Source organism: Pristiophorus japonicus, chromosome 16 (assembly GCF_044704955.1).
Source record: "Pristiophorus japonicus isolate sPriJap1 chromosome 16, sPriJap1.hap1, whole genome shotgun sequence".
In the NCBI taxonomy this organism is placed as follows: domain Eukaryota; kingdom Metazoa; phylum Chordata; class Chondrichthyes; family Pristiophoridae; genus Pristiophorus; species Pristiophorus japonicus.
Window position 1 is genome coordinate 42,957,136 of NC_091992.1, and position 72,089 is coordinate 43,029,224.

General features: G+C 44.6%; 1 protein-coding gene across 4 annotated transcripts; it reads right to left on the reverse strand.

Annotated features, from left to right (window-relative positions):
• Window positions 1-18,861: 18,861 nt before the first annotated feature.
• mettl27 (methyltransferase like 27) lies at window positions 18,862-56,766 on the reverse strand. 4 transcript variants are annotated; one of them, XM_070857257.1, is made up of 7 exons: window positions 56,599-56,766; window positions 47,985-48,040; window positions 34,260-34,380; window positions 29,080-29,208; window positions 26,112-26,247; window positions 25,038-25,130; window positions 18,862-19,280 (listed from the first exon to the last, which is right to left on the reverse strand). In XM_070857257.1, exons 3-7 carry the CDS (start codon window positions 34,377-34,379, stop codon window positions 19,054-19,056), a joined length of 705 nt encoding a protein of 234 aa, XP_070713358.1. In that variant the 5' UTR covers window position 34,380; window positions 47,985-48,040; window positions 56,599-56,766; the 3' UTR covers window positions 18,862-19,053. The 4 variants fall into 4 exon arrangements, with proteins under 4 accessions (XP_070713358.1, XP_070713359.1, XP_070713360.1 ...); XM_070857258.1 differs by lacking the exons at window positions 47,985-48,040; window positions 56,599-56,766 and adding an exon at window positions 47,863-47,918; XM_070857259.1 differs by lacking the exons at window positions 47,985-48,040; window positions 56,599-56,766 and adding an exon at window positions 42,790-43,246.
• Between the last annotated feature and the right edge of the window lie 15,323 nt (window positions 56,767-72,089).

A 72,089-nucleotide genomic window follows, 5' to 3' on the forward strand; every position in this document is an offset into this window, starting at 1 on the left:
CATTAAGCTATACAAACCAAGGTTTGATTTATAGTTTGTGTTAAGTCATTGCAGCATTTGGAATGATACAACTTCTTTTAGCATCCCTCAGCTAAGGAGAGGGAAAAAGATGAACCAGTCTGAGTTCTCACCCCTAATTGCCATCAGTGATGCCAGCTGGAAAGCATGTGCGGCTTGTTACTCTACTTGGTTGAATAGTTTAATAACACTCACTGTCTATGATCACACATGAAGAATTAGCACTTGAGCGAGATATCAGAGAGCTGCTGGCATCCATGGAACCAAACCTCACTGGAAATCAGTACCTGCAAGAGAGAGAAACAGACAAAAGTGCTGTCAGAATAATTCACTATACTCAGATTACCAAATGTACCTGTTTAGTATATTGGTGAATAGCTGGTGAAGTATTAGTTATTTCTACAAATGTATCGAGCACTATCTAGCTGCAATTATCAGCCTTTTTAAAAAAAATCAAAATAAAACATTGACTGGGATTTTATGCTTCTGCACTTTTACACCCATTCATTTTAAAGGGGAGTCATGGGTTAATGAGTGCAGAAGTGGAAAATTATCTCTTGACTTAATAGAATTCATATTAATTCAAATAAAGGATAGGAAGGGATCGGTCGCACAATTGGGGGCACACTACAGACCACAGTGGTAAGGAAATGGAGGGAAAAATATGTAGGCAAATCTACAAAATGAGTAAAAAACAGAATCATAATCATGGGGATTTCAACTGTCCCAAATAAACTGGCAAGCAGAGGGAGTGAAAGGACGAAATGGGACGAAGTTTTTACAGTGTGTACGACTGTTTTCTGACTGAATGTGTAAGTCCAATAAGGGAGAAAGCCACGACTGAACCTAGTAATGGGAAGTCAACTGGACTGGTGAAGTAAGCATGGGAGAAGTTGTCGGAAGTAGTGATCACAACATAAAAAAGGTTTAAGATAATGATTGGGATATAGATAGTATAAAGGCAAATTAGATTAGAAAAAGAAACAACTATGAGGAAATGAGAGTTGTTAACCTGTGGAATTCCCTACCGCAGAGAGTTGTTGATGCCAGTTAATTGGATATATTCAAGAGGGAGTTAGATATGGCCCTTACGGCTAAAGGGATCAAGGGGTATGGAGAGAAAGCAAGAAAGGGGTACTGAGGGAATGATCAGCCATGATCTTATTGAATGGTGGTGCAGGCTCGAAGGGCTGAATGGCCTACTCCTGCACCTATTTTCTATGTTTCTATGTTTTTCTAAAGGATGCAAACTGGAGAAAAATATTGACAAAGAGGTAGATCAAAAATGGGCAATATTCCAAGGAGAAAGCGATAGAGTTCAGGAAGAAATATATTCCACTAACAAATAAGTAAAAGTAAGCCAGGAATTAGATGCCATGGATAAATAAAGAGATGAGGGTCAAATTGAATCTAAAGAAAAAGGCCTATGCAAGCATATGAACAATAAAGGAAAGAATAACAAAAGGGAATATGATGATCTTAGGAAAGAGGCTAGAAAAAGAAAATGAACAAAAGGAGAATTAAAATAACCTCTAAGGGATGAGCAAGATAAATTCACAGGAGATGATACTGAAATGGCAGAAATATTGATTGGATTTTTGGCACTGATTTTAACTCTACACGAGTTTTGGTTGGGTGGGTAGGGAGCTGGTTACGTACCCATTGTTCCAGAAATAAGACCTCGATTATTTTAACACTAGAGAAATTACAAAAAAGATTTACAAATTTGTTACCAGAATTGAGAGGATGGAATTATCTGGAAAGATCGAGCACCCTGGGCTCTTTTCTCTAGAAAAGAGAAGATTACGAACAGACCCAATAGAGTTTGATAGGTGGATATAGAGAAATTGTATCCACTTTTGGATGAATCCAGAACAAGGGGGCAATACAAGAAGGTAGATTTCCTGCTTTGGGTGTAAACAGTAGACTGGGCACAAATTGCACTTGAAACTGCCCTACTGAAGTTATGGGTCCAAGTTTCTGCCCAAACTCATTTGCATATCACCGAACGGAAGATTTTCTGTGAATCAGCACAACGGAGCAGCGTGAATGGGCATGATTAACAAGTGACTGGGAACAGAGCCAATAGGGCCTCAAGTATCTGGGGAGGGCTCATATAAAAAGCCAATGTGAAAATTATACCATCAGAATGAGACTGAAGAGAAAAAAAAAGGTCACTTGCCTCTTTCTGGATAAAAATGCCTGGCGTCTGCCGTATCTGATTGATTGATTTAATGCATAGCAGTAGTGATTTCAATCTGAGCATTGTGCAAATTGATTTAAGGAACTGCATTGATCTGATTGATAGAAACATAGAAATTTACAGCGCAGAAGGAGGCCATTTCGGCTCATCGTGTCCACGGCGGCCGACAAAGAGCTGCACCGCCCTTGGTCAGCAGCCCTGAAGGTTATATATAAACCTACGAACAATGAACAATGGCGGAAAGGCAAAGAGCACCCAGCCCAATCATTCCGCCTCACACAACTGTGACACCCTTTATACGGAAACCTTCTACACTCCACCTCAACCGGAGCCATGTGATCTCCTGGGAGAGGCAAAAATCAAGTTAAAACCCCGGCCAATTTAGGGAGAAGAAAATCTGGGAAAATTCCTCTCTGACCCATCCAGGCAATCGAAACTAGTCGAGGAGATCACCCTGGCTGTATTCAATTCCCTGCAGTACTTACCATTATATCTGCGCCGGCCAACAAAAGATTATCCAGTCGAATCCCAATTGCCAGCTCTAGGTCCGTAACCCTGCAGGTTATGGCACTTTAAGTGCCCATCCAACCATCTCTTAAAAGTGGTGAGGGTTTCTGCATCCACTACTCTTTCGGGCAGTGAGTTCCAGATCCCCACAACCTTCTGCATAAAGAAGCCCCCCCCCCCCCCCCCCACTCAAATCCCCTCTAAACCTTCCACCAACCACTTTAAAACTATGCCCCCTTGTAATTGACCCCTCCACCAATGGAATTAGGCCCTTACTATCCACTATGTCCAGGTCCCTCAATAAGGCTTCCTCTCAACCTCCTCTGTTCCAATGAGAACAAACCCCGTCTTTCCAATCTGTCCTCAAAACTAAGATTCTCTATTCCAGGCAGCATCCTAGTAAATCTCCTCTGTACCCTCTAATGCAATCACGTCCTTCCTATAATACGGTGACCAGAACTGCACACAGTATTCCAGCTGTGGCCTAACCAAAGTATTATACAATGTAAGCATAACCTCTCTGCTCTTATATTCTATGCCTCGGCCAATAAAGGCAAGCATTCCGTATGCCTTCTTAACCACCTTATCCACCTGACTTGCAACTTTCAGGGATCTGTGGACAAGCACTCCAAGGTCCCTTTGTTCATCTACACTATTAAGTGGCCTACCGTTTAATGTGTATACCCTTTCCTTAATAGCTCTCCCAAAGTGCATTACCTCACACTTCTCGGAATTAAATTCCATTTGCCACTGCTCTGCCCACCTGACCAGTTGATTGATACCCTCCTGCAGCCCATGACTTTCCTCTTCATTATCAACCACACAGCCAATTTTAGTGTCGGCTGCAAACTTCTTAACCATACTCCCTATATTCAAATCTAGATCGTTGATATATAACCACAAAAAGCAAGGGACCCAGTACTGAGCCCTGCAGAACTCCACTGAAAACATCCTTCCAGTCACAAAAACATCCATCAACCATTACCCTTTGTTTCCTACCTCCAAGCTAATTCTGGATCCAACTTGCCACTTTGCCATGGATCCCATGGGCTTTAACCTTCATGACCAGTCTACCATGTGAGACCTTATCAAAAGCTTTGCTAAAGTCCATATACACTACATCATACGCACTACCCTCATCGACCCTCTTGGTTACCGCCTCAAAAAATTCGATCAGGTTAGTCAAACATGATCTTCCCTTAACAAATCCGTGCTGACTGTCTCTAATTAATCCTTGCCTTTGCAAATGTAGATTTATCCTGTCTTTCAGGATTTTTTCCAATAATTTTCCCACCACTGAGGTTAGGCTGACAGGCCTGTAATTACTCGGCCTATTCCTTTTTCCCTTCTTAAACAAGGGTACTACATTAGCAGTCCTCCAATCCTCCGGCACCATGCCCAAATCCAAAGAGGACTGGAAAATGATGGTCAAGACCTCTGCTATTTCATCTTTTATTTCATTCAACAGCCTGGGATGCATTTCATCCGGGCCTGGGGATTTATCTACTTTCAAAGCTGCTAAACCCCTTAATACATTGTCTCTCACTATATTTATTTCATCCAGAATATCACACTCCACCTCGATAGCAATATCTGCACTGCCCCTTTCCTTTGTGAAAACAGATGCAAAGTACTTGATAAGAACCTTCCCAATATCTTCTGCCTCCACACAAAGATTACCCTCATGGTCTCTAATAGGCCCTACCTTTTCTTTAGTTACCCTCTTATTCTTAATGTATTTATAGAACATCTTAGGGTTTTCCTTAATTTTACTAGCCAAGAATTTTTCGTGCTCTCTCTTAGCATTTCTAATCCCTTTATTTCTTTATCCTCCCCTGTAAGGGCTCAATTTTGACCACTAGAGATTTCTGGCGTACTTACTAGAGGCGCGCCAGTTTTCCACGCGTGGAAGTGCGGCAAAAATCTTCGGGCCGATTTTGGCCGCGGTCCCGGGTCTTCTAGCTGCTGGCGTGGCGTGGAGACTGGGCAGAGCCAGCGTCCTGCGCTGGAAACAGTGCTGAGACGCTGGACATGCGCAGTAGGATCGAGATTGCCATGATTGCGCAGGCGCAGTAGAATCGGGTCAGTGGGTGAGTGAGAGAGCTGCAGTTTCAACTGACTGCGCATGTGCAGTAGAATCGGGCTGCCATTAGTGGAGAAGTTAGGAAAATTAATAAGCACAACAACAATCGCTGCCCCCCCAGACAGAATCAAAAAGCAACAATTGCAGCTTATTGTTTATCAGATCCAGCGGATATTCTGTTTTGTATTAGAGAATTGAGTCGTCCCCCCTTCAGCCTCCCGATACTTTGCCGCATTTCTGCCCAGCCCAGCCTCGCCTCCACCCCCCTCCTTTCCTTCAGCCTCCCCATGCATCTTTGCTGGCCGCCCCTTTCCCAGACCAAATGGCCTCCCGTACAGGCCGGCACTCCGCCTTCCCCGACCAAGTTCAATTCAAGGTAGGATTTACTACAATTATTTATTTGTTATTCAATTGTTTACGTGAGTTCTTTATTTTTATTGTGTTATTTCAACTTTTATTTGCAATGTTTGGTGCTTGGTGCTTGGGTGCAAGACCTGTGCCGATTTCTTAACTGCCTGCAAGGTTTTTCAGAGCTGGCCACATACGCTGACCTAAGTGGATTTGGAGTAACTTTTAGCTGGCCAGAATTGCCTCAATGGCCAAAACTGGCGTAAGTGGCTGGGACCGCCCCCTTTTGAAAAAAAAACCTGAACTAAAAAAAATCGTACCTAACTGAGAACTCTGGAGCAAGTTGATTGGAGAAAATGGCGTTTTTTTAAACTTATGCCAGAAAAACCAACTTACCAAAAAAATTGGAGTAAGTCATGGCCAAAATTGAGCCCTTAAAAGTCCCGAGACATCCATTTTAATTTAAATCATGCCAAAGTTATAAGAGCAGTGATGAGTGTTTTCAATCAGAGCAGTATGCAAATAGATTTTTAAAAACTGCATTAATTCAATTGATTTAAAATAAAATTAATTTAAATCAATCATGCATAAGTTTTATGAGCAGTGTTCACTGCCTCCGCTTTCTCCTCGTTGTCCAAAGGAGGAGTTGATAGAGAGCTTTTTAAAAACATTATACAATTTCATTGTTTGCATGTTTATTATTTTTGAATAGTTGTTAGTTATTTGTGCACTTTACTAAAGTTAAATTTTATGAAGAATTGCTAGAATAGTTATTAGTTTCTTTGGACTTTTCCAATAATTGTTGAAGCTTCTTCATCTTTGCACTTTTTGAGTAAGTGTTGAAGTTTTATTCTCTTAATGTTGAATAATTGTTTTTATTTTTGTACTTTTCCATGGTTACATTTTGAATTGTTCCACTCTTGTTGATTATAAAGTTACAAAGTTTTAATACAGTATTATGAAAGAAAGGATCAACGTTTGCTATAACAAATGTGAACAAGAAACAAAGTTTTTCAACTGCAGAATTCTATTAATTTAACATTAACAATTGGAGATTGTAATAAATCTCTTGATTTTTAAAATAACAGTATCCGAGCCTTCTTCTGTTCTAAGTACGGGGGAAGGAAGCATGAGGTGGGGCACATATGCAGGAGTGGAGCCCTGGCCTGTCAAGTAGCTACTTCCTGTGCAGGCTCCGCACCCCTCCCACCCACTCCCCCCCCACCAGGCAGAGCAAGTAAGAGAGAAAGTAAAGTGAGTGACCATCATATCTAGCAGCTGAACACTCTTGGTTATAAAATATTTGGTAGGAATACAGTAGGAAAGAAGGGAGAAGGAATGGCGGTGTTAATCAAGTAATACATTACAGCACTAGAACATAGGGATGAAATAAAGGATGGTGCAAATGTTGAATCCATCTGGTTAGAGTTAAGGAATATGAAGGGAACTGTTACTCTAAAAAGACTTGCATTTATTTAGTGCCTTTCACATCCATCATCATCATCATAGACAGTCCCTCAGAATCAAGGAAGACTTGCTTCCACTCTAAAAATGAGTTCTTAGGTGACTGACCAGTCCAATACGAGAATTACAGTCCCTGTCACAGGAGAGACAGACAGTGGTTGAAGGAAAGGGTGGATGGGGGGTCGGTTTGCCGCACGCTCCTGCCGCTGCCTGTGCTTGGTTTCTGCATGTTCTCGGCGATGAGACTGGAGATGCTCAGCGCCCTCCCGGATGCACTTCCTCCACTTAGAGCGGTCTTTGGCCAAGGACTCCCAGGTGTCAGTGGGGATGTTGCATTTTATCAAGGAAGCTTTGAGGGTGTCCTTGAAACGTTTCCTCTGCCCACCTTGGGCTTGTTTGCCGTGAAGGAGTTCCGAGTAGAGCGCTTGCTTTGGGAGTCTTGTGTCAGGCATGCGAACAATCTGACCTGCCCAGCGGATTGTTCGCATGCCTGACACAATCCACTGGGCAGGCCAGATTGTTCGCATGCCTGAATGCTAACGTTGGTGCGTCTGTCCTCCCAGGGGATTTGCAGGATCTTGCGGAGACATCATTGGTGATATTTCTCCAGCGATTTGAGGTGTCTACTGTATCTGGTCCATATCTCTGAGCCATACAGGAGGGAAGGTATCACTACAGCCCTGTAGACCATGAACTTGGTGGCAGATTTGAGGGCCTGATCTTCGAACACTCTTTTCCACTTGACGTCTCAAAGTGCTTTACAGCCAATGAAGTACTTTTGAAGTGTAGTCACTGTTGTAATGTGGGAATTGCGGCAGCCAACTTGCGCACAGCAAACTCCCACAAACAGCAATGTGATAATGACCAATAATCTGTTTTTGTTATGCTGATTGAGTGATAAATATTGGCCAGGACATCGGGGATAATTCCCCTGCTCTTCTATGAAATAGTGCCATGGGATCTTTTACGTCCACCTGAGAGTGCAGATGAGAATGTCTCATTCGAAAGACAGCACCTCCGACAGTGCAGCATCCCCTCAGCACTGCACTGCATTTTTATGTGCTTAAGTTCTGACTCAGAGGCGAGTGTGCTACCCAATGAGCCATAGCTGAAATTAATGGGAGCATATTAAAGATTGCCCAAAAGAGGAAAGGAGATAGAGGAAAAGATATGTAAACAAATTAAAGCACAGGAAAAACAAGGCTATAATAATGGATGACTTTAATTATCCAAAAATAAACTGGAGCAAGAGTAATATAACTGGAAATTTATCACGCGGCTTGTCCGACATCCATTATTAGATGAGCAGAATCTTCTTCCACCCGCCATAAACTCTCTAGCCACCGCTCCATTCCCCTCCCTAGTCCCTGTTGGAAGAAGAAGCAGATTGTTTGCAACCTCAGCATCCTATCTGACCCCGAGCTGAACTTTCGACCCATATACTCACCATCACCAAGACTACCTACTTCCACCTCCATAATATCGCCCATCTGCTGAAATTCTCATTCATGTCTTTGTTACCTCCAGACTAGACTATTCCAATGCTCTCTTGGCTGGCCTCCCATCTTGCATCCTCCGTAAACTACAGCTCATCCAAAACTCTGCTATCGGTATCCTAACCTGCACGAAGTCCAATTCAGCCATCACCTCTGTTGCTGTTGACCCACATTGGCACCCAGAAATTCAATATAGCCAAGAAATGGGCAGTGTTTAGACCAAAAATTGTTAAGTAGCACTGCCTGAAAATCGTCTAGGATGCACGCAAAATTTGTCCTCACTTCTCATTATGATTGTAGTCATGATTTTCGTCGAAAAACTCAAGCTTATTGGTGTTACAGAAAAGATGGATCAATATCAGGGACAGACTAAACAAAAATAATGATATAGACAGGCTAAGTGAGTGGGCAAAAATTTGGCAGATGGAGTATAATGTGGGAAAATGTAAGGTTATCCACTGGCAGAAATAATAGAAAAGCAAATTATAATTTAAATGGAGAAAAATTGCAAAGTGCTGCAGTAGAGAGAGACCTGGGGGTCCTTGTGCATGAAACACAAAAGGTTAGGATGCAGGTACAGCAAGTAATCAGAAAGGCAAATAGAATGTTGGCCTTTATTGCAAGGGGAATAGAGTATAAAAGCAGAGAAGTTTTGCTACAATTGTACAAGGTATTGGCGAGGTCACAACTGGAGTACTGCGTACAGTTTTGGTCTCCGTATTTAAGGAAGGATATACTTGCATTGGAGGCTGTTCAGAGAAGGTTCACGAGGTTGATTCCGGAGATGAGGGGGTTGACTAGGTTGAGCCGAGACACATTGGAGTTCAAAAGAATGCGAGGTGATCTTATTGAAATTGATAAGAAAATGAGGGGGCTCGACAAGGTGGATGCAGAGAGGATAGTTCCACTCATAAGAGAAACTAAAACTAGGGGACATAGTTTTAGAATAAGAGGCCGCCCATTTAAAACTGAGATGAGGAGAAATTTCTTCTCTCAGAAGGTTGTAAATCTACAGAATTCTCTGCACCAGAGAGCTGTGGGGGCTGGGTCATTGAAGATATTTAAGACGGAGATACAGATTTTTGAATGATAAGGGAGTAAAGGGTTATGGGGAGCAGGCAGGGAAGTGGAGCTGAGTCCATGATCAGATCAGCCATGATCTTACTGAATGGCGAAGCACACTCGAGGGGCCAAATGGCCTACTCCGGCTCCTATTTCTTATGTTCTTATGTTGTAGCTTGAAGCTTTTCACAAATAATGATAGAGTTTTGTATTTGCCAGAACACTCCCCCATACCAAAGAACCTTGAAATGTCGAAAGAAAATGCAAACTTCAAAAATCTGTCAGGTGCGAGTGATTGCCGATGATCCCTTTAAATAATGTCGCCAGAGCCGGCTTCCTGCTGCTGCAGGCCACCTCAAGCTGTCGCTGTTTTTTCCAGCCGTTAAGAAGTTCATTTGCTTTAACGAAGTTGGGAGATTGGGTTTCAAGTGAGCATTGCACACTCACTGCCGTCACGATCTCCATGCTGGTGTGGTCACCGACAATCTCATTCAGCGGCAGCGCTAACGGCAAGACTTATATGGTCTGTGGCACTGGAACAAGCATCAGGTGTCGTTGGAGCTCTCAACGGTGTTTTACTGCCATCTAGTGGCACAAACCACGAATTTCTCCCCCCACCAATCTTTGGTCAAGCTTTTGGTTGCCTGTCCTAATATTTCCATGTGGCATGCTGTGAAATTTTGTTTGATAAATCTCCTGTGAAGCACCTTGGGACGTTTTACTACATTATCGGTGCCATATAAATGCAAGTTGGTGTTGACAAAGGTGGAGGAGTGGGGTCTCTAAAATATGCCCAGGACTACTTTCTGGATCAGTATATTTTTAGCCCACCAGGAAAGGGGCAAGGTTTAATCTCCTTCTTGGAAATAAAGTGAGGTAAGTATGTAATGTAAGAGGAGAGAATATTCAGGAAACAATACCCATGATACAATTAGATTCGATATAAAGATTGAAGAGAGGGAATAGGCAAAGATAAAAGTACTTATTTGATGTTTTTGAAATTGGCTTTTATCCAAAGGAAAATAGCTCAGGAAAATGGAAGAGAAAATTTGGCATACAAGACAGTGCACAAACAATGGGAAGCATTCAAACAGAAAATTAGGTTAAAGACCAGATATAATCCCATAAGCAGTAAAGAGGTGGAGCAAAGTCTGTACATTCTTGGATGAGCAGAAAAATTCACATTAAAATGAGATTTAGTAAAGAGGCATGTGACAAATCTAGTGCTAATAATACTAAAGAAAATGAAGCTGAATATAGAGAGGAAGCAAAAAAAAATCACTCAGAAAGGCTGAAAAAAGATTGGCAGGGAAAATAATAAGAAATAGTAAAACACACAACAGAAAAATAATAATAGAAAGATTAGGGTCAATTAAAGATGAAAAAGGAAATCTATGAACATGAGAAATAGGAGGAGTAGGCCATATGGCCCCTCGAGCCTGCTCCGCCATTTAATACGATCATGGACTCAGGTCCACTTTCCTGCCCGCTCGCCATAACCCCTTATTCCCTTATCGGTTAAGAAACTGTCTATCTCTGTCTTAAGTGTATTCAATGTCCCAGCTTCCATAGCTCTCTGAGGCAGCAAATTCCACAGATCCACAATCCTCTGAGAAAATAAATTTCTCCTCATCTCTGTTTTATTCTAAGATTATGCCCCCTAGTTCTAGTCTCCCTCATCAGTGGAAACATTCTCTCAGCATCCACCTTGTCAAGCCCCCTCATAATCTTATACGTTTCAATAAGATCACCTTTCAATCTTCTGAATTCCAATGAGTAGAGGCCCAACCTACTCAACCTTTTATGAGTCAACCCTCTCATCTCCGGAATCAACCTAGTGAACCTTCTCTGAACTGCCTCCAAAGCAAGTATATCCTTTTTTAAATATGGAAACCAAAACTGCACGCAGTATTCCAGGTGTGGCCTCCCAATACCCTGTATAGCTGTAGCAAGACTTCCCTGCTTTTGTACTCCATCCCCTTTGCAATAAAGGCCAATGGAGTCTTGATCACTTGCTGTACCTGCATACTATCCTCTTGTGTTTCATGCATAAGTACCCCCAGGTCCTGCTGTACTTTGCAATCTTTCTCCATTTAAATAATAACTTGTTCTTTGATTTTTTTTCTGCCAAAGTGCATGACCTCACACTTTCCAACATTATACTCCATTTGCCAAATTTTTGCCCACTCACTTAGCCTGTCTATGTCCTTTTGCAGACTTTTTGTGTTCTCCTCACATATTGCTTTTCCTCCCATCTTTGTATCGTCAGCAAACTTGTCTATGTTACACTCCGTCCCTTCTTCCAAGTCGTTAATATAGATTGTAAACAGTTGGGGTCCCAGCACTGATTCCTTCAGCACCCCACTAGTTACTGATTGCCAACCCGAGAATGAACCATTTATCCTGACTCTCTGTTCTCTGTTCGTTAGCCAATCCTCTATCCATGCTAATATATTATCCCCAACCCCGTGAACTTTTATCTTGTGCAGAAACCTTTTACGTGACACCTTGTCAAATGTCTTTTGGAAGTCCAAATACACATCCACTGGTTCCCCTTTATCCACCCTCTTAGTTACATCTCAATGAAGGATGAAAGAATAGTGAAGATACTAAGTCAGTACTTTGCCTATGTTCAAAGAAGTGTAGTAGTGGGAATGCAAGGGGGAAAAAAAAAACTATTGATAAGGAAATGTTCCCTAAGGTGCACGGCCACTGCTCCAGGGAACCCATGCAGCTGGCTTGTTGGCATTTAAATGTAAAAACTGCGCATGCGTGGTATTTTGAATGGCCCTGTGTGGCCTCTTTAACGGGAAAGTTACAGGGAACATATAAAAGTTGGTATTAAAAAAAACTGGTGGAACTCAAATTAGAAAAAGCAGTAGACCCTCAAGGCATGTACTCTCGAACGTCAAAGGAAGTCAGAGAAAGAAGACAAGAGGTTCTGACCATAATCGTTCAAAAACCCTTAGATATGGAAATTTCTCCAGAGGGTTGCCGATATATGACCTTTGTTTAAAAAGGGAGACAGTAATAAATAATTTAGCTATAGACCAAAAAAACCTGACATAAGTAGCTGCTAAACTTCGAGGTCATATACAGCATATAATTAATACTTAGCTAGAAAGGCAGGGGCCCATAATTTGCTGTCAAAGTGATCATCATCATAGGTAGTCCCTCAAAACCAGGATGACTTGCTTCCATGCCGAAAAGGGATGAGTTCACAGGTGTTTCAATGAAGGACCTAATATGCTGGATCCAGAACTACATATTGAAGGGTGGAAAATGCCTGCACGTGGATTTTTTTTAACGTGTGGTGCCCGTTGCACACCAGCCACCACACGGGATTGACAGAGCTAGATCTTGGTCCAGTGGCAAGGATTAACCAGGATGACTGGAGACCAGCTCTGCTGCACAGACCTAGTGCGCACATATATCGCAGTGTGTGCTGTACCTGAGCTCTTGCCTCTTCTGGGCCGCGAACTCTCACCTCTCCTGGGCCCCGATCACATCCCTCTATGAACTCTTGCCGCTCCTGCTGTACTTGTCTGCACTGCAATCAGCCGTTACCCTCCTGCAGCAGCACGCGCTGCTCCCTGCAGTGGCATACCGCCGCACGCTGCTCCCTCTAATGGCCCCGGCCTGCTGATGGTCTTGTCAAAGTAACAGTGAGGCTAATGGCACTCGCTGTTAATTATGCATAAATGATACACCAATTTCAGGTGTGGGCAGATGCGTGGTTAAACATGGAAATCCAAAAGTTGCTGTCCCAAATGCACCGCAAAAACGGCATCTCACTGTCCACCTCACCGTTGAATTGCATTGAATGGCATGAAGTTGCTGTACTTGCGCAGTAGATATGAACTCACCACAGAAAGTTAATTCTTTTCAATTTCAGTCTAAGTAACCTTTTAACAATGTGAAAATATGTTAATTACTGTCAGTCAACCTCTCTAGCACTGAAAATTAACTATTAAAAGTGTGAAATCTCATTCCTCCAGGTTTTAATTAATGTTGGGAGATTTAAAAAATGTCAAATTTAAAATGAAAAGAATATTTTTCCTTTTCCTTTCTGTCCCTCTTAATCTATAGTCTTTCCTTGTCTTTGGCCGAGATTTTACCTACCTCGGCGGGTCTGTGCAGCATGGGTAGCTGGCGGTCTCGACCTCGCTGCTGGCTCCATCCCGCTGTGTGGAAATGCGCCCAGCACGTTTCCCAGGCCAAATGATGGAAGTGGGTCTGATGACATCATTTGATGACGCGTCATCAGATGGTTTCCTTAAAGGGACCATACACAAATTGATTTTGACAGTTGTGCTAACAGTGTTCTACAGCATTGAGGTTCTGCAAACACTGACAAGCACTGCACAAAGGTGCACGGCTGCACTCAGGCTCTCCCATGACACCCTCCATATGCTTATGGAGGGAGTCACAACACGCTGGGAGGTTCTCTTCCGTTCCAATGAGCGGAAGAGACCTCTCCAGGATATCAATGCGGCCTGGTTGCACATTGCATTGGACACATGCAGGGATGTCGTCAGATGGACCAGGCTGCAGTGATGCAAACCTTTCAATGATCTCGAAACATTACTGCAAAGCCACACGCAGCATCATCCTGCCATGCCACTCATCACTCTGCCTTCCCTACCCTACTTCTGCACATCCTTACTCTCACAAACTTACCTTGCACCTCCACCCATCTCTCTATCTACATTATCATTCCCCCATCTCACTAGCCACCCCCCACCCTCACCCTAGTCCAATCCTACCAACTGACAATGCACAAGAGTAGGCACTTGGGTGTTTTAGCCAATGTTCCTGTAAAGTGCGTTAATGTAATGTCAAACATTGAATCCTTTCTCTTCAACACTTTGCATTCAACAAATTTGTGCTCACCTTTGGAAGTGGCTTAGTGAGTTGCAGTGAATGGTGAGACATAACGGTATACCTCACAATGATGATGAGTGTGAAAAAACCTGGCACATCATGTGGCTCCCAGGATGCACAGCATCAAGTGAAGTAAATCTGGCCATGGTGAGGCCAGCCCTGGCCTCCCGGGCAGCAATGTGGTCGGGTGCTGATGCGCTCTGTCCTGTGCAGCATCATTTGATTGCGGAGACGGTTGGTGTTGTTGTTGGTGTTGCTGGTGTCGAGATCGATCATGGTGGGATTCTGAGGACCAAGAGGATCAAGGGCACAGATGAGTCGTAAACTGCGGCCTCTCTGGGGGCCCAAGTTTTGGCCTCAGTTGCTCCTGATTTTTTGGAGCGACTGGTGTAGAACGGAGTATCTTAGAAATTCAAATTCTCGGCATTTAGTTTGCTCCAGTTCTAGTCAGTTAGAACAGTTTCACTTTGGAACAGAATTTTTTTTTCAAAAGGGGGCGTGTCCGGCCACTTACGCCTGTTTTCAAAGTTTCGGCAGTGAAAACTTACTCCAAACTAACTTAGAATGGAGTAAGTGAAGATTTTTGTACGCTCGAAAAAACCTTGTCTACACTTTAAAAAATCAGTCGTAGGTTACAAATCAGGCGTAGGGAATGGGGGGGGGGTTTAAAAGGGAAGTTTACAAGCATTAAACACTCCAGTATTACAAATAAAGAGCCATCATCAATAATAAATGATAAAAACATCAATAAATCAACCAATAAATCAATCAAAAAAAAATTAATAAGAAATAATTTTTTAAAAATCAAATAAAACAAAACATTTTCGGTAGACTGCAGCACCGGGAGCCCTCCAACAGCATGCTTGGGGGGGGGGGGGGGGGGGGGAAGAAAGGTGAGAGGGAGGGGGGGGAAAGGAAGGAGAGAGGGAGGGAGGGGGGGAAAGGAAGGAGAGAGGGAGGGGGTGGAAAGGAAGGAGAGAGGGAGGGGGTGGAAAGGAAGGAGAGAGGGAGGGGGGGAAAGGAAGGAGAGAGGGAGGGGGGGAAAGGAACGAGAGAGGGAGGGGGGGAAAGGAAGGAGAGAGGGAGGGGGGGGAAGGAAGGAGAGAGGGAGGGGGGGAAGGAAGGAGAGAGGGAGGGGGGGGAAAGGAAGGAGAGAGGGAGGGGGGGAAAGGAAGGAGAGAGGGAGGGGGGGAAAGGAAGGAGAGAGGGAGGGGGGGAAAGGAAGGAGAGAGGGAGGGGGGGGAAGGAAGGAGAGAGGGAGGGGGGGAAGGAAGGAGAGAGGGAGGGGGGGGGAAAGGAAGGAGAGAGGGAGGGGGGGAAAGGAAGGAGAGAGGGAGGGGGGGAAGGAAGGAGAGAGGGAGGGGGGGAAAGGAAGGAGGGAGGGGGGGAAAGGAAGGAGAGAGGGAGGGGGGGAAAGGAACGAGAGAGGGAGGGGGGGAAAGGAACGAGAGAGGGAGGGGGGGAAAGGAACGAGAGAGGGAGGGGGGGAAAGGAACGAGAGAGGGAGGGGGGGAAAGGAAGGAGAGAGGGTGGGGGGGGAAAGGAAGGAGAGAGGGAGGGGGGGAAAGGAAGGAGAGAGGGAGGGGGGGAAAAGGAAGGAGAGAGGGAGGGGGGGAAAAGGAAGGAGAGAGGGAGGGGAGGGGAAGGAAGGAGAGAGGGAGGGGAGGGGAAGGAAGGAGAGAGGGAGGGGGGGGAAGGAGAGAGGGAGGGGGGGGGAAGTAAGGAGAGAGGGAGGGGGGGGGAAGGAGAGAGGGAGAGGGGGGGAAGGAGAGAAAGAAAGGAGAAGGGGGGGGGAGAAAGGAGAAATGGAGGGGGGGGGGGGGGGGGAGAAAGGAGAAATGGGGGTGGGGGGGAGGCTGAATGGGCCCGGGCCCAGTCGACCCAAGACTTCGGGCAGGGCCCGTCCCCAGCACCAGATTTACAGGTAGGTGGCGTTGGGTCGGGTCGGGTCCGGGAGCACGGGTCGGGTCGTGCGGGGGGGCGGGTCGGGTCCGGCAGCTGTGGGGGGGGGGGGGGGGGGGGAAAAGAGGCGGTCGAGAGCATGGGTCGGGGAGGGAGGTCGCGTCGGACCGGTTCGTGTCGGTGGGAGGGAGGTCAGGTTGGGTCGGGGGGGGCTCGGGTCAGGCCGGTCCGGGGGCGGGGGGAAGCGGGAGTCGGGTCGGGTCGGGAGGAAGCAGGAGCTTGGCGTGGGAGGCAGCCTTATGCACGCAGCCCCAGTGAGGCCATTCGGCCAGGGCTAGGGGCTGCGTGCTTCGGGCCCCTCCCACACAGTTTTGGGCGCCTGGAGCTACTGCACATGTGCGCCCACTGTAGCGCGCATGTGCAGAGGTCCCAGCACTGTTTTCAGCGCAGGGACCTGGCTCCGCCCCCTACAGCTCATGCTGCGCTGCGCCGAGCTGCAAACGATCTGCAGGGAGCCGGATAATTTGTAAGTTTTTTTTAGGCGCACTTTGTGGCGCAAAAAACGGGCGTCCAGGTCGGGGCTGCGCCGTTCTAGGCGCGGCCCGAAACTTGGGCCCTGGGTGTGTACGATGTGTGCACGTGCCCGAAGAGGCCCTGCAAGTTCTGGGTATAGGCGCGTGAAGCGCATGCGCCTAAACCCGGCACTTTTGACAGATCACTTGTCTCCCCGGGAGAAGGGGCTTCGTGAGTAGTATAAGAGTTTTAAAAAGATAGAAAAAAAAATAAATGTTATTACTTATTTTTATATTAAAAACCATGCCCATGAAGGTAAGTTTATGTTTAACACTATCAAAACATAATTTAAAAAAAATAAAACATTGAATTTAATTTAATTTCTATTACTTTAAAAAAAGTGAAGTGTTCTTTTTATTTGTGTGTGTGTTTATTTTTGTTTTTAAGGGGTATTCTTATTGATAGTAATGGGAGCTCGGAGCTCCCATCACTATGAATGAGAATACTACATTGTGATTGGTGGTCTAGGCCCACGTGATCCCAGGAAGTGCTTACGCTCCTGGGATGCACAAGCCTCTGCACTAGGCTGCGCATTATGCCTCGGAGCTGAAGTGTTCGTTCCTCTGGGACCACCAAGTACTTTCGTTAAAAATCTTTCGGTTGGAGGCATCTGCCCACAGGAAGCCTCCGACCGCAATTTTTGGCCCAAGGTAATAGGTGACAGGTAAACTCGAGATGACAGAAACGATCTGTCAATAGTGAGATAGATTGTTCCAATGAGGTGACACTGGATAGAGAGACTGCTTTAAACACTTGCAACCTGCATAAAGCTCAGTGTGCCTTCCAAATGCAGTAAGCAACAGCTTTCGATCTTGGAACGTGAACAGCTGTGAGATGGGAGCTTTTATAGTACAATTGCAGTTATCAAGTAAAGAAATGTATGTGTGGTCACACAACTCCCGATGTCCTTACCTTGCGTGATCCCCAAGCAGCACGAACCTCGTGAACAACTTGGTAAAATGGCAAGTTTAGCTCAAAATTATTTTTAATAGGCTCCTAACAAGGTCATGATGACCTAAGTTGCCTCTCCCGCCACTGCGTGTTGGGTCTGTTCAGTGTTGACAGGCACGACATCTGGGAAAGTAGTGTGGCGGCGAGTTTGACAACCCACCATCAATTATTTTTAATTTAACAGCTGACCCGCCACCAATCCCGTCCTCTGAGCACAGGCAAAATTCCGGCCTTTATTTCTTTTCCTGTACCTGATTGACATTGAATTCACGCATTCTAACTTACACTTAATTTAATGCAGTTCTTTGAGGAAATAATGGGAGTGCATTGATAAAGGGAATGCAATGGATGTTGCTTATATGGATTTTCAAAAGTATGATAAGATGCTACTCAGGAGGCTTGATTATAAAATTTGAGCATCATTGCACTGAGACCCTTTAGAAAACATGAAAATACCGTAAGTCACTGTCATTCAAGTCCATGTACATGAGTTGCTCATTAGTTTTGTAGCAATCTATCATCAGTTAAGTCAGGTTATCTTATTGGCTTATTTTTTGAAAGCCTCACCCCACAAGTTAATTTGATGAATTACTCAAGTTCATTTTCACTCATGCTCCCATAGAAATCATGTTACGAATTATATTCTACTATTTTAATCGGTAATCTCTGATTCATTTGATTTTGACAAATTGAATGATGTAAAATAAAATAACCTCCCTTTAATCTATTGTCTAATAACAAATACAGATCACTAATGATGTTTTTAAATTGCCATTAGAATACTGGGAGCCAGGTGCTCGAATGGAGACCTGGAAACTACAAGTGCTGCTCTCCTGGTTTATAACTAATAGTGTGTCACTATTCCTGACCTAACAAGGGAGGAAGGATGATGCCTACAGCACCAACTCTCAGCACTTATGCAAGTTCATGTCTAGGGTGCCTAGGGAAGCAGAGTTTACTGAGAGCGCTGTTGATGGTGATATTTTATGTATTGGCAGTGGCAAATTTCATAATTATTAAAGATCTACAACTATCTGGGCTTCTCTTCTTTCAAGCTGGATAGGTGAACTAAGTTAGGGTCAAATTGCCCTTCTCTTGTGAACCAGTTAAAAGAAAGAAAGATTTGGATTTATCCAGCGCCTTTCACGATCACTGGACGTCTCAAAAGCACTTTACAGCCAATGAAGTACTTTTGGAGTCACTCTTGAATATAGGAAATGTAATGTAGTTCAGCTATCTTTGTATTTGCAATGACTAATTTAACATTACTCCAACTATAGTCATTACTTCCCTACATATATTTTAACTTCCTCATTCCAGTTCAAAAACATCGACAATTACTATTCTGGCGTAAACAATCATTCTAGTGATGTAATGAAATTGAAACTTTTATTAAAGAACAATTTCTCTACCACAATCCTGTATTTTGTATAGAAATCTGATTGGTCAGTCTGAATCAAACTCCATATGAACCAGATACTCATCTGATGGTGTGCCAGGACTGCAGGTAGAAGCAACAAAACCTCATTAAAGATTTGCTTTCATATGTCTCAGTTGTCATTTTAATCCTGACTCCTGGATTTTCGGTAGATACAAATCATCCCAGAGATGTACTCAGAATCTTGTTCAGTTTCATGTACAGATGTTGCTTTTTCCCAATGTTCTACTTCTTGCACTTTAACTCTTTCCCATAACCCTTTCTGCTCCATTTCCTCCATTACAGCCTGTAGCTGTTTCTTGTAGAGTTGGTTTGAAGTGTTGGTCCGGGTGGTCATGCACACAAAGCCCCCTAAAGAACAGAGAACAAAGTTATAGGCCGTGAAATTCGGCCTGTTTGCGCCAGTTGTTAAGGCCGGTTTGGAAGAAAAACTGCCGGCTGCCTCGCTTCCGCCCACTTTCGGCATGGAACATGGTGGCCGCCATTTTGGCCAGGTCAGCAGCGCTGCCGTTGCCTGCACTCACACCAGATATTTAGATGAGTCTGATTTTGGTTCTTAAAGGAAGGCCTCTGTGAAAGCCAGTTGCTTCCAGTTATGGGGGCTCTAGTTGCAGTATCACATGGAGATGGAGCAGAGGCAGGAAAGGGAGAAGGAGGAGGAGGAGGAGAAAGATGAGGAAGCAGAAGGAAGAAAAAGCAGACGAGGGGGAAGCAGAAGGAAGGTGGCAACCCGGACAGCTCCTTATTAGCCAGATATCCGGGAGCGAGACATCTGCCTGCGGTAACAGCGAACACAACTGCCATTCCCCTTTCAAGCTTTGTCCCACAACGTACCTTCACAGACCATCACAGCATCCTCGACCACAGTGCTTAAATAAAAGCCACCACAAAGCAAACTTTCCAATCCAACTTTATCCATCTATGTATCCAATATGACGTCAAAAAATCAACTAAAACCCCCATGCACATTCCCTTAGTATCAGGCGTGTGGCCTTTGCCTATCCTAGTGCTTTTGCACAGTGCTACCCCCAGTGGCTGCAGCATGGCTGGTGGAAGGCTGCTGACTTTCAGTGGGGGAGACTGCAGATGGCCTTGCAGGATGACCTCGATGAGCTGGTGGCTGGGAGTGTGAAATTGAGTGACACTGTTTCTTCTTCACTCTCTTCTTGGTCAACCACTGGCTGGACAGGCTGGATTTCTTGGGTGTCTGAAATGTGGAAGGCAAAATCTAGAATTGTGGTGAGTGAAGGGGAATAAAGCAAGGGGTTCCTGCTTACACCATGTGCAGTTTGTAACTTGGAACATATTGTGGCATGAGGGGGAAGTAGGATGTGAGAAGGAGGATAATATGAGGATACCAGCATCTTGAATTCCTTCAGTCTCGTCGCTGGTCAAGGGCTCAGCCATACCACTGCCAAGAATGGCAAGCATTGTCTCCTCCAAGGGGGTGAGGTGAAGCTAGGAATGCAAGGTGTGGCTCGTGTTTGGTGGAGTCGTTGGTATGCGACCGATTTGGGGGTCTTACATTGAGCAGTGTGTGAGGCTAGTGGTGCAGTTAGTAGGAGACGGCTTTTAAAGATGCATCCACTGACCTTAACCTTGAAACTTCTTTGGGCATCGGAGTCAGGTCCTTGGAATGACATTGCTGGCAATGACTGCCTCAGTGATCTGGTCCCACATCCTTTTTTTCTGGAGGGCCTCCTGGTCCCCTGTGGGTAGAGGACCTGTCCTTCCATGTTGGCCCCCTGCACAAAGCTCAAGTGCTATGTCCGAGACCCTGCGTGCCCTTTCCACAGCCTGTTGAGCCATTTGGGTTAATGCTGAAGCACTTTTACCATTTTTCAACAGCAGAAGGCAGCTCACCTTTAGGAGGTGCAGAGTGCCTTTAAGAGGTGCAGGCTAGCTTTAAGTAAAGCTTTAAGTAAAGCTAGCCTCACTCGAACAGGAACTTCAGCCCCTTACTGAGTGCACAGCCCATCAGCAGCTCATTTAGCACTCGGCTGTGCACTGTAATCATAATTAGCAGGCAGCATTGAGACATGTTACCTGCGCTCCTTGAACGGGAGCAGGCATATCTCGTAATGTGGTGTCTGTGCCCATTTCTTGTGCTATCCAATTTTACCCACTCACTCGCAAATTGGCATAATGGTCTGTACAATTGCTGTCCCCAAGTAAGTTATCAGACTTGCACTGTCTTGAATATGCGTCCTGATGGCTCAGTGAATAAATGCACCGCCAGATATGATACTGATCTATACAAACAACACCACCCCAGGATCAATCGCCAATGTTAGCTGTTCTCAACAATTTGGGCCCTTCAATTGACCTCAGTGCCTCTAAATGAAGGAGGTGGAAAATGATCAGATTCACACTCCTCAATCCTGTCCAGAATCCTACACAGGAAAATACATGTGTGCGGACAGCAATGAGCTCAATTTTGATGTGCTCCATGATCAAATATCCTGATGTTCCCTGTCTAGGCAAATATTGCTACCTTTTGATGAGAACCACAACCCAACAGATTTCTTGCTCAAGGGTCACTCTCAGGGATACTAAACATCCTGCACCATGGAGTGGTGAGGCATCGTTTGGCCCTAGTGAGATCATTATATAAATCAAGTCACTATTTGTAATTGTTTTAAAAAGTGGAAGCTAGTTTCCTTTCCACAGGAAATAAAATAAATCTATAGGAATTATAGTTCTACTTTAGCAGGGCCCTTTCTCACTACTGGAAGCTAGGATCATTTTGCCTGCTAATAGAAAACGTAGCCTAAAAGGCTGGTAGAGGTTGAAGTTGATCAGCCAGATGGATGGCTAAGACAAATATGTGGCAGATATGTTTACCTACATCCACAGACTCGTGAGAACGGAGATGGATGCCACATCAAAGGAATAAACGGGATGGGCGACCTTAAGGGTTTTTCTCGGATTAGGGCATCAAAGATAAGACTGAGGACGTGGTTGCACAAATTGATAATTAAGAGATACCATGACAAATGGAGGACCAAAGGCACAGTTCTAAGTGACTTGGGGTAGATATTTTTTCAGGGGTGAATGCGGAAGGAAATGGATTTGGAAGACAGTAGAAGGATACAAGGAAGCGGTCAGAGATTGCCTTGTCTGTGATCAAGACCATGGGAGATGGTGAGGTCAAGGAGCTGCCCATGAATATGACCAGCTGAGTTTATATGAAGGATTTAGTGAGGATAGGAGAAAAGCCGAGATGGAGATTGAAATTACTGAGGAATAGAAGTTGCTCACTACAGAGGCTGAGGGAGGAAGGATATCTAGGGGAGAAACTTGGGAGAGTGGCTTGTAGGGGTGATAGACAATGAGGGCCATGCCACCACTGCAGTGGTTTTGGAGGAGCAGGTGGAAGAAAGTATGTCTAAATGGGGAAGTTACAGCAAGGGACAAGATGTCACCACAAGTTCAAGTTTCAGTCAAAGTCAGAATGTCAACATAATCATCTACAATAAAGTGGTGGATGACAATGGCCTTATTCTTGAGTGAACACGTATTCTGGGCTGTGTCTATTTGTAACACCAGATTTCTGATTGGTCCTCTTAATAATAACTTTTATTTATATAGCATCTTTAACATAATAAGACATCCCAAGGCGTTTCACAACAATTTTACAACACGTTAGATATTGACCATTGAGGAAAAGAGAAAAAGTGCGAGAAGGAAGTGTAAAAAGAGGTTAAAGGAGGACAAGACCAGATTTCTGATTGGTCCCTTTAGAGGACAAGACAGAAAGTTTGTGTGGAATGTGTAATTTGATCCTGCATGCTGGAGAGTAATTAAGATCTTTGCAATGTGTAATTTGATGCACAGGCAGGCTCCAGAGCTCACAATGCTACCACTATTGCTTTCAGAGAAGAGACAGGACTCACCCTCCTGGGTTAGGAGCACTCACAGAGCTCACACTGCTTAGTTCAGATACATCCTAACACACCAACATGTGAACAATGACGGACAGGTAAAGACCATCTGGTCCATCGAGCCTGTCCCACACAATTGCGATACCTTGTGTATCACAACATATGCACTCCGCCCCACCTGAAACCATGTAATCTCCTGGGAGAGGCAAATTAAATAGGTTAGGCAGGCCCAGGGCTCTCAAATTTAAGTTGTATAGGGCTAGATCTGGGTTAGATGTTAGGAAGTGATTCTTTTCCCAGAGAATAGTAGACTTCTGGAACCAGCTAAAATTTCATGTGGTGGATGCAGACGTGCTGAATTTCTTCAAGTGAAAGCTGGATTTGTTTCTGGCTGCGGCGGAGATCACCTCTTACAGAATGTATGTACTGCAGTGAATTCAAGGCCAGAGTGATGATCTAGACTATTTTCGATCGGCAAAAGAAATCCAGGCCAATTTGGGGGGAAAGAAAATCTGGGAAATTCCTCTGCGACCCATCTAGCCGATCGGAAATAGTCTAGATCATCACTCTGGCCTGCCTAACCTATTTAATTCAAATGAACTGTCAGCTGGAACACAGTCATTATCATAAATCTCAATGAGATCCCCCCCCCCCCCCCAAAGTCTACACTGCTCTAAGGTATAGAGTCCCAACTCTTTTAGCGTATCTTGATAACTAAGATGCTTTAGACTTGGAATTAGTCTACTGGCCCTCTTCCGCACCCTTTCCAGAGCCTCAGTATCACCCACCATGTGAGGAGACCAAAACTGGACACAGTATTCCAAGTGTGGCCTGACTAAGGTCTTGTACACGGACAAAACAGTACGCCTCGTACGGAATTGTCCTATGGATACACCCCAACACCCTATTTGCTCTAGCTATTGCTGCATGGTATAGCTCATTTACTTTTAAGGATGTATGCACTGGAATGCTGAAATCTTTTTCTATCTCCACTATCTTTAAGATAGGAAGGGGAGAAGCCATGGAGGAATTTCAACATGAGCATAAGAATTTTAAAAGCAAGGTATTGATGGATAATGGTTCCCCTTAATATTTTTTGGTTGCGCTGTCCCTTTAACGGACTGCGCAACCCACTCAAAATTTCACACATGTGCAAAAATCTCCCATTCAAAAGCCGAGCAGCCTGCACAGGGCGGGGGGAAGAGAAAGGAGAGGGAGAATGTGGTGCAGACCCAACAGAGGGCGGGAGAACGAGATCTAGCTTTACAGCTGGATCATGTCCTTGCTCTCAATCCCCACTACCTTTAGACCTGGATCACATTCTTGCCGCCCACCAGCCATGCCCCACCCCCAAGTTCCTGACTTTCTCTCCCCTCCGAGCTACCCCTCCCCGAGAACTTCTCTTCCATCTGAGCTCCAATCTCCACTCCTCCCTCCCCCCGATCCCCTCCTCTCTCGCCCCGACCACTCGATTCCCTCTCCTCCCAGCCCCCCCAATCCTCACTCCTCTCACCTCCCCCCCCCCCACCCCCTCTTCTCCCAGCCCCTCCGATTCCGATCCCCTTATCCCAAGTATCTCTCTTGCCTCTGTCTTTAGACTGATACTTTTGTGAGAAGCTGAACCAAACTGATTCTTTCTCGCATCATTTTGGTACCTAGCATTGCGTCCAGTGGCCAGCCAACATGAGTAACTCTCCTCAATTACCACTGTGCTAAGTCACCATATATGTTTTTCTTCTGCTGAGCAATATATTTTGGGTTTAACATCTAAATACAAGCATTGTGGCTTTGAACACGGCCAACAGAGGGTTCATGTCTGCTCACTACTATGCCTGTTGACCTGACTAATTACTTAGGATTGTAGTTAGTAACCAAGCCTGCTCAGTGGTCTGTTAGCAGTTGGCCACTATCAGTAACTCAGAGTCCAAGGTAAATGGAGTATCCATTGAATGTTGAACCTTAATATGCTCAGAGCAGTCAAGCCCAGATCAGCTTTACAGTGACTGTATCATAATCTCACCAGCTCACAGCTTGAGTGTATCTGGCTTTATGGCAGTTTAACTTCCGAATTCAGTAACATACTAAGCACCTCAAAAAATAAAGGAAAGACTGTCATGTCTTGCTATTCTCCTTTACTTGATCAATCCCAACTCTCAACCATTCAATTTATATTTAGCTTCTGTTAGACTGTTCGAGTTAAGCAAAAGACCTGACATTTTCTTACCTGGCTTGGTAACTCGATGGAGTTCAAGAAGGACAGTATATGGTACCTGTCCTTCACTTAGTGCCCCAACAATCACAACAGCATCGTAACTGTCTGAAATAGAAAATTAAATTAAAACTACGATAATGCCAGATGAGTATCCGTAAAATTTGGGCTTGCACTAGTGAGTAGATAATAATCTCTTCGCTGGTATAAGACGACTAGTTTTGCATTAGAAATTAAAGCAGGAATACTGGGTGACAAACTGGGAGACTTTGTGGTGCAGTAGGTACTAATTCTTTGAATACATCAGTCTTTCACACTCCCTTGTGAATAGATTATTAAAAGTAGCAATATGTTTTAAGTCCATTATTTCAATGAAATTTGAAGTCATGTTGCACTGAAGTGTCGAGCATCCTCACAAATCCTACTCAGTTTTTCATTTTCTCAACTTCTTTGCAAAGCCAATGCTTTTTAATAATGAGTGAGGTTGTCATTTTAAACTGAATTGCTCTCACCAGCATCACCATTCTATTGTCCTCTCTCTGGCAACTGCAATTAAAATGATTTTAAACTTTTAACGGTACCCTGTTATACCGACCACCGAACACTGGACCCAGACTTGACTTGTACCTCAACCAAGTGGTTAATCTTCATGTGCGAGCTTAGGCAGTGAGTTTGAGCAGGATACTTACCAGAGGGAAGCATAAGGAGCCAAATAAAACCTCACTTGACAATAACACGGGCGGACAGTCCAGCATGATCGGGCCACTGATTCGATTTTTCTATTCCATAGCTAAGGGATACAGAGACCATTTGAAGTACTTCAACTGCTGCCCTGGATGACTGGGAATCAAATCTGGGGCCTTCTGAACTATATAGGAGTGTTGACCACAGATCATTCTATTCTAATTTATGCCTTGTACAAAGTGATAAGAACAATTTTGTATCCAAGACACTGTAAAATGACAATGTATTTAATCTAGGCAATGATTCAATTAGAAATAGTACCAGATTTCTTCTTAGAAACACAGTTAAAGATCAAATTAATTGCAGGTCACAGAGAGTTAAATGTCACTTTGTTTGTTAAGTTACCTGAAGATGCTGGAAGCGACTCAGTATCCAGGATACATTTCTGGAGGGTTTGGTACACTGATTTAGACCGTGCCAGTTCCAACATTCCTTCACTGCCATCCATTCCATGAAAGTTACAAAACCCAAGTCTCTGTAACTAGACAAAAACAAAGAGATGCAAAACACAGCTGTGTACAGGAAGCAACCACATCAGTGACTGGTCACACAACCAGCACTAAACCCAGTTAGTAATAAGACTTACAACTCTGTTTGCAATCTGCCTGACAGATTCCTGTGACACGAATTACTACAGTGCAATTCTTCAATTTATATGCAAATGGAGTGCTATTAGTGCAGACTTTTCAACACGACACCCACATCTGTTCTGTCCTGGTAGAAAGAAAGAACTTGCATTTATATAGCACTTTTTACAACCTCAGGACATCCCAAAATGCTTTATAGCTAATTAAGTACTTTTGAAGAGTAGTCACTGCTGTAATGTAGGAAACGCGGCAACCAACTGGCACACAGCAAAGTCCCATGCAGCATTCATCAGAAATTTAAACCTGTATCTTTCATTCAGTGGCAGTGTGTATTGGTGCTTCTATGTACTGCATCACATTAGAAAATGCATAATTAGTCCCATTTACGGCCAATACACAAGCATATTTTACACATAATAACAAATATATTACTGTATATAACAAGTCAGAACTGTAAATAACTGTAATTAAGTTGCTTCACTGGTCTTGAATGAAAGAATTGGGAGGAATCTCACTACAATTCAGTCTGAAATGGAAGAGCTTAAAATGACATGAAGCTTAGAAGTAAAATGCACAAATTTTCCACAAACAATCTTGGCTCTCATATTGGTACATCTGCTGTGTTCACTGATTTTCAAAACTTCATTATTCTTGATTTTTCTTTAAATTGTCACATTGCTGTTTGTAGGAACTTGCTGTGTTCACATTGGCAGGCGCGTTTCCTACATTACAACAGTGACTACACTTCAAAAAGTACTTCATTGGCTGTAAAGCGATTTGGGATGTCCAGTGGCCATGAAATGTGCTATATAAATGTAAATCCTTCTTTCTTTACATCAGTAGGTGGAAATAAAAATGATTTGAGTTAATATCTTGGCATGCACACTTGCACCCAATAGACAGTCTCCAAATCAGTATAGTATACACACAAGTCAGGGGAATTTTGCTTAACTGCTTACTGTAATTCAACTCCGTTAATAGTTTAGAACATTTAGTGAAGCACAACTTACAAATATAGCTTGCACGGATATTCAAGTATCAAATAGTTTGTAATCCTGTGAAAAATACATTTTCCAAGTGTAGCAAGATGCAGTTGACATTTGAGAAAGAAAAGTCACTCACATTTAGAAATAGAAATAAAAATTTTTAGAAATACCTGAACAAACGCTATACATCAAAGAGCTTGATTGCTTGGTTTAAAAAGAAATTAAAACTCAAACCAAGTAAGAGAATTTTCAGTGCAATGCAGTTCTTGTTCATGAACGTTTAGCATTATTAGTTTATTGGTGATTTGGCACGTCAGAACACACAGCAAGCCATCCCTTGAGGGTTTTAGTATCTCTGATGCCCAGCATGCCAGGTCATTTACACAAGTGATTTTCAAGCTTTTCCACGTGGGGATCTATCTAGAAATAGTAACACAATCCTATCCAAGTGCTACTCAAAAATAGTGCTATCATTGCAGAATTATGAGTATATATGCATTTATATAGCTCCTTTAGCATAGGAAAATGTCCCAATGCGCTTCAAAGGAGCGTAATCAGGCAAAAATTGACAGCCAAATATGGAGATACTAGGATGGGTGACTAAAGGAGTCTTAAATGAGAGAAAGGTGGAGAGGTTTAGGGATGGAATTACAGAGTTTAGGGCTTACAACGCTCAAGGCACAGCCACTAATGCTGGGCGAAAGGGAGTAGGGGATGCACAAGAGACCAGAATTGGAAGATCGCAGAGTTCTTGTAGGGCTGGAGGAGGTTAGAGATAGGTAGTAGCGAGGCCAAGAAAGGATTTGAACACGAGGGTGAGAATTCTGAAATCGAGTTGATAATGGACCGGAAGCCAATGTATGCAGTGAGCACGGGGGTAATGGGCGAATGGGACTTGGCGCGGGTTAGGATTCTGGCATATTACTAGCATGTTATAAAGATACAATATGCTAGTAAGTCAACACGTACAAATTCAGAAACCTGATGCCTTGAGGGACTCTTCCTATGGCACGAGTGCCCCAATTTGAAAATCTATGATCTACACTACACGTTTACCTTTAACTACGAATCAGAAGCAATTAGGTAGTACAGACACAGCATCGAGAATCCAGAGTTCTGGAATCCATACTGTTCCGGAATCCACACTGTTCCGGAATCCACGATCCGTGGTGGGGTCGTCCGGAATCCGGAAAATGTTCCGGAATCCAGACCCCCCCCGCTGCCCCCCCCCCCCCCCGGACTCCCCTGCCTCGGGCCACCGCCGACCTCTCCACTGTTTCGGGCCCTGCCGCCCACCAGACCCCCCCGCTCCTTACCTCAGCCCGCCAGATACTCCAGGCCCCGCCACCCTCCCAACCCGTACCTCAGCTCATCCCCCCCCACTCCTTAGCTCAGCCCACTGCCTACCTGACTCTCCTGGTCCCGCCGGACTCCCCGCTCCCTACCTCGGCTCGCCACTCCATCCCCCCACCCGCCCACTCCTTACCTCCCACAGGCATTTTTGGACTCGGGACGTCGGGAAAATGTTCCGAAGTCCAGAAATACACGAACCTGAGCTCGGGCGTTTCCGGATTTGTGACATCATAAAGATGTTCCAAAGTGCAGAAATACACAGAATCCGGTGCGGCCTCGGTTCCGAGGCTTCTGGATTTTCAACGCTGCACCTGTATATAAAGGAACATTAAAAAAATACATGTTAAGAGTTACAGAACTGCTCCCTAATAATGACAATATAGCAACCTGTACAGCGACTAGTCCTGTCCCACAGGCTATGTCCAAGATCAGTGCTTGGTCACGGTCTTCAAGCATTACTGCTGCTAGACTTTCTGCAGCCAAGAGAGGAGCCTGATAATCCAGACACATCACATCCTGCAGCAGAAGAAATTGAAAAAGCAATTAGTAATTTCAACACAGGATAGATTTAGATGAAGAATACCAACTTTACCATCTGCCCATTACAACAGCTACCCATTGCTTAAATGAGTACAGATTCCTGCTTGCAATCACCTTTCCTAGCAAATGATTTCTGCTGATCACCTTCTGTAAATATATCTTGATTAAATTGTCCTAAATTTGTCCTTCACAACAAGTGAACCTAGGTATTCCATGTTTTAGTTTTACTTTCTCTATCCTGTTACGCGTTTTATATACCCGAGATCCCCAAGTCTCTTTTAAAACTGACGAAGCCTGGATTCTCAAAGTCATCCCTTGTAACTCTTCTCCCTGACACAATGGATCAGCTTGGTCACTCTCCTCTGCATCGCTTTCAGATCCTGCATTTCTTCCTTGTGTCTTATTGACCAGAACTCTATGCAGTATTGAAAGTGCACTTCATCAGGTCACTGCACAGCTTCAACATCAGTCCTAGGGAATGGAATTCAATTTATCTGCCAATATAACAAATCATGTTATTTGCTTTGTTTATTGTTTCCTCACATTGGTTAGACAGAGTGCATGGCAAGTCAAAACATCCCAGGTCTCTTTCAGCTTCTTTCTTGGCATATTCTATCCCATCCATTCAGTACATAACTATAATAATGTCAGTTTTTGTCTGTCCTGGGGTGGGGCCGGGTGCATATGGTCCGGACTCAGTGACAATTGCACCGACCAATGGGTGATCAGGACCACCCCAGCCTCCCAACAAATCAGGGCAGGGAGTGATAGCGCAAATTTTAAAAGTTTGATTGACGCTGGGTCTGCTCCAATGAGAAGGCGGCAGTGGATGCTGCGGGGACAATGGGCGTGGGCACGGTGGGGCTCCCCGGGCGTTGCTGCGGAGCCGAGAGGAGCTCATGGAAGGAGCCGCAGGTGAGAGAAAGAAAAAGAGGAAGAGAGAGAGAGAGAGAGAGAGCGGGGCGGGGGCGAGGGGCAAGTGCGGGAGGGAGGGGGGGGAAGGGGGAGCGGGGGAGGGAAGGGGGAGCGGGGGAGGGAAGGGGGAGCGGGTGAGGGAAGGAAGGGGGAGGAAGGTAGGGAGTGCGGGGTGTTGGGAGAGGGAGGGAGTGTTTTGCGGAACTCTGCTAGTACCTATAGGTTTACCTCCAAAGTAAAACACATGCATTTTCCAGTGTTGAACTAATGTTGCTACTGACCTGCCTAGGTGCAAACTGATTGGGTTTCTCTAAGACATTGAGAATGCTGAGTGAATTGCAATATTCCATCTCAAAATGCGTTGAAAACTTGAATGTTGGGCATTATTAATGAAAAAAAAGAATTTTACAACTTTTATCATACACTTGCAGTAACAGCTACAGTTATACTGTGATTGGCATTTACAGTGTGAAATTAAAAGCATGGAAATGTCAGGTGCAAAGCCCATCATTAGTACTCTGGTTTGACTACGAGTCACAATACAGTTCTACTCAAGTTGCTCAGCGCCCTCCTGGAGGAAGAGCATCCGGGAGGGCGCTGAGCACCTTGCGAGTCTCATCGCCGAGAGCATGCAAAAATCAAGCGCAGGCAGCGGAAAGAGCATGTGGCAAACCTGTCCAACCCACTCCTTCCCTCAACGAGTATCTGTCTCACCTGTGACAGGGACTGTGATTCTCGTATTGGACTGTACTTTAGAACTCATTTTTAGTGTGGAAGCTAGTCTTCCTCGATTCTGAGGGACTGCCTATGATGATGACAACAAGGAAAACTACAGATGCTGGAAATCTGAAATAAAAGCAGAAAATGTTGGAAACTCTCAGCAAGTCAGTCAGCAGCTAAAAGAAAGGATGAATGTTAACATGTCAAGCATAGCCCTTCCTTAGAAAACTGACAGATCTAGCTTACTGAGTGTTACCAGCATTTTCTGTTTTTGTTTTAGTAAAAAGACACTGGGTGGCAGCAGAGGAACATCTTAAAGCTCAACTTTACATAAGAACATACAAAATAGAGCAGGAGTAGGCCATACGGCCCCTCGAGCCTGCTCCGCCATTCAATAAGATCATGGCTGATCTGATCATGGACTCAGCTCCACTTCCCTGCCTGCTCCCCATAACCCCTTATCTCCTTACCGTTTAAGAAACTGTCCATTTCTGTCTTAAATTTATTTAATGTCCCAACTTCCACAGCTCTCTGAGGCAGCGAATTCCACAGATTCACAACCCTCTGGGTAAAGAAATTCCTCCTCATCTCAGTTTTAAATGGGCGGCCCCTTATTCTAAGATCATGCCCTCTAGTTCTAGTCTCCCCCACCAATGGAAACATCCTCTCTGCATCCACCTTGTCAAGCCCCCTCACAATCTTATACGTTTCTATAAGATCACCTCTGATTCTTCTGAATTCCAATGAGTAGAGGCCAAACCAACTCAACCTTTCCTCATAAGTCAACCCACTCATCCCCGGGATCAACCTAGTGAACCTTCTCTGAACTGCCTCCAAAGCAAGTATATCCTTTCGTAAATATGGAAACCAAAACGGCATGCAGTATTCCAGGTGTAGCCTTACCAATACACTGTACAGCTGTAACAAGACTTCCCTGCTTTTATACTCCATCCCCTTTGCAATAAAGCCAAGATTCCATTGGCCTTCCTGATCACTTGCTGTACCTGCATACTATCCTTTTGCATTTCATGTACAAGTACCCCCAGGTCCCACTGTACTGCAGCACGTTGCAATCTTTCTCCATTTAAATAATAACTTGCTCTTTGATTTTTTTCTGCCAAAGTGCATGACCTCACACTTTCCAACATTATACGCCATCTGCCAAATTCTTGCCCACTCATTTAGCCTATCTATGTCCTCCTGCAGCCTCTCTATGTCCTCCTCACACATTGCCCTTCCTCCCATCTTTGTATTGTCAGTAAACTTGGCTACGTTACACTCCGTCTCCTCTTCCAAGTTGTTAGTATAGATTGTAAATAGTTGGGGTCCCAGCACTGATCCCTGCGGCACCCCACTCGTTACTGATTGCCAATCAGAGAATGAACCATTTATCCCGACTCTCTGTTTTCTGTTTGTCAGCCAATCTTCTATCCATGTTAATATATTACCCCCAACCCCGTGAACTTTTATCTTGTGCAGAAACCTTTTGTGTGGCACCTTGTCAAATGCCTTCTGGAAGTCCAAATACACCACATCCACTGGTTCCCCTTTATCCACCCTGTTCGTTACATCCTGAAAGAATTCCAGCATGTTTGTCAAACATGACTTCCCCTCCATAAATCCATGCTGACTTTGCCTGACCAAATGTTGCTTTTCCAAATGTCCTGTTATTGATTCTTTAATAAGGTACTCCATTATTTTCCCAATCACAGATGTTAGGCCAACTGGTCTATAGTGTCCTGTTTTTTGACTGCCTCCTTTTTTGAATACGGGCATTACATTTGCAGTTTTCCAATCTGCTGGGTGTTCCCCAGAATCCAGGGAATTTTGGTAAATTAAAACCAATGCATCCACAATCCCTGACGCTACTTCTCTTAAGACCCTAGGATGTAAGCCATCAGGTCCAGGGGATTTATCTGCCTTTGGTCCCATTATCTTACTGAGTACCACCTCCTTAGTGATTATGATTGTGTTAAGTTCCTCCTCCCCCCTATAGAACCTAGACTATCCACTGTTGGAATATTGTTCGTGTCTTCTACTGTAAAACCTGATACAAAATACTTATTTAGAGTTTCTGCCACCTCCATGTTCCCCATTACTAATTTCTTGGTCTCGTCCTCTAAGGGACCAACATTTATCTTAGTTTATATACCTATAGAAACTCTTGCTATCTGTTTTTATATGTTGTGCTAGTTTACTTTCATAGTCTATCTTCCCTTTCTTAATAATTTTTTTGGTCATTCTTTGCTGGCTTTTACAAGCTTCCCAATCTTCTGTCCTCCCACTAGTTTTGGCCACTTTGTATGCCCTTGTTTTTAAATCGAATACCGACATTTATTTCTTTAGTTAGCCACAGATCCTTTCCTCCTTACTGGAATATATTTTTCTTGAGTTGTGAAATATCTTTTTAAATGTACACCACTGTTCATCAACTGTCCCACACTTCAATCGGTTTTCCCAGTCCACTTTAGCCAACTCTGCCCTCGTACCTTCATAGTCTCCTTTATTTGAGCTTAGTACGCTGTTTAGAGATCCAACTTTCTCACTCTCCACTTGAATTTGAAACTCAATCATGCTGTGATCACTCATTCCAAGGAGATCCTTTACTAGGAGATTGTTTATTAATCCTGTCTCATTACACAGGACCAGATCTAGGATAGCCTGCCCCCTGGTTGGTTCCATTACATACTGCTCAAGGAACCTGTCGCGTATGTACTCTATGAACTCTTCTTCAAGGCTACCCTATCCAATTTGATTTGTCTAATCAATATGGAGGTTAAAATCACCCATGATTATTGCTGTTCCCTTTTTACGAGCCCCCACTATTTCCTGGTTTATGCTCCGACCAACAGAATTGTTACTGTTGGGGGGCCTCTATACTATGCCCACCAGTGACTTTTTCCCCTTATTATTCCTTATCTCCACCCAAACTGTTTCAACATCCTGATCCTTTAAGCATATATCGTTTCTCACTATTGCAGTGATTCCATCCTTTATCAATGGAGCTACCCTACCTCCTTTTCCTTTCTGTATGTCCTACCCGGACATTGTTAAATACCCCTGAATGTTTAATTCCCAGTCCTGGTCACCTTACAACCACGTCTCTGTAATGGCTATCAGACAAAGCACAAGAACATTGGCCGGATTTCCTACATGTTGTTTTCAGATACTACTGGATAATGTGGCCTGTTCCTTTCGGTAGCTCCCTTCCCGTCACCATCCACCACCTCACACGTGAAAGGAAAGGAAGAAAATAGAAGACGATGCAGAGATGAGAAAAGATCAGGTGAAGTGGATACAGAGAGGAGCAGAACCGAACCGGAAGCAGAAGATATATATTATATATATATATATATATTTCTTGATAAGCCACTGTTCCTTTGTTACATTACCTGTTCATAGAGTTCAGACCAGCCATCATAAAAGGACATTTTATCTTCAATTGTGGACCCTTTATGAGAAGAGAGAACAGTTCTCTGCACATCTGTAAACGTTCTTGGATTGGCTGCCATTCTGGAGATAAATGAGAGAGTTGCTCAGAAACTATTCCTTCATTTCACCTTGCATGAATTGAGCAGCAATTTCATTTCATTGAAACCAGGTTATGTACATGTTGTAAATAAATTAGTTCATACTGTAAATACAGGTCATTTTGCATTGAAATGTGTGGAGAAATGTTTGTAGGATTCAAATCCTAGTCATTTTTATACTTAAAGTTATATTTAGGAATAGTATTTATTCTCATTCTCTACAACGAAACAAACAAAAACTAATTAAGCAAACAATTTGGCTTAAAACCACAAATGTCTCCGGAAAAGTTCAGAGTGATATAAAATGGAAACGAAATGAGACAAACAGATAAATTGGTATATCCAAGCTGCATAACTTCAAGTTGTAGATGGTGTCGAAAACAAGGAATATTATGGTGCAAAGTAAGCAGCAAGAATATTATTGCCTGGAAATCCCAGCCTCCCCCGGTCCGTACGGAGTGTCTACAGACCCGGGAAGGCATCGCAAAAGCCAGTTTTCAGTACACAATGCACATGCGCTGAAAACCGGCTTTTCCGATCTGTCAAGCTGTCAAATGTCATCGCATCTCAGGAGCGAGAACATTTACAAGGGTAAGATTGTGGTATTTACCCATATCTTGCCCAGCAAATGTCCTCAACATTCTTGCGCCTGCCTACTTTTACAGCTGTAAGAGTTTAAAAACATTCAAAAATAAAATTAAATTAAAAAAACATTATTTTTAAAAACCCTGCCCACTACGTTACATTTATTTTTCACCATAATTTTAAAAACTTTTTAAAAACTCGGAATTTTTTTCTCTAAGATATTTATTAACTTTAATTTCAATTAATTTTAATTATGTGAGGTGTGTTTTTTATTGTTTATTACATGCGTTTAGTGTCTTTGTTTTCTTCTTCTCATTAATAGCATTGTGCGCTGAAAAATGGCTTTTGCGATGTCTTCCCAGGTCCGTAGACACTCAGTATGGACACGGGGAGGCCAGGATTTCCAGGCCATAGTATTCTTGCTGCTTAGATACGGAGTTCTCATTGCTATTAATGAGAAAGCTGTGAAATACTGTACCTGATTGGCTGAGCAGTCACACGTGACTGCATCTTCCGCATGGGAACCAGGAGGACAGGAGCGTGCTTCGCAGCGCGGGAAGAGAAGGCCTCCCCACTGGAATCTCACGTTCCTCCCGGTACCAGGTACTTTCGTAGAAATGTTTCAGGTCGGAGGCAATTGCCCGCGGGAAGCCTCCGACCGCAATTTCAGCCCCATTATATTCTGACATACTATAGCAAAACAAAGTCTGTTAATGGCAGCTGCAGAAGCTAAGAAATGATATAATACAGAAGAAATTTGAACTGAGCAATGTAGTACTGGACAGAATCACCAAAATGCAACTTAGATAGTTTGGCCATGCAAGCAGAATCACTGACAACATATTGGCGAAGATTTCATAAGCAAAAGGAAAATAACAGAGGAAGAGCACGGAAATATTCGTTGGACAGTACCAAGGATATATTGGAGCCAAGAAACTTAGTTTGATGTAAGCGGTTAAGCTTACATCGGATGGCACAACTTTATTCATACACAACTCATTGTTTTTTTTGTAGTGAAAATCACAGTCTAATCATCAGATTTTTTAAATCTAAACTGATAGAAGAGTTAGAAATAATTAGCAAACTTGCTAAGTGCTTTTCATTGAGAACTCTCCTATCTGGTTAACAGTACTCCCAAAAATCACAGGATAGCATAAAATGAGAAACACCATTCAGCCTAGTTTACTCCTTCTACTCCAATTTGAGTGAAAGCCCGGAATATTCCCTGAAAGCAAATTAAGCAAAAAAATATCTAGCCCCCATGCCTTCACTATTCAGTAATTTCCTACAGCCTAAGGCCCACAAAAACAGCATGTCCAGTGCGTTATTTGATTATCTCAATCCATGAGCATCCCGACAATCACCAATCCTATTCCAAAATAGTTATTGGGAGACCATCATAGCCTAGTGTCAGTGGCTTGTCAGGATGACCTCAATATGCAAGTACCTGTATAAATGGCATATTGTCTATAATTCGTCATCTCGTCAAAAAAAATTCAAATACGATGTCTTTAACAAATCCATGCTGACCGTCTTTGATTAATCCATGTATTTCAAAATGCTTACTAATTTTATCTCAAACTATGGATTCCAAGAGTTTGCCCATAACTGATTTTAGACTAATTGGTCTAAAGTTACCTAGTTTGCACTTCTCTTCTTGAATAAAAAGGTGTTGAGAGGTTATTCTCCATTCCAACGATACAATTCGCATATTAAGGTTTGAAAAACTGTGGCAAGAACCTCTCTGCTTTCTCTTCTCAATCTTCTTTACAGAGTCTAGTCATTAGGGCTCGGTGACATGTCTACCTTGAGTTCAGCTAATTTATTTTAATAATCACTCCCTTTTCTACAGATATCTCAAGAAATTATTCTATATCCTCCTCTAATACATCTACAATCTCACTTCCACCCATCATTTATAAAAACTGATACAAAATATGTAATATCTCTGCCATAGGGGGCAGACAAAAGGCAGGTAACTATAGGCTGGTTAGTTTAACATTTGTAGTGGGGAAAATGCTTGAAACTATTAAGGAAGAAATAGCGGGACATCTAGATAGGAATAGTGCAATTAAGCAGACGCAGCATGGATTCATGAAGGGGAAATCATGTTTAATTAATTTACTGGAATTCTTTGAGGATATAACGAGCATGGTGGATAGAGATGTACCGATAGATGTGGTGTATTTAGATTTCCAAAAGGCATTCGATAAGGTGCCACACAAAAGGTTACTGCAGAAGATAGAGGTACGCGGAGTCAGAGGAAATGTATTAGCATGGATAGAGAATTGGCTGGCGAACAGAAAGCAGAGAGTCGGGATAAATGGGTCCTTTTCGGGTTGGAAATCGGTGGTTAGTGGTGTGCCACAGGGATCGGTGTTGGGACCACAACTGTTTACAATATACATAGATGACCTGGAAGAGGGGACAGAATGTAGTGTAACAAAATTTGCAGATGACACAAAGATTAGTGGGAAAGCAGGTTGTGTAGAGGACACAGAGAGGCTGCAAAGTGATTTGGATAGGTTAAGCGAATGGGCTAAGGTTTGGCAGATGGAATACAATGTTGGAAAGTGTGAGGTCATCCACCTTGGGGAAAAAAAAAACAGCAAAAGGGAATATTATTTGAATGGGGAGAAATTACAACATACTGAGGTGCAGAGAGACCTGGGGGTCCTTGTGCATGAATCCCAAAAAGTTAGTTTGCAGGTGCAACAGGTAATCAGGAAGGCAAATGGAATGTTGGCCTTCATTGCGAGAGGGATGGAGTACAAAAGCAGGGAGGTCCTGCTGCAACTGTATAGGGTATTGGTAAGGCCGCACCTGGAGTACTGCGTGCAGTTTTGGTCACCTTACTTAAGGAAGGATATACTGGCTTTGGAGGGGGTACAGAGACGATTCACTAGGCTGATTCTGGAGATGAGGGGGTTACCTTATGATAATAGATTGAGTAGACTGGGTCTTTACTCGTTGGAGTTCAGAAGGATGAGGGGTGATCTTATAGAAACATTTAAAATCATGAAAGGGATAGACAAGATAGAGGCAGAGAGGTTGTTTCCACTGGTCGGGGAGACTAGAATTAGGGGGCACAGCGTCAAAATACGGGGGAGCCAATTTAAAACCGAGTTGAGAAGGAATTTCTTCTCCCAGAGGGTTGTGAATCTGTGGAATTCTCTGCCCAAGGAAGCAGTTGAGGCTAGCTCATTGAAGGTATTCAAGTCACAGATAGATAGATTTTTAACCAATAAGGGAATTAAGGGTTACGGGGAGAGGGCGGGTAAGTGGAGCCGAGTCCACGGCGAGATCAGCCATGATCTTATTGAATGGCGGAGCAGGCTCGAGGGGCTAGATGGCCTACTCCTGTTCCTAATTCTTATGTTCTTATGTTCTTATACATTCATTCTCCATAATTACACCATTTGGTGGCCTTCAAAGCACACCAAGAATTGTAACTTCCCTTTCCTATTTCTTAACACTATCCATAAGGATTTTGTTTTAATACAATCCCTGGCCTAGCGCAATGATAGAATATTTTACTAACACTGCCATCCCTTTTCCCCTTCCTAACTCTGAAAATATTATAACCAGCAATATTAAGTTCTCAGCCCTATTCAAATTTAAACCACGTGTCGGTTATAGCTACTATATCATTATCTTCCATAGTTATTAATGCTACTAATGCTCCAATTTTGTTTTAAATGCTTTATGCATTCAAAAACATACTACTTAATCTTGATTAATTTTGGGGGGAATGTTGACCATCATTTTATTCCTGGTTTTCTCTTAACTTTTTGGACATTCCTTGTCTATTCTACAACCATTTAAACAAAATCTTTCACTACCTCAAAGCCTTTCTTCCCCTATCTCCACTGATATTTTCTCACTATTTATATCAGCTGAGCCTTCCACTTCTGCTCCCAACAGTTTTACTTATCCTTCATTCGTCTCAAACTTGACTTTCCCCATCCCAAATGAGGCGAGATGTTGTGGAACATAGGCATGTTGGGCCATATGGCCTGTTCTATGCTGTAAAATTTGATGTAATGCTAGGTAAGTTTAAATTGTCCCCCACTGCTCTATTTATCCTCTCCTCAAGGAAGTTGTGCCGTTTGAGTTCGTCAAGGTTGTCACTTTACTGTAGCCTTCCCATGTTCCAGAACTCCAATGCTCCGTGTGATCCCTTGCCTCCTGCACCATCCAAACAAACATGCATTGACCTTCCTAATCATCATCTTAACCTGTCCAGCATTATACACACAAAGCAATCTGGAGATTACCTTGAGGTCTTGCCTTTCAATCTAGAGCCTAACTCCTTAAAGACCCTCTGCGCAAGACTTCAAATGTACTTTTATCTACTTCATTGGTTCCAACGGCCCTGCCGTTAAAATCAATGGAACCAATTGCATCTTGTAGGTCTGCTGCCCACCCAGCAGTCTGCTAAATGGATAGCCTGGTCAGCAGGTGTGAAGGACCACCAGTGGCAGGAGGCTGCAGCCGGGGAGCCTTGGTGGAGCTTCCCGTCAATCGGGAGGGAGGCGAGGTCAACAACCCGGGGGGGGGGAAGGAGGAGGTGGTAAATGGTCTGTGATCAGGGTTGGGTGGGGAAGGGAGGGGAGGCTGGCAATTAGTTCTGGGGAGGACAAATGATTCCTTGAGGGGCCTGCTCCTCCTGGCCCACAAGGAATGCTGAAAGCCACTTACATTGGGAAGCCAGCAGCTGCTGCCTCCCTTTCACTGCCAAGTTTCTTGACCCCGGGAAACCCGTGCAGTAGCAATGAATTTCAAATCAGGCTCCCAAATGCACTATAGGAGCCTGATTTAAATATGTTAATGGACTCAAGTTTCGGAACCCCACTAGAGCGGCGCACATCGGAGAGACCCGCCTAATTTGTAGAACAGAAATTGCACCGAATACATATCTCGCGATTCTCCGATATCTGTAGGCCCGTTTCCAGCTTAGCGCGGCACAGCAGGAGCTGCTGGGGGTGGAGCTACAGTCCTGCGCCAAAAACAGTGCCGGCAGCTACAGCTTTCTGCGGCAGCGAATTCCACAGATTTACAACCCTCTGGGAGAAGAAATTTCTCCTCATCTCTGTTTTAAATGGGTGGCCCCTTATTCTAAGATCGTGCCCTCTAGTTTTAATTTCTCTCGTCAGTGGAACATCCTCTCTGCATCCACCTTGTCAAGCCTCCTCATAATCTTATACGTCTCCATAAGATCACCTCTCATTCTTCTGAATTCCAATGAGTAGAGGCCCAACTTACTCAACCTTTCCTCATAAGTCAACCCCCTCATCCCCGGAATCAACCTAGTGAACCTGGTCTGAACTACCTCCAAAGCAAGTATATCCTTTCGTAAATATAGAAACCAAAACTGCACGCAGTATTCCAGGTGTGGCCTCACCAATACTTTATATAGCTGTAGCAAGGCTTCCTTGCTTTTATACTCCATTGTAGGGGGTGGTGTCAATGGGGTCAGCTTGCCTTCCCTGACCCAGAGCGGTTGCGAGTCGCTCCCACTCGCTGGTTCTCAAGCCTGGATTTATTAATCAGGGTGTGATAAAGTACAACAGACAACTGTTTTGGACAAAGAACTGTGGTTTTTATTCAAGAAGAATGAATACACCTTTTATTAAAACTGAAAAAACTTATCACTTTAAATGTTGGAAAACTTATCACTCTAATGGGGAATCCTTTACTCAAACACAAGAGAATACACAGCAGTACAACACCTCCAACCTCCCAATTCCCCTTTCTAACTAGGTTAGGCTCTGGGGCTTCAGGGACTATGCTCACCAATCCTTCCTTGACAGTCGGTAATGGGTCACGGTTTCGGGGTGCGTTGGATTTGGTCGATTCTGCAAGCCATACCCCGAACGTAGGAGAGGACTTCTTGCTGCGTGTTCCTCAGTTGGGTCGTGTCCGCTGATGCAGTAGGGCACGTATTCGATTTATGGGGCAAGTACCCACTTTCTTCCTTCAGCAGTAGTTTTTAAAGTTCTTTTAGGTAATGTTTTCCCTGTTGGTACCTCAGGGATAGCTTGAAGAGTGGAAACAGCTTGCGAATCTTCGGGTTTTCGTCGAGTTGGAAATGGTTGGTCGTGGTGGCTCAATATTACCACTTTGATTGCTGGTAATATCTTGGTGGTTGCTTCGTGAGCCTCTTGCTGCCGTGGCGTGCTTGGTGTCCTGGTCGTTTGCGATGCTGTCTTGCTTGATGTTCTGAAGAATCAGGTTAACGAAGCTGGTGTGCTGGTCTTGAAGTCTGCCAGGTCTGAAGCATACGAAGCTGGAGTAGAAGCCAAGTGCAGTCCTGGCTATAAAAACAGGCCTTAATTATACTTTGAGAGACTTCCTTATCTGTCCCCAAATCAACCTTGGTTCTTTGTTTAGGTTTTGCAGCCCAGCTAACTGAAACTTGATTAAGTTTTAATTTGGCATTGGTAGACTTTTCTGAGTTGATGAGCTCTTGTTCAGGTGGGCGACCATGGTTCTAAGCTGCTGGGTACTGTGGGGACCACGAAGTTACTTTCGAGGGGCCCTGGTTCCCCACCGAGAGTGGGCGCACCGTACTTCTGCTGCCATGCCAGGCACATCGGCCCCGGTCCTGGCCCTTGTCGTACTGGTGTCGCTTCCACCTCTCCCTGCTGCCAAGCCGAGTAACAAATCAATGCCACAGGTGGTGGTGCACCGTTCCCGTCTGCCCCGCAAACTGTTCGCCCCTCCTGCTGCCAGACTGGGCTAAGCCCTGACGCCACAGGTACTGTTCGAACGGTTCCCCCCTGCTCTTCCAGGTCTGCCCATGCCGTACTCAGGTTTATTAGGCAGAACATGCCTTTGGCCTTGGAAAGAACAAGGTTCAGACTCTCAATTTGCTTTTGGCAGGGACCGTGGTCTCCAGTGTCGAACCCTCTGCTGCTAGCTACATTATAAGCGGCCTGTACATCCCTTAACTTCTCCTCCTGCTCTTTAATTGTCCTGGTGAAGTGGGTGTTTTCCTCCCGCAACACCAGTTCTTGACCTTCGCTTCTGTGACCTGGCACTGAAGGTAATCCTGACGGTTTCTATGTGTTTCCACTAACCGTAGTTTGCCTTGCTTTTGCTTGCCTAACTCCTCAAATAATCTCTCCCCCATGATAGCTCTGACACTCGAGTGTTTCTCGGACTCTCTGAGGTCTGCCTCCAGCGACTTGACTTTCTTCTCCTATTGCTGGACCTGTCGGTGTAGGCAGACTAACCATATTGCTTTCTCCAGCGCGCTTATGGTCCTTACTCTCAGTCCATTTGGCTGTAGCGTCCACAGGACGCTCAGCTCGCAATAGGTTCAGTACCCATTTCTTTGTTATATTGACTTTCTTGAATATGTAAGAGGAAATCCTCTCTTCCATTTTGCTTCTTTCCTCAAAAACAGTGTATACTGCATCACACCCTTTTGACCAAGCTCCTACCTGGCTCGCCATTCTGTAGGGGGTGGTGTGTGGGGCCAGTTTGCCTTCCCTGACCCAGAGCGGTTGCAAGTCGCTCCCACTCCCTGATTCTCAAGCCTGGATTTATTAATCAGGGTGTGATAAAGTACAGCAGACAACTGTTTTGTACAAAGAAATGTATGGTTTTTATTCAAGATGAATGAATACACCTTTTATTAAAACTGAGAAAACTTATCACTTTCAATGAGAGAAAACTTATCACTCTAATGGGGAATCCTTTACTCAAACACAAGAGAATACACAGCAGTACAACACCTCCCACCTCCCAATTCCCCCTATCTAACTAGGTTAGGCTCTGGGGCTTCAGGGACTATGCTCACCAATCCTTCCTTGACAGTCGGTAATGGGTCACGGTTTCAGAGTGCGTTGGATTTGGTCGATTCTGCAAGCCATACCCCGAACGTAGGAGAGGACTTCTTGCTGTATGTTCCTCAGTTGAGTGGTGTCCGCTGATGCGGTAGGGCACATATTGGATTTATGGGTTAAGTACCCACTTTCTTCCTTCAGCAGTAGGTTTTAAAGTTTTTTAGGTAATGTTTTCCCCGTTGGTAGCTCAGGGATAGCTTGTAGAGTGGAAACAGCTTGCGAATCTTCGGGTTTTCGTCGACTTGACGTCGGTTTGGAAATGGTTGGTCGCGGTGGCTCAATATTACCACTTTGATTGCTGGTAATATCTTGGTGGTTGCTTCGTGAGCCTCTTGCTGCCGTGGCGTGCTTTGTGTCCTAGTTGTTTGCAACGCTGTCTTGCTTGATGTTCTGAAGAATCAGGTTAACGAAGCTGGTGTGCTGGTCTTGAAGTCTGCCAGGTCTAAAGCATACGAAGCTGGTGTAGAAGCCAAGTGCAGTCCTGGCTGTAAAAACAGGCCTTAATTATACTTTGAGAGACTTCCTTATCTATCCCCAAAATCAACCTTGGTTCTTTGTTTAGGTTTTGCAGCCCAGCTAACTGAAACTTGATTAAGTTTTAATCTGGCATTGATAGACTTTTCTGAGTTGATGAGCTCTTGTCCATTGTGATAGTGCTGTTTTTTGCTTCCGGAAGTCTGGCCTTAGCCAGATATTTCTGTGTCTGTTGAAAAGGTGTTGGAATATGTATGTGACATTTGGTTCCTCTGGGTGGGGTGGATAATGTTTCTTCTGTGGTCGATTGTTTAAATGCTAATGTTTTCTAGGGGCAGGTTTCGGGGGTAAACAGTTCCCAGACAATTTGATTAGCTCCAATGTCCAAACTGGCCTTTTAGAGATTGACCCCACCCCTTTTCTTGCAGATCCAACATTCACCTTTTAAAAATTCCAAACTTGGTTAAAACTCGTAGATCTCATAAGCATTTTAGGATCCCAAACTTTCTGGTAAATAGTTCCAAATTAAATTTCCTTTCCAATGAGTCCAAACACTGGGGGGGGTGGGGGGTTCTCCCATGAATTTTGCAACTCTACACCATCCCCTTTGCAATAAAGGACACTCTTCGAGCTCAGTTGCCTCAATTGAACACCCCACATTTTATCACCCTCCCACCTTTCTTTCAAAGTCCGCATTAACATTGAAGTGCCAGCTTGGCTCAGTTGGTAACATTCTCGCCCAAGTCAAGGTTGTGGGTCCAAGCCTCATTCCATGATTTGAGTGCTTAAAGTAGGCTCATACTGTAGGTTCTACAGTCAGAGGTGTCAACTATTGGACATTAAATCAAGGCTCTGTTAAAGTGATTCACATGAATACTAAAGATCCTGTGGCGCTCTTCAAAAAGGAGTAAAGAAATGTCCTAGTGTCCCGGATAATATTGCTCTCAACGAACATCACTAAAAGTAGATTTACTGGTCATTCATCTCAATCTTATTTGTAGGACCTAGTTGTGCACAAAATGGAAACTACATTTGCTTACATAATACTTGAAAGTAATTCATTGCATGTGAAGGGAATGTTTCCAAGATGTAATAAGGTGCTATATAAATGTATTTTTAAAAAAACCATCCTGTCAAGTCCGTGGCGCCTTCCTCACAGAACTGTTTCCTTATCCTCCTTGCTCAGTCTTTGCATCTGGCAATTCTTCATCCTCAATAACTGGGAACACCTTAATTTCCTGCTGCCGTTCCTCTTACTTGTCCACCCTCCTGTTCTCATTTAACTTTGCTCTATACATTTTCCACCACATTAACCTCACTATTAAGCAAGGCTTTGCCACCTTCCATTTGGTCCCAAGTTTCGGGTGGAGCAACTAGTTTAGTTTGGAGTATCTTAGAAATCGCAATTTTCAACATTTAGTTTGCTCCAGTTCTAGTGAGTTAGTTTAGTTCCGTTTTAGATCAGGTTTTTTTCCCCAAATGGGGGTGTGTCCAGCCATTTTGACCTATTTTGCAAGTTTAGGCAGCGAAAACTTACTCCAAACTAACTTAGAATGGTGTAAGTGTCCACTTTTGTAAGTTCTGAAAAACCTTACCTCGAGTTAAGTTCAGTGCCGGCACAGCCAGAGACGGGGGGTGGGAAGCATTTAAAGCACTAAACAAAGTAGTACATTTAAAGCACCAAGCACTAAACGTAAGAAGCAATTAATTAACAAATAAAAAATAGAAGGAACCCTGCACCTAAAGCACCAAGACCAAAGTAATAAGCAATCAATCAACAAGTAAAAAATAGAAGTGCTACCTTTATGTGAAGGGAAGGTGTCTCTGTCAGTGAGGGTTGGGGGGAGAGGGGGTGGGGGGGGGGCACGGAGGGGGTGGGGGGGGGAAGCGGAGGGGGGGGGTGAAGGGGAGGGAGGGGGGGGGGTGAGGCTGAAGGGGAGGGAGGGGAGGCTGAAGGGGAGGGAGGGGGGGGGAGGGGGGGGAGGCTGAACGGGAGGGAGGGGGGGCGGAGGATGAAGCGAAGTAATTTGGACTTGATACTGATGCAAAATCACCTCAACGATTGTTTTAAGTTAAAGATCTGAATCTTTCTGCAAAGTCTCAAAAACATATTTCATCACCTGTAACATTGGGACTACATCCATTCAGCTGCCTCAGTCGTTGCATATCCCACTATTCTTTCCATACTCACAATACTTCGTAGCTTCTTCCTTATCTCCACCCCAGACTTCACGCGACTTATCTTTCCCACCTGCAACCTTGATCTCCTCTGATATTCAACTATCCCGCCTTGCAAATGGTGACTGAAATCATTACATCCTTCCTCTCAAAACTACACATTTTCAAACCTGCATCATTCCAAGTGAGGTTTTTATGTGACATTTACTTGAATGACAAATTGCTGTAATTTAACTCAGCTTGACTTCTCTCTGTGACTCTCAGCCTTCACCAGATGTGTGAATGTTTTTTTATGAATCTTGGCAGCCTCTTCAAGTAACGCTCCTACTGAAACCTCAACATGAGGTGACAAGAATATTCGGCGTCAGCTTTTAGTAAAGATATTCAGTGCTCATTAGGGCCCCTCCCACACAGTCTGCAAAGCGTCGGGCTGCGAGGAGCTACTACACATGCGCGCAGGTGCAGAGGTCCCGGCGCTGTTTTCAGTGGCGGGACCTGGCTCCGCCCCCCCCCCCCACCCCTTGTGCTGCACTAGGCTGAGGCCGAAGACATCCTGAGGAGCTCGGAGAATTAGATGGTAAGTTTTCGGCGCCCTTTTTATTCTAGAAAGTCGGCGCAACTAATGGAGGTGCATCGTTTTTACAGGTGGCGGAAACTTGGGCCCAAGATCTCTCATCGACAAGGGCACCTCTAAGCACTTACTTATTTCCTTCGCCATTCATATTTCCATGCCTACAAACCCTCTACCATCATCCTCCGCCTTGGCAAAAACTATTGCTTAGTCACCCTCTATCTTCAAAGTTCCTCTCCTCTAGCTGTTCACAACACCGATACTGTCAAATCTACTTAGCAACTGCTTGGTTTCAGTTTTCAATGCCCTCATCACCACCCAATTTCTCAGGGTGTTCCATCCCCACTGCACCATTTGGTGCAACACTCATCTCAAACCCCAGACTGCAGGCTCAAGTACACACGGCACATGACCAGCATGGTCATCCATCACCAGATCGGAACGGACCACCTAAAAGAGCATTAGTTCTCCCACTTTGTAGCCAAATCCTCTCAATATTATAAGGCAACTTCAAACCCCGCTTCTCCAATACAAACTGAATGCTTAACCTCCTTCTCTGCCTTTCTCACCTCTGATTTCAATTGCAAGGATATCATATATTTCATCACCTGTAACATTGGGACTACTTCCATTCAGCTGCCTCAGTCTTTACCTATCCCACTACCCTTTCTGAGAATCTGTATCACTGTAGCTACCAACTTTATATGTATTATCCGTACTAATTTCAAATGTATTAACTCTTTCTAAAATGGCCGCTCATGGTTATTGCTGACTCTTTAGATCTCACTGTAGGGGAAAACAATGAGTGACTTGTCTTTGTTAAACAACCTTGAGGAACCGTCTGATCATGGGAATGTAGCAACAGCTATAGGAGCTAAACTGTGGGAATACCAGAGAAGCAGAACTGTGTCTTCCTTGCCTGCAAAACAAAGATAAGCTGGAGATGACTTCATCTTCTCTCATGATTAGGGGCATTGCTAAATTAACTGTGTAAATGACTAATTTAGCTTGTATCATCGCCACGGTAGCTGATGTGATAGGACAATGAAAAGGGGTTGTACCAATCACGAACTTTATAAATGTATTGATTTTGTAATGATTTTTGCTTGCTCTGATGGATTCGACAGACTCATGGAGTCAGTGCCCCTTTATCAGAGCAAGACCCTTCATCGATGAAGCCTGAATAAAGTTAGTCTGAACTAAACTTTAAAGTGTTCGAATCAGTGTATTCGCTGAAACAGATTGAGGGAAAAGAATCCGTATCAACATTTTCCATACTCACAATACTTCGTAGCTTCTTCCTTATCTCCACCCCAGACTTCACTCGACTCATTTTTCCCACCTGCAACCTTGATCTCCCCTGATATTCAACTAACCCGCCTTGCAAATGGTGATTGAAATCATTACATCCTTCCTCTCAAAACTACAAACAATGCCTCAAATAGCCCATTCTGAACCTCTCCCAACTACTACTTCAACTCAAATCTCTCTCCTCCCTCTCTTATGGTTCTGAAATGTGTCATTGCCACCCAAACCTACACCCACCTCTTAGATCATTCCTTGGACAAATTCTATCATGCTAGGCTTCCGTCCTGGCCACATACTGAAACCACCTTTGGCATCGGCATTCTGTGACTGGAAACATGGTGCACTAACTCTTGGCAACCTCACCAAAGCTTTTCAGACTGATCATGCCATTGCCTTTTCGAGTGGTACTATTCTCTCATAATTCCACTCCTAGTTGCCCCAATGATGCCAGCATATCAACTACAATAACTTCTCTCATGCCGTCAGAGTTACTTACAGGGAGTCCCATGGTTCTATCTTTAGCCCTCATTTTTCACCGAAACACTGCCTCGTGATGATATTATCTGTAAGAATGGGATCAGCTTCCATGTATATATAAAAGCTGATATCCAGTATTACCTTTTCTAGACCAGCATCAATTCCACGACTACTGTTGTGCTGTCCAGCTCCTGGTCCTGCATCAGAAAAAAAAAAATTTGCATTTATATAGTGACTTATACTGTCTCTCAGAAACATCCCAAAGAATTAATTGTTTTGAAATGCAGCAACTTGTTATGTACATGAATACGGCATTCATTTTACATAAAATAAGCTCTCACAAACAATAGTGACGAATACTATTTTTGATGTTGGCCGAGAAAAAAAACATTAACCAGCACAAGAAAATAATTCCCTGCTGTTCTTTGGATAGTGTGGTAAACAGCAAAGATTTTCAATTAGGAATGTGAGGGATGGAAGAGCGCGAGATGCTGGAATACGAAAATGCTGGAAGAAAACAGAGGCCAAGGTGAAACTTGGTGATAAGGGCCATATTGCTACCATGGCAGTTTGGGTGGGGCAAATATTGAAATGTATAGGTAAGTGGCGTGGCTTCGGCAAGGAAGATTTGCCAACCATGAGACATGTTTCTATTAATGCCAGGATATCGGTAGATTCATCCACACGATGATGGATAGCAAGTCTTGTTTATGAAGGGTGGTGATTGCAGCATGGCAGATGGGGGTCACGGGCCAGCACTGAAGGAAGCAAACTGGATGGGGAGGAGCTTTGAGAATTGACCTCCAAGGAGCACACTGGGTGAGATGGCTGTTGAGGGTAAAGAATGGGGTTGCTCCTCGGGGATAGCCAGAAACAGGTGGCTTGCTGAAGAACATCGAGGGAAATATGGAAGGATGCTGTGGGCCTATTTAAGGGGATTTCAGCCTGGGATGGTGACTGGAGAGAAGGACAGCTTGGGAATGGTGTGATATGGGAGAAAGGAATGAAGACGGGGAGTGAGGTCAGAAAGGAAGCTTGGGTCCAGAGCAATAACCAAATTCACATGCAAATAGATGGAATGGGAGGGTAACCTTAATTTACACAAGCTGTGGCAGAAACTCCACATTTCAGCCCCAATTTCAGCAGCATTTCTGTCTCCTTGCTCAGCATGAACCGGATGGCGTACACCCGAGCAGCCAACTAGACTAAGCTGAGTTTCAATCCCCATATCCAGTGTATCACCAAGATTGTCCAAAATCCATCAAAGTATTTGTCATCTCTATAGGCTCTCTACTTGCCAATGTTCCAGGCGTTATCCTACATAAACAAATGCTTACATCCTATCCCATATTAAGTAGGTTTACATACCCATCATCCAGGCCTCAACAACCTTCAATCGTTCCCCATTTCTCAACAAAATGGCCTAAAAATCCCCATCAATACCCTTACCCAATCGCTCCTCACCATTTACGCAAGGGAACCATACCACTCTCTCCGGTCAGCCTGACATCGGTAGTGGGTAAGATGATGGAATCAATTATTAAGGATGTCATAGCAGCGCATCTGGAAAGAGGTGACATGATAGGTCCAAGTCAGCATGGATTTGTGAAGGGGAAATCATGCTTGACAAATCTTCTGGAATTTTTTGAGGATGTTTCCAGTAGAGTGGACAAGGGAGAACCAGTTGATGTGGTATATTTAGACTTTCAGAAGGCTTTCGACAAGGTTCCACACAAAAGACAAAAGAGATTAATGTGCAAAGTTAAAGCACATGGGATTGGGGGTAGTGTGCTGACATGGATTGAGAAATGGTTGTCAGACAGGAAGCAAAGAGTAGGAGTAAATGGGTACTTTTCAGAATGGCAGGCAGTGAGTAGTGGGGTACCGCAAGGTTCTGTGCTGGGGCCCCAGCTGTTTACACTGTATATTAATGATTTAGACAAAGAGATTAAATGTAGTATCTCCAAATTTGCGGATGACACTAAGTTAGGTGGCAGTGTGAGCTGCGAGGAGGATGCTATGAGGCTGCAGAGCGACTTGGATAGGTTAGGTGAGTGGGCAAATGCATGGCAGATGACGTATAATGTGGATAAATGTGAGGTTGTCCATTTTGGTGGTAAAAACAGAGAGACAAACTATTATCTGAATGGTGACAGATTAGGAAAAGGGGAGGTGCAACGAGACCTGGGTGTCATGGTACATCAGTCATTGAAAGTTGGCATGCAGGTACAGCAGGCGGTTAAGAAAGCAAATGGCATGTTGGCCTTCATAGCGAGGGGATTTGAGTACAGGGGCAGGGAGGTGTTGCTACAGTTGTACAGGGCCTTAGTGAGGCCACACCTGGAGTATTGTGTACAGTTTTGGTCTCCTAACCTGAGGGAGTGCAGCGAAGGTTCACCAGACTGATTCCCGGGATGGCGGGACTGACCTATCAAGAAAGACTAAATCAACTGGGCTTGTATTCACTGGAGTTCAGAAGAATGAGAGGGTACCTTATAGAAACGTTTAAAATTCTGATGGGTTTAGACAGGTTAGATGCAGGAAGAATGTTCACAATGTTGGGGAAGTCCAGAACCAGGGGTCATAGTCTAAGGATAAGGGGTAAGCCATTTAGGACCGAGATGAGGAGAAACTTCTTCACCCAGAGAGTGGTGAACCTGTGGAATTCTCTAGCACAGAAAGTTGTTGAGGCCAATTCACTAAATATATTCAAAAAGGAGTTAGATGTAGTCCTTACTACGAGGGGGATCAAGGGGTATGGCAAGAAAGCAGGAATGGGGTACTGAAGTTGCATGTTCAGCCATGAACTCATTGAATGGCAGTGCAGGCTAGAAGGGCTGAATGGCCCGCTCCTGCACCTATTTTCTATGTTTCTATCATCATCTTAACATTCCCTCCACCATCACCACCCCACAAATTTGTACCACAGCCACTGTCTTCTCCCCAACCATTCTCCCTCCCCGTCCATACCTTAACTATTCTCCCTCCTTCCCTTCATACGCTAACCAATCTCCCTCCCTCTCCATAACCGTAACCAGTCTCTCCACCCCCCCCTCCCCACCCCATCCATACACTAACCATTCTCCTGCTCAGTAAGGTCTTCTCCTCCCTCCATAGCTTAACCATTCTCCCACTCAGTAAGGACCTCTCATCCCTTCATACCCTAACCATTCTCCATCCCGCCATACCCTAACTATTCTCCTGCACAGTAAGGGCCTCTCCTCCCTCTCTCCATACCCTAACCATTCTCCTTCCGTCCATACCCTATCCATTCTCTCCCTCATTAAGGGCCTCTCCTCCCTCCATACCTTATCCATTCTCCCCCAAAGTGAGGGCCATGTATTATCACATGGTTTGGTATGAGTTTGTTAGTTCGCTCTGGCCTAATAAAGCAAGTACATGGACTAGCAGCGCATTGTGTCTCTCTCCTTCATTTGTTCTACTCACATACATTACATTTTGGCAACAAGAATGGGATCTTAAAGTATTGTTAGTGATCCTGGAAGGACACAAGTATTCAACCTGTGAGTGAACAAGTTTAAGGTAAATTTGTGACACCTAAATTGAATTTTTGCGATGTTTTACCCTTGATGCTAATGTAAAATCGTGCGTGCTTAGTCTTCGTGTGTCTGTTTACACAGAAACAGCGGCGTTGATTCTCATAGGTACACAGGTAGAGTGCTGAGTCACTGTTTGAGGGGATCGGGACAATCATGGCTGCGCCTATAGGATTCATTGGAAACCTCGGCATGTATGACCGAGCTCGTGAACCATTCAGTTTTTACATTGAGCAGATGGAGATATATATATATTTTTTTAAGGCCAATAACATTATTGAGCCCAAAGGTGCAGATAAGAACGTTTGAGCTCAAAATAAATAAATTTGAACGGAAGAAAGCAATTTTTCTAACAGAGACCGGGTCAGATGTCTACGAAACATTGACAAAACTATTCGCGCCAGGGAAAGCGAAAGATGCGTTGCTTGAAGACATAGTTGAGAAACTTGAGGACCATTTCAACCCAAAGCCATTAGAAATAGCAGAGAGCTACAAGTTTGGTACCAGAAACCAAACAAAGTGAAACCATCAGTGAGCACATTATAGCTCTTAAGAACCTGTTTTGCATTGTAACTTTGGCACATTTTTTTGATTGTGTTATGTAATAAGTTTGTGTGTGGACTGGTGGATGAATGCACACAAGTTATTGAACACTCCGAACCTAATGTTTCACATAACATGCAAAATTTCCCTATCTATGGAGATGGCATCTAAGAATGCTAGGGAGATCCGACCAACTCAAGTGACTAGTGTAACTGAGATCTAGTCACAAAGCAACTGCCAAACCTAAAGCTGAGAGACCGAGTCAAAAGTATGTCAGTAAGAGCAGTTCAGCGAATTGTTATCGCTGCACTAGAAATCACTCAGCAGTCCTGCCAATACAGAAATGCAAAGTGTTTTCACTGCCAGAAGCAAAGCCATATTTCAACAGCTTTCAGAGAGAGCTAGATATAAAGCAGGAAGAACCATTCCAGTGGCAATGCAAAGCAGCGACAAAAGGGAGGAGTTCACAATATTGAAGCGAACACACCTGATGTTGAAGATCTAGACATCTACAGTATCTATGCCACTAGCAGCAATGCTAGCAGTTGTGAGAAAGAGTTCTGTACAAAGTTTTTGATCAACGAGCAATATATTGAAGTGTATGAAAACACCTCGAATGGATGGACTGATCAGTGTATGGACACAGAATTGAAACCATTCTATAACTCATACTGAATTATCATGAAGAAGGCTGTATCAAGTAGGGAGAGAGAGTGATGGTATCTACTTCTTTGAGAGATAGAATTCTGGTCGAACTTCATACCGTACATACAGGGATCGTCAGTAAGAAATCAATTGCAAGAAGTTTTGTTTATTGGCCTGGATTGGACAGCGATCTTGAATCACTTGTCAGCAAATGCAACGTTTGTGAAAATTGCAAAAACAAACCACCTAAAACTCCACTACAACCCTGCTCATGGCCAAGTAGACATTTTCAAAGAGTATAAAAACAGAAAGCAAGAGTTTCTATAGATATATAAAAAGGAAAAGAGTGGCTAAAGTAAATGTTGGTCCCTTAGAGGACGAGACCGGGGAATTAATAATAGGGAACATGGAGATGGCAGAAACTCTGAACAAATATTTTGTATCAGTCTTTAAGGTAGCGGACACTAACAATATTCCGACAGAGTATAGTCAAGGGACTATAGGGGGAAGGAACCTAAGACAATCACAATCACTAAGGAGGTGGTACTCAGTAAGATAATGGGACTAAAGGCAGGTAAATCCCTGGACCTGATGGCTTGCATCCTAGGGTCTTAAGAGAAGTAGCGGTAGGGATTGTGGATGCATTGCTTGTAATTTACCAAATTTCCCTGCATTCTGGGGGGGCTCCCAGCAGATTGGAAAACTGCAAATGTAACGGCCCTATTTAAAAAAGGAGGCAGACAAAAAGCAGGAAACTACAGACAACTTAGCCTAACATCTGTGGTTGGGAAAATGTTCAAGTCCATTATTAAAGAAGCAGTAGCAGAACATTTGGAAAAACAAAATTCGGTCAGGCAGAGTAAGCATGGATTTATGAAGGAGAAGTCATATTTGACAAACTTGCTGGAGTTCTTTGAGGATGTAAAGAACAGGGTGGATAAAGTGGAACCAGTGGATGTGGTGTATTTGGACTTCCAGAAGGCATTTGCCACATAAAAGGTTTCTGCACAAGATAAAAGTTCACAGGGTTGGGGGTAATATATTAGGATGGATAGAGGATTGGCTAACAGAAAACAGAGTTGGGATAAATGGTTCATTCTCTGGTTGGCAATCAGTAACTAGTGGGGTGCTGCAGGAATCAGTGCTGAGACCTCAACTATTTACAATCTATATTAACGACTTGGAAGAAGGGACTGAGTATAATGTAGCCAAGTTTGCTGACGATACAAAGATGGGAGGAAAAGCAATGTGTGAGGAGGACACAACAAATCTGCAAAAGGACAGACAGGCTAAGTGAGTGGACAAAAATTTGGCAGATGGAGTATAATGTTGGAAAGTGTGAGGTTATGCACTTTGGCAGAAAAAATATCAAAGATCAAGTTTTTATTAAAATGGAGAAAGATTGCAAAGTGCCACAGTACAACAGGACCTGGGAGTACTTGTGCATGAAACACAAAAGGATAGTATGCAGGTACAAGTGATCAGGACTCCATTGGCCTTTATTGCAAAGGGGATGGAGTATAAAAGCAGGGAAGTCTTGCTACAGCTATACAGGGTATTGGGAGGCCACACCTGGAATACTGCATGCAGTTTTGGTTTCCATATTTACGAAACGATATACTTGCTTTGGAGGTAGTTCAGAGAAGGTTCACTAGGTTGATTCTGGAGATGAGGAGTTTGACTTATGAGGAAAGGTTGTGTAGGCTGGGCTATATTCATTGGAATTCAGAAGAATGAGAGGTGATCTTATCGAAACGTATAGAATTATGAGGGGGCTTGACAAGGTGGATGCAGAGAGGATGTTTCCACTGATGGGGGAAACTAGAACTAGAGGGCATGATCTTTAGAATAAGGGGCCGCCCATTTAAAACAGAGACGAGGAGAAATTTCTTCTCTCGGGGGTTGTAAATCTATGGAATTCGCTGCCTCAGAGAGCTGTGGAAGCTGGGGCATTGAATAAATTTAAGACAGAAATAGACAGTTTCTTAAATGATAAGGGGATAAGAGGTTATGGGGAGCGAGCAGGGAAGTGGACCCGAGTCCATGATCAGATCAGCCATGATCTTATTGAATGGCGGAACAGGCTCAAGGGGCCGTATGGCCTACTCCTGCTCCTAGTTATGTTCTTATGTACATGTGGACATGTGAGAAAGCAAATCTCCCTGGTACTTGTAGATAGTCACAAAGTGAATTGAAGTGAAACACATGGGTTCAAATACTACAACTAAACGTAGCATAGATGAGTTGAGGTCTCTCTTTTCTTTCCTGAAGTGCTTGTTTCTGACAATGGATCTCAGTTCCATTCTGTTCTATTCCAAGAATTTGTGAAACAGAACACTATCAAAACACACTCTCGTTCTTTATCATCCAGCTTCAAAGGGTGCAGCCAAAAGGTCAGTCAGAATAGTGAAAGAAGCTCTCAAAAAGCAAGTGTTGCAGGGTTATTTGGGTCTCAGCATAAAGCAACATTTGGCAGATTTCTTGAAGTACGGAACTACTCTGCACATTACAAATGGATATACCCCAGCAGAACTCTTGATGACGAGGCGATTGAGAGCACGATTGAGTCTTGTTCAAACGAATTTGGCCTCAAGAGTTGAACGGAAAGTTGAGCCAGAAACGTTAGGACACTAATCAGAAAGAACGCAGTCCACCTAGCAAGTCAAGTTCACACAAGTGGGATGTAGGAACCATAGTAGAGGTTGGTGGAACCAAGAGATATTTGGTTGAAATTGGGGACAAAATCCAAAGTGTTCATATAGATCAAATGATCTCTGCTAGAAATGAACCAAGACATGATCGTGAACCACTTGATCATGAACACATACATATGAGTTTGACTCAGTTCAGACTTCAATAACGGAAGTATCAGGTTCAATCAAGTTTGAGATAGAAACACGATCAACAGCCCGAAAATTGATTCAACACAAAACCCTCAGTAAGGAGATCAGGATGGCTTCACAAACCTGTTATTAAATTGGATTTGCAGTGCAGTTAAAAGAAAAAAAGCAAAGAGTTTTTGTTACATGCTACATGTAAGGCTGATGCCATAATTTTGCTGTATTTGAGAGGGGAAGGCATACATTTTTTAAAAGGAGGAAAAGTGTTTGTTTTGTCTTAAAACACTCCTGTGAAGCGCCTGGAGACGTTTTACTACAAGTTGTTATAATGTATTATCACATGGTTTGGTATGAGCATACTCAGTTCACCGTGGCCTAATAAAGCAAGTACATGCACTAGCAGTTCAATGTGTCTCTCCCTCACTACCCTAACCATTCTGCCTCCCCACAATGAAGGTCTCTCCTCTCTCCACACCCTAACCATTCTCCCCCCACAGTGAGGGTCTCTCCTCTCTCCACACCCTAACCATTCTCCCCCCACAGTGAGGGTCTCTCCTCTCTCCACACCCTAACCATTCTCCCCCCCCCCCCAGTGAGGGTCTCTCCTCTCTCCTCTCTCCACACCCTAACCATTCTCCCCCCACAGTGAGGGTCTCTCCTCTCTCCACACCCTAACCATTCTCCCCCCACAATGAGGGTCTCTCCTCTCCCCACACCCTAACCATTCTTCCCCCACAGTGAGGGTCTCTCCTCTCCCCACACCCTAACCATTCTTCCCCCACAGTGAGGGTCTCTCCTCTCCCCACACCCTAACCATTCTTCCCCCACAGTGAGGGTCTCTCCTCACCCCACAGTAAGAACCTCTCCTCCCTCCCGCAAAGCCCCTTGACTCTCGCGCTCCTTTTCAAATCTTGGCGTTCGGCCGCGGAGCCTAACGGCCGGACGCGCACAAGCCCTTCCCCCAAAGCCGCCGCGAACAGCGGATCAAGGTGGTACGCGAACCTTGTACATCCCCAATCTCACGTGAAAAAAACCAGCACCTCACAAATCGCTATAACCACTGTGTAAGTTACTTCAGAAACTATTTGTCATTTGGTGCACGGCAGCGCGTACACTTTCCACCGCTATCAACAACAGGATTTTCGAACGGCGTCCAATGGAAAGGCTTACCATAAAATCGTTCTTAGTACAGAAGTAGATCAACGAAAAGTTTGATACACACTTCCCCAATCTTGAAAGAGTAACCGAAAACACAGCGCCCCAAATACGATCTTTTAACTTTCTGTGTAACCCAGCAGCCCTTTCATCTGGAAAGGCGCCATCTTGTTCTGAAGAATATGTTAATGATATCATCAGCATCATGGGCAGTCCCTCGGGATCGAGGAAGACTTGATTCCACTCCTGACGTGAGTTATTTGGTGGCTGAACAGTCCAATACGAGAGCCACAGACTCTGTCACAGGTGGGACAGATAGTCGTTGAGGGAAGGGGTGAGACTGGTTTTCCGCACGCTCTTTCCGCTGCCTGCGCTTGATTTCTGCATGCTCTTGGCGTTGAGACTCGAGGTGCTCAGCGCCCTCTCGGATGCACTTCCTCCACTTAGGGCGGTCTTTGGCCAGGGACTCCCAGATGTCAGTGGGGATGTCGCACTTTATTAGGGAAGCTTTGTGGGTGTCCTTGTAGTGTTTCCTCTGCCCACCTTTGGCTCGTTTGCCATGAAGGAGCTCAGAGTAGAGCACTTGCTTTGGGAGCCTCGTCTCTGGCATGCGGACTATGTGGCTTGCCCAGCGGAGCTGATCGAGTGTGGACAGTGCTTCAATGCTAGGGATGTTACACTGAATGAGGACGCTGATGTTGGTGCGCCTGTCCTCCCAGGGGATTTGTAGGATCTTGCGGAGACATCGTTAGTGATATTTCTCCAGCAACTTGAGGTGTCTACTGTACATGGTCCATGTCTCTGAGCCATACAGGAGGGCAGGTATTACTACAGCCCTGTAGACCATGAGCTTGGTGGCAGTTTTGAGGGCCTGGTCTTCAAACACTCTTTTCCTCAGGCGGCCAAAGGCTGCACTCGCACACTGGAGGCGGTGTTGGATCTCGTCGTCGATGCCTGCTCTTGTTGATAGGAGGCTTCCGACATATGGGAAGTGGTCCATGGTGTCCAGGGCCGTACAGTGGATCTTGATTACTGGGGGGGCAGTGCTGTGCGGTGAGGACAGGCTGGTGGAGGACCTTTGTCTTACGAATGTTTAGCCTAAGGCCCAGGCTTTCGTACGCCTCAGTAACTACGTCGACTATGTCCTGGAGTTCAGCCTCCATATGTGCGCAGATGATAAGCAGGATTGCCGACCTCAGGAATGAAAGTCTGTGTTTCAAGATTATGCCAAATCTTTAAGGTGAGAGGTGTAATAAAAAAAATAACTGAGGAATCAGAGCTAGTGCAGGCTTCCAGAAACTTTGGTTGCCACAGCATTTTCATTAATGCAACTGATTATCAAGGAATAAACTTGAGGATTACCTGTTTAATGAAAATCAAGTAAACAGCAATCAACATGGATTCATAAAGAGGTTGTCTGCCCAATGTGATTGTTTTATTGTAGGAATTGACATGGTGAGTGTGTTGTGTATGGAGAAAGAGTCAGACTGAACACTGTGAGCTCAAAATAAAGTGTGACCTTAGTCTTTTATTGCAGGTCTCCAGAGTGCCTCTCCAACCTGTGAGGCCTCCTTAAATACCTGTACTTCCAAGGGATTATGGGATCCTTTGAGACTCCAGGGGATGAGCCCTCTGGTGGCTGTACAGAGTATATACAAGTTTACATATATAACAACACTCCCCCCGCAAAGTCAACAGTGTAACTATTTACAAGGCGAGTCAATCTGGGGCCCTTCTTGCCCTGGTTGATCATCTCAATGTGAAAGCTGGTGTTGTTAAATCATTTGTTAGGCCCTCGCTGGGCTGCTGTGCAGCTGGCCTTGCTGGGCTGCCTGGTGTGTTGGGCCCTGCTGGGCTACTGTGGATGATGGGTTCTCCTTCGTGGTCAACTGTGGTGCTGGTTGCCACTGGTGTGTATATTTGGGGATCAAAAAAGGTAGGGTCCAAGGTGGGTTGCTCAGGATAGTCCGTAAATCTGAGTTTGATTTGGTCCAAGTATTTCCGGTGAATGAGCCCATTTGACAGTTTGAACCGAAACACCCTGCTCCCTTCTTTGGCCACGACAGTGCCGGGAAGCCACTTGGGACCTCGTCCATAATGTAATACAAATACAGGATTATTGATTTCAATCTCGCGTGACACATTTGCGCTATCATGGTATGCACTTTGTTGAAGCCGCCTGCTCTCTATCTGTTCATGTAGATCAGGGTGAACTAACGAGAGCCTTGTCTTAAGTGCTCTTTTCATGAGCAGTTCAGCAGGTGGGATCCCAGTGAGTGAATGGGGTCTCGTGCGGTAGCTAAGCAGGACTCGGGATACGCGAGTCTGCAGTGAGCCTTCAGTTACCGCCTTGCTTGATGGTTTGCACTGCTCTCTCTGTCTGACCATTGGATGCTGGTTTGAGTGGGGCAGATGTGACATGTTTAATCCTGTTAAGGGTCATGAATTCTTTGAATTCAGCACTGGTAAAACATGGCCCGTTGTCGCTCACCAGAACACCGGGTAGGCCGTGTGTGGCAAACATGGCCCGCAGGATTTCAGTAGTGGCAGCGGACGTGCTAGCCGACATTTTCTCACATTCAATCCACTTGGAGTATGCGTCGACAACCACAAGGAACATTTTACCCAAGAACAGGCCTGCATAGTCGACGTGTACCCTAGACCACGGTTTGGAGGGCCAAGACCATAAACTTAGTGGCACCTCCCTGGGTGCATTGCTTAACTACGAGCATGTATTACTCTCTGAACGCAGGACTCTTAAGTCCGCATCGATACCGGGCCACAACACTTGGGATCTGGCTATCGCTTTCATCATTACGATGCCTGGGTGGGTACTGTGGAGGTCATTGATGAAGGTGTCTCTGTCCTTCTTGGGGACCACTGCTCGATTGCCCCATAGAAGGCAGTCTGCCTGTATAGACATTTCATCTTTGCGCCGTTGGAACGGCTTTATCTCTTTTTGCATTTTCACTAGGACACTGGACCAGCTACCGTTAAGCACACATCTTTTGACTAGAGATAATAAGGGGTCCTGGCTTGTCCAGGTTTTGATCTGCCGGACAGTGACGGATGATTGCTCACTCTCAAATACTCCCATAACCATGGTTAGATCTGCGGGCTGCGCCATTTCCACCTCCATGGTGGGCAGTGGCAGCCTACTGAGAGTATCGGCGCAGACAACATGAGCGCCCATCTCTGGATGCGGGCCGATGCGTTGGTATTTATCCCTTTACTCTCGGAGAACAGGGCTTATGGTCAGTTTCCAATTCGAATTTTAGCCCAAACAGGTATTGATGCATTTTCTTTACCCCATAGACACACGCTAACGCTTCTTTCTCAATCATGCTGTAGGCTCTCTCAGCCTTAGACAGACTCCTGGATACATAAGCAACCGGTTGTAGGTTCCCGAAATCATTAGCTTGTTGCAATACACACCCACGCCATATGACGACACATCACATGCTAGTACTAAATGCTTACAATGGATCATACAACACAAGCAATTTATTTGAGCATAACAATTTTCTCGCTTTTACAAAGGCATTTTCTTGGCTTTTGCCCCAAACCCATTCGTCCCCTTTTCATAGTAAGACATGCAGTGGTTCTAACAGTGTGCTGAGACCCGGTAAGAAGTTACCAAAGTGGTTCAGGAGTCCCAGAAATGACCGCAGCTCTGTTACATTCAGTGGCCTCGGTGCATTCTCGATTGCCTCCGTCTTCGCGTGGGTGGGCCTGATGCCGTCCGCCGCAATCCTCCTTCCCAGGAACTCCACTTCAGGCACCAGGAAAACGCACTTCGAGCGTTTTAACCTGAGCCCTACGCAGTTGAATTGACTAAGAACCTCCTCCAGGCTCTGCAGATGCTCGACTGTGACCAAGATGTCGTCCTGGAAGACCACGGTGTGCGGGACCGACTTCAATAAGCTTTCCATGTCTCTCTGGAATATCGGATTCCAAACGGGCATCTGTTACAAACAAAAAGATCTTTGTGCATGTTAATGCAGGTAAGGGCCTTCGATGATTCCTCCAGTTCCTGCGTCATGTAGGCTGAAGTCAGATCCAGCTTCGTGAACGTCTTTCCTCCCGCCAGCATTGCAAAGAGGTCATCGGCCTTTGGTCCTGCAGGGAGAAACAATTGATAGTTACTTTGTAATCGCCACAGATTCTGACAGTGTTATTTAACTAGCTATTGAGCAATAACGGTGTACTGCTGATCATAGAGGATGCAGAGACCGCTTTACAGGAGTAACCATTAATGCTGAGCCCAAGTGAATATCTATCATAGACTCTTGAAATTAGTAACATCAGCCCTCAGCTTTCAGTCCCATATCATCCCTTAACTAAACAAACGATTTCAGATAAAATATCCAGTCGAACACAAGGCCATGTTCATTTGTGGTTCTTTTCCTGTCCGGATAAACATAGACATTTTGTGTAAAACCTGCTGTGCAGTGACCTTAATTGGGATTGAAGTACTTCCCCAATTACTAGGTGGCATCTTGAATCCCCATCACTTTAGGTTTAGTGCATAACTTTGTGAGATACTTCTTTTTAGAAATGTCACATGGCTTTTCTAAGTCCACTCTGTTATATATGTAAACTTTTATTTACTCTGTACAGCCACCAGAGGGCTCATCCCCTGGAGTCTCAAGGGATCCCATAATCCCTTGGAAGGACAGGTAATTAAGGAGGCTTCACAGGTTGGAGAGGCACTCTGGAGACCTGCAATAAAAGACTAAGGTCACACTTTACTTTGAGCTCACAGTGTTCAGTCTGACTCTTTCTCCATACACAACAACTGGCGACGAAATGCAGATAGAGAACCCAAAGATGCAGAGAACAGTGGGCATCCTGGAGAAATTCTCGGAGGGAGATGATTGGGAAATTTTTGTGCAGCGACTCGTCCAATACTTCGTGGCTAACAAGCTAGATGGGGAAGAGAGTGCTGCCAAACGAAGGGCGATCCTCCTCTCCGTCTGTGGGGCACCAACGTATGGCCTCATGAAGAATCTGCTCAGTCCAGCGAAACCCATGGAGAAATCATACGATGATTTGTGCACACTGGGCCGAGAACATGTATGCTACGATCTCCGGATCACGCTGTTATTTAACTAGATATTGAGCTATAAAGATAAATAGCTCATTTAATTTTTTATTTAGCTAGAGAATAGTCATTACACAGAATATCTGTTCCCAAGCTGCTTCTAATGAGCATTTTGAAAGAATAAAATTAGCTAGGGACTTTAAGAGACACTGGTGAATTGTATGGTATTCACATTTCCATATTCATTCAATCTAATAAATATAAGTTCAGCAAAGGGAATCATTTATTGATAAAAGTTCCCTGAAATTGTGCTGTAGTCTATTAGTATTTATAATCGAGTTGCCTAGTGGCTTAGGCACTGCCAGTGTCGCACTAAGCCATATGGGCCAGAAGGTTGCATTATAACTGGCCTCAACCTCCATGTTGTAAAGAGAGAAAAATAATATTTATGATTGCTATTTAGTTACCTGTGCTAGAAAGTGCAGATTTGTGGATGTCAGGCAACGTCAGGAATGGACTTGTCTGTGATAGCCTGTCAATACTGTTTGGGCTCACATATCGGCTACTTAGTTGAGGTGTCTGAGAGCTGAGATGCTCATGGAACTTATCCCGGCAACAGGCAATGTCTTCCAGAGAGATAATGGAAGAAACTTAACTATGTTGCCTAATTTTCTCGACTGATGTACTCTTGTCAAGTAAAAGAGTCTTAATAAATTTTTTTTTGCTCTGTTGACTGGCAGAATCACCTACCTCCACTGGGTGGCAGGATAGACTCACTAAGCCGAATGGGTTCAATCTTTATAATTGTTAAAAGCGTGAGCATTGCAGTGATAAAATATCGGCACAGATGAACTAATTTTCTTTGTATTCCTTGTTTCCCTCTTCAAGGATGCTTATAGCAGCCTTTTATGGTCACTGGGAAAGCAATTAGAATGATCCATTGAGCTCCTGGCATTCCAAACAGCTGATTTTGGCATGTGGTGAGGTCTGCTATTAAACAGCCTGCAGAATACAGGCCCAGCACACAGCTGTGTCTGGTGCACAGGCTAATGCTGAACCTGGCTCCATGTGCTCTGCAACCCGGGAACAATTTTCTTTTGTCCAATTTGTGCCAGAAATAAAACTGATCGTCACTAAAGAATGTACTGGGTAGAACTGGACTATTTGAGAGAAAAGCCTACCATGTTCAAAGACAAATGTGTAACTAGTCCAGTTAGTACAATAATGGACACTAAAACTGCAATAAGCCTTTGGAGTTAGGACACTCTTGAGAGTATTGAGGTTAGTCTATGTTTAATTGCAGAATGCTGCTATTGATACTGCATTGATACCTCAGAAGAAGTCAGGCTCTCGTCATAACTTTGTTTGGACAGAGCTGTGGTGAGCATCTATTCAACCTTTTTTCCACCAACAGTAAATGTGAAGCAGGGGAACTTGGGTGAAGATAATTGACTCTAGTTTCTTCAGAGGCACAGAACTCCAAGAAAAATATTGTTACAGACGTTTTGAACACTGAAAATGCTATTCACAGGTATTCGGAGCAATTTCTTTGGCTTTCCATGTCCTATCTATTGTGTTCCTAACACAGATGAGACTGCACACAGGGAGGTTAAAGTAACAGTGACCTCAGTCTTTATTAAGACACTCCAGAATGAGGAACAGGCCTTAGGGGCAGGCTTATATACAGTGCTCCCAAGGGATGCTGGGATCCCTTGGGACTTCAGGGGATGTACTCCCTGGTGGCAGAACATGGGAGTGCATGCTTTACAGATACACAACATCACTCCCCCTCCCAAAGTCAAAGTAAAAACTATTTACAAGGTGAGGTGGTCGGGAGCCTTTCTTTCCCTGGTGGACCGCCTCGGTACAAATGTCTGTTCTGGTGTGTTGGCTGTGCCCTCGCTGGGCTGGCGTGTTGTTGGCGCTGCTGGGTGAGCCTGGCCTTGCTGGGCTGTTGGGCGTGATGGGTTAAATTTCCTGGTCTGGGGTGGTGTTGTTGATCCTTTGGGTGTGTGTTGTGGGCTCGAAAAAGGTGGTGTCTGCTGTGGGTTGTTCAGGGCAGTCTGTGAACCGCAGCTTCGTTTGGTCCAGGTGCTTTCTGCAAATTTGTCCATTATCTAGTTTGACTACAAATACCCTATTCCCTTCTTTAGCTATCATTGTGCCCGCGATCCACTTGGGACCATGTCCATAGTTTAGCACATACACAGGGTCATTCAGATCAATTTCCCGTGACACAGTGGTGCGACCATCGTTTACATTTTGTTGCTACCGCCTGCTCTCTACCTGATCATGCAGGTGGTGTGAACCAGCGAGAGTCTGGTTTTAAGTGTCCTTTTCATGAGTAGCTCAGCCAGGGGCACCCCTGTGAGCGAGTGGGGTCTCGTGCGGTAGCTGAGCAGTACTCGGGACAGGCGGGTTTGGAGTGAGCCTTCTGTGACTCGTTTAAGGCTCTGTTTGATTGTTTGTACTGCCCGCTCTGCCTGCCCATTGGAGGCTGGTTTAAATGGGGCCGAGGTGACATGTTTGATCCCATTGCAGGTCATGACTTCTTTAAATTCGGCACTGGTGAAACATGGCCCGTTGTCACTGATCAGTATGTCAGGCAGACCGTGGGTGGCAAACATGGCCCTCAGGCTTTCAATGGTGGTGGTGGCAGTGCGTTCCGACATTATTTCACATTCAATCCATTTTGAAAAAGCATCCACCACCACCAGGAACATTTTACAGAGAAATGGGCCCGCATAGTCGACATGGATCCTCGACCATGGTCTGGAGCGCCAGGACCACAAACTTAATGGTGCCTCTATGGGCGCGTTGCTCAACTGAACATACACGTGGCATTGCCGTACACAGGACTCTAAGTCAGAGTCAATACCGGGCCACCACACGTGGGATCGGACTATCGCTTTCATCATTAGTGTACCCAAGTGTGTGCTATGGAGATCCGAGATGAACGTCTCCCTGCCCTTTTTGGGTAGCACTACGCGGTTACCCCACAACAGGCAGTCTGCCTGAATGGACAGCTCGTCCTTTTGCCGCTGGAATGGCTTGATTAGCTCTTGCATTTCAACGGGGATGCTGGCCCAGCTCCCATGCAGTACACAGTTTTTTTTACTAGGGACAGCAGAGGACCTTGGCTGGTCCAAGTCCTAATCTGGCGGGCCATGACAGGTGATTTATAATTTTCAAACGCTTCCATGATCATCAACAAGTCTGCAGGCTGCGCCGCCATCAACAAGTTTGCAGGCTGTGCCATTTCCACCCGGTGGTGGGCAATGGTAGCCGACTGAGAGCATCTGCACAGTTCTCAGTGCCTGGCCTGTGACGGATGGTATAGTTATACGCTGATAGCACGAGTGCCCACCTTTGTATGCGGGCTGAGGCATTAGTATTTATCTCCTTGTTTTCAGCGAACAGGGATATGAGGGGCTTGTGATCGGTTTCCAGCTCAAATTTGAGGCCAAACAGGTACTGATGCATTTTCTTTACCCTGAGCACACACACACTAATGCCTCTTTCTCAATCATGCTGTAGGCCCTCTCGGACTTAGACAAGCTCCTGGAGGCATAGGCGACAGGTTGCAACTTCCCCGCAATGTTAGCTTGTTGTAATACGCACCCTACTCCGTACGAGGATGCATCACATGCTAGCACAAGTCTTTTGCACGGGTTATACAATTCAAGCAGCTTGTTGGAGCATAAAATGTTTCTGGCTTTCTCAAAAGCAATTACTTGTTTTTTTTCCCCGTACCCAGTTCTCACATTTACGCAATAACACATGTAGGGGCTCTAAGATTAACCCCAGTAGGAAATTAACAAAATAGTTGAGTCCCAGGAACGACCGCAGCTCCGTGACGTTCTGTGGCCTGGGCACGTTCCTGATAGCCTCTGTCTTGGCATCTGTGGGCCGAATGCTGTCCGCCGTGATCTTTCTCCCCAAAAACTCCACTTCTGTTGCCATGAAGATACATTTCGACTTCTTCAGCCTCAGCCTTACGCGATCTAGTCGCTGGAGGACCTCCTCCAGGTTTTGTAGGTGCTCAACGGTGTCCCGACCCGTGACCAATATGCCATCCTGAAAAACCACCGCGCATGGTACCGATTTGAGTAGGCTCTCCACGTTTCTCTGGAAGATCGCTGCAGCCGACCGAATTCCAAACGGGCATCTGTTGTAGATGAACAGTCCGTTGTGCGTGTTGATGCAGGTGAGGCCCTTCAAAGACTCCTCCAGCTCCTGCATCATGTAGGCCGAAGTCAGGTCAAGCTTGGTGAATGTCTTGCCTCCTGCCAGCGTCGCAAATAGGTCGTCTGTCTTAGGTAGCGGGTATTGGTCCTGTAGCGAGAAATGATTTAATAGTTACTTTATAATCACCGCAAATCCTGACCGTGCCTTCACTTTTGAGTACTGGAACAATCGGGCTGGCCCACTCGCTGAATTCCAATGGGGAGATGATGCCCTCGCATTGCAGCCTGTCCAGCTCGATTTCCACACTCTCCCTCATCATGTGAGGTACCGCTCGCGCCTTGTGGTGAATGGGTCGTGCCTCTGGGACCAAGTGGATCCGTACCTTCGCCCCGGAAAAGTTTCCAATGCCTGGCTCAAAAAGGGAAGGAAATTTGTTAAGAACCTGGGTACATGAGGCCTCGTCGACATGTAATAGCGCTCGGATGTCATCCCAGTTCCAGCGGATTTTGCCCAGCCAGCTCCTTCCAAGCAGTGTGGGGCCATCACCCAGGACAATCCAGAGTGGCAGTTCGTGCATCGTGCCCTCGTAGGTGACCATGGCGCTGCCACGTGGTGGTTAGCAGGTTTTGCAATCTCGTTGGAGGTACCCTATTGTTCCACAGTTCTTGCAAACATATCCTTTGAAGCGGCATGAATAGGCTGAATGGAAGCTTCCACAACACCAACAAGATGTGAATTGCCTTGCATTCATCCTTTGTTGCGGACTCTGAGTCATCTGGGTCACCTGAGGCCTGCTGGCAGTTGCAGACTCATAGTTTCTGCCCTGTACATTTCTGCTCGCAAACACAGTTCCAGTTAATTTATGAACATTGCTAGCACTTGTGTGTTGAGAGACTTGTTTGGTGTTATCACTGGTGGACATAAACGTCTGTGCTATTGCAATGGCCTTACTGAGGGTCGGTGTCTCTACAGTCAAAAGTTTTCGTAGGATGGTCTCTTGGCCAATGCCCAGCACAAAAAAGTCTCTGAGCATCTGCTCCAGGTAGCCATCAAACTCACATTGTCCTGCAAGTCGCCTTAGCTCAGTGACGTAGCTCGCCACTTCCTGACCTTCAGATCGCTGGCACGTATAGAACGATACCTCGCCATCAGCACGCTCTCCCGAACCAGTGTAGACAGCTCCTCATACGACTTATCTGTGGGTTTCACCGGAGCCAGAAGATTCTTCATGAGGCTGTGGGTCGGTGCCCCGCAGACCGTGAGGAGGACCGCTCTCCCTTTTGCAGCGCTTCCTTCTCCGTCCAGCTCATTGGCTACAACGTACTGGTCTAGCCGTTCGACATAGGCTTCCCAGTCCTCACCCTCCGAGAACATCCCCAGGATGCCCACAGTTTGCTGCATCTTTGCGTTGGATTCGTATACTCGTCGCCAGTTGTTGTGTTCATAACACAGATAAGACTGCACACAGGGAGGTTAAAGTAACAATGACCTCAGTCTTTATTAAGACACTCCAGAGTGAGGAACAGGCCTTCGGGGCCGGCTTATATACAGTGCTCCCAAGGGATGCTGGGATCCCTTGGGACTTCAGGGAATGTACTCCCTGGTAGCGGAACATGGGAGTGCATCTTTTATTGACAAATTTTGCTGTTAGTTTGTTGCTTTCACAAATCCTAGTTTATCATTGTATTTTTACTCCCCACTTTGCCATTTGTTTAATTTGTACATTTCCTATCTGTTCTGATTTGTTGCATTTTTATGAATATATAGTTTGAGCCAATTAGTTCCAAGACATTTTTTATGCATATACGAGTGGCACATCGTGTGACATGATGAACAAAATGCACACTACTATAGAGAGAGAGAGAGAGAGAGAGAGTGAGTGGATCTTTTGTGGTGTTACTCATGATAAGTTGGATGATACATTGTTTTATACAGATAAGAATGTTAGACCATGTAATACAAGGGTGTCAAACATATAGCCCGTGAAATAGTTTAATCTGGCCCGTGGTGTGCTGTGCTTCATGTTGCCATGTGTCCTGAGATGGAACACTAATCTCCTGGCCGCTGCTTCATGACTTGGTCCCCTCTTCCCATCACGAGGAATCAAATGATCAAAATAGGTTTTAATGTCGTCCCCTTGCTGATGGGATTGTGGAGACAGCAGAGTCATAATTTCCTAGCAGTGGTGGCCCTACCCATGCTAGGCAAATGAAGGGACCTGGCCCTTGGTTGAATTTTGTGGGGTCAACCATAGAGAACTAGGGCAGATGCATCTGAACACTCATAACAAGATATGCCTCCTTGCAGATTTAGGACCAATGTCTTTTCTTAATGCTCTTCTTTGTTGCATTTATGCCATGTTCCTTATAGAAACATAGAAACATAGAAAATAGGTGCAGGAGCAGGCCATTCAGCCCTTCTAGCCTGCACCGCCATTCAATGAGTTCATGGCTGAACATGAAACTTCAGTACCCCCTTCCTGCTTTCACGCCATACCCCTTGATCCCCCGAGTAGTAAGGACTTCATCTAACTCCCTTTTGAATATATTTAGTGAATTGGCCTCAACTACTTTCTGTGGTAGAGAATTCCACAGGTTCACCACTCTCTGGGTGAAGAAGTTTCTCCTTATCTCGGTCCTAAATGGCTTACCCCTTATCCTTAGACTGTGACCCCTGGTTCTGGACTTCCCCAACATTGGGAACATTCTTCCTGCATCCAACCTGTCCAAACCCGTCAGAATTTTAAACGTTTCTATGAGGTCCCCTCTCACTCTTCTGAACTCCAGTGAATACAAGCCCAGTTGATCCAGTCTTTCTTGATAGGTCAGTCCCGCCATCCCGGGAATCAGTCTGGTAAATCTTCGCTGCACTCACTCAATAGCAATAATGTCCTTCCTCAAGTTAGGAGACCAAAACTGTACACAATACTCCAGGTGTGGCCTCACCAAGGCCCTGTACAACTGTAGTAACAGCTCCCTGCCCCTGTACGCAAATCCCCTCGCTATGAAGGCCAACATGCCATTTGCTTTCTTAACCGCCTGCTGTACCTGCATGCCAACCTTCAATGACTGATGTACCATGACACCCAGGTCTCGTTGCACCTTCCCTTTTCCTAATCTGTCACCATTCAGATAATAGTCTGTCTCTCTGTTTTTACCACCAAAGTGGATAACCTCATATTTATCCACATTATACTTCATCTGCCACGCATTTGCCCACTCACCTAACCTATCCAAGTCACTCTGCAGCCTCATAGCATCCTCCTCGCAGCTCACACTGCCACCCAACTTAGTGTCATCCGCAAATTTGGAGATACTACATTTAATCCCCTCGTCTAAATCATTAATGTACAATGTAAACAGCTGGGGCCCCAGCACAGAACCCTGTGGTACCCCACTAGTCACTGCCTGCCATTCCGAAAAGTACCCATTTACTCCTACTCTTTGCTTCCTGTCTGACAACCAGTTCTCAATCCACGTCAGCACACTACCCCCAATCCCATGTGCTTTAACTTTGCACATTAATCTCCTGTGTGGGACCTTGTCGAAAGCCTTCTGAAAGTCCAAATATACCACATCAACTGGTACTCCTTTGTCCACTTTATTGGAAACATCCTCAAAAAATTCCAGAAAATTTGTCAAGCATGATCTCCCTTTCACAAATCCATGCTGACTTGGACCTATCATGTCACCATTTTCCAAATGCACTGCTATGACATCCTTAATAATTGATTCCATCATTTTACCCACTACTGAGGTCAGGCTGACCAGTCTATAATTCCCTGCTTTCTCTCTCCCTCCTTTTTTAAAAAGTGGGGTTACATTGGCTACCCTCTACTCAATAGGAACTGATCCAGAGTCAATGGAATGTTGGAAAATGACTGTCAATGCATCCGCTATTTCCAAGGCCACCTCCTTAAGTACTCTGGGATGCAGTCCATCAGGCCCTGGGGATTTATCGGCCTTCAATCCCATCAATTTCCCCAACACAATTTCCCGACTAATAAAGATTTCCCTCAGTTCCTCCTCCTTACTAGACCCTCTGACTCCTTTTATATCCGGAAGGTTGTTTGTGTCCTCCTTCGTGAATACTGAACCAAAGTACTTGTTCAATTGGTCTGCCATTTCTTTGTTCCCCGTTATGACTTCCCCTGATTCTGACTGCAGGGGACCTACGTTTGTCTTTACTAACCTTTTTCTCTTTACATACCTCTCGCAACTTTTGCAATCCACCTTAATGTTCCCTGCAAACTTCTTCTCGTACTCCATTTTCCCTGCCCTAATCAAACCCTTTGTCCTCCTCTGCTGAGTTCTAAATTTCTCCCAGTCCCCAGGTTCGCTGCTATTTCTGGCCAATTTGTATGCCATTTCCTTGGCTTTAATACTATCCCTGATTTCCCTAGATAGCCACGGTTGAGCCACCTTCCCTTTTTTATTTTTACGCCAGACAGGAATGTACAATTGTTGTAATTCATCCATGCGATCTCTAAATGTCTGCCATTGCCCATCCACAGTCAACCCCTTAAGTATCATTAGCCAACCTATCTTAGCCAATTCATGCCTCATACCTTCAAAGTTACCCTTCTTTAAGTTCTGGATCATGGTCTCTGAATTAACTGTTTCATTCTCCATCCTAATCCTTATATTTTCCCCAATGCGAGATGTTGAACTGACTTATGCTATTGGCTCACTGCGGCAGTTTAAAATTATACTTGGCAAGTAAACAATTTAAAAATAATATTGGAATGGCTATCTGATAAATCAATTTCCCATACCTGCATGTCTGCACCCCCAAAAAGTATCTTAACTCGTCTTTTAAAGGTGTAGTGGTAATATTGCTGAAAGTATCCTTATTGAGTGCCAGGTTCAGCAAGGAACAGGTCTTCCTGTCTGAGGCTGCAGATGTCTGCCAGCACCTGACGTAACAACCTCAGCCTGCAGAAGCACTGCTCTGAGAGGTCAAGGAATCTGAGCTTGTCTGTAAATCCTGTGACGTGGGTTGTGCTTCCTGTGACCTCAGCTCCTCCTCCTGTGCAACTCTCTCCTGTGCACCTTTTTCCTATATGTGCTGATCCCACCACAGCACATCGTTGCTGCCATGGATGGTGATGATCTGTACCTTCGATGTGTTGTCAAACACATCCAAGGTGCCTCTCATCCTGATCTTGTCAATTTGAAATCCTCCAAGGTTGAAAAAAGTTGTATCCACACACCACTCTCTGCCAAACATTTGCCAGAAGGAACTGAGACGCCCGCTGAAATAAGTGAGATTTAATTCAGATGGGACAGTAAGAAGTTAAAATGCCTACCTGAACTGTTGGTCAAACTCGCCTCCATTTCTCTGGTTAGTTTTCTGAGCACTGGGAAACCCGTATTGCTCAAGTTAAATTTGTGTGCCAAATGAAAAACAATTTAAAAAGAGCTAATTAACATCTCCTTAGGACATTAATTGAATCAATTAGTACCACCTGCATCCAATTATGAAATCCCCGACTTCGGCGTGTAGGTTTCTCGCTGGCATCCAAACCTGCCTACCCGCCTCCGTTAAATTCGGAATTGGGCGCATTGGAGCTGGGTTGCACCCCCGCTCCAAAAATCAAAATTTTTCACCCCCATCCGCTCCCAAACTCACCCATTCTTGGGGATAAAGTTTCCCCCCAAAGTCAGCGCATTTCATATACTTAATGGCCCTGAAATCCCGGTCTGGGCTTCGCGTGTGCGGTCGCCTGAAAAGAAGAGAAAAGCTGCGCGCTTACCTTTTGCTCGAGTGTGCACCAGTGATTGCGGTTTTAGGCCTCTTCTGCATGGGCATCGAAGCACGTGCATGTCTGAATGGACATAGAACTGGAGCTGGAGTCACGTGGGCCTGGACATCCAATCAAGATAAAGTATTCTCATTCATAATCATGGGAACTCCGTAAGTAGGAGTTTTCATTATTATGAATGAGAACCCACCCCACTCCCCACTAAACACCAAAACACCAACAAAAATAGAAAAAAAAACTCACATATTTAATATTAATTAAAATTAAAATTAATAAATGTGTTAGAAAAAATATATATTTTTCTGATTTAAAAAAAAAAGTTTTGTAATTAGGATTTTAATTAAACTTACCTTAGTGGGTAGAGTTTTTAAACAAAAATGTGTTTTTAAATTTTATTTTTATATGTCTTTTATATGTTTTAAAACTCATACACTAGTAAAAGTAGGTTTTGCACTTGCTTTTACCATGCGCAAGAGTTTTAAGGACATTTGCTGGGGAAGAGATGGGCAA

Coding starts and splice junctions, on each gene's coding strand:
- mettl27 (XM_070857257.1), bottom strand. CDS start 34,379: ATGGCAGCCAATCCAAGAACGTTTACAGATGTGCAGAGAACTGTTCTC. Junction 26,248..29,079: donor CAGGACTAGTCGCTGTACAG/GTTGCTATATTG, acceptor GTTTTTGTCTAG/TTACAGAGACTTGGGTTTTG. Junction 25,131..26,111: donor GTCGCTTCCAGCATCTTCAG/GTAACTTAACAA, acceptor TTTCTATTTCAG/ACAGTTACGATGCTGTTGTG.